This window comes from Eublepharis macularius, chromosome 7 (assembly GCF_028583425.1).
Source record: "Eublepharis macularius isolate TG4126 chromosome 7, MPM_Emac_v1.0, whole genome shotgun sequence".
NCBI classification, from domain to species: Eukaryota; Metazoa; Chordata; class Lepidosauria; order Squamata; family Eublepharidae; genus Eublepharis; species Eublepharis macularius.
This window is the reverse complement of record NC_072796.1, coordinates 35,109,414-35,170,361: the sequence shown is the minus strand read 5'-3', so window position 1 is coordinate 35,170,361 and position 60,948 is coordinate 35,109,414. Positions and strand designations below refer to the sequence as shown.

Sequence of the window (60,948 nt, the reverse complement as noted above, 5' to 3'; positions counted from 1 at the left end):
TCCAAGACAGTTCCTTGGGCATCTCTTCTCTGAGTTTTAGATGTTCTCTGAAGGCTCGAATGGCTTCTCTTTCATTGAGCTGAAATCTTCTTGCCAGCACGCTTATTTCTTCTTCCCCATAGAGAACGTTGTCCCTTGGGTTTCCTGGCCAGTTCTTAGCATCCAGAACTCTTCCACACTTTGATAGTTCTGTGTCCTCCTTTGAAAGCAGTCTTTTCTGAAGAGAAATTTTAAGTCGTTCATAGAATGCAACTGGAGAGATTGGTGGATAATTGACTCTATTTAAGGACACCCTTAAATTGCAGATCTTCTGCTGACTTGAGTGCTTCCTTATAATAAGAACCTGGAACAGTTCCTCTCTTCCCACAAACATCAACAAGACACTCAATCTTGCAGTGGACTTTGTAAAGAGCAATATTTCTCCCCTTCAAATCTAAACTCAACTCTGATAGTTCTTGCAAAGCATCACAAATCAATCCGAGATCCCTAATAAATCCAATCATTGTGATCTTTCTATGAAGACTGTCACATGTGCTCTTTTCCTTTCTGTCTCGACCATCTTCTGATCTACCTTTTTCAAAATGAAGCACTAGGGCTTCATAATCCTGCCACACAGTCAAAACAGTGTAGCTCGACCCATCTTGTAGACAGAATCCTTCCAATTTTTAAAACCTCCATCTCCAACATAGCTGCACATGACTTGAGCTGCCTTATGTTTTTGGGAAATAAATGATACATGACATACAACTTGTCCAACAAACTCTTATTAACGCAAGTAGTCTCTGTGTAAGTTTATTGCCTCATTAGCATGCATGAACACATTAAGCTCTGCTCACTAAGCAGAGTGCTAAGTGAGTGTGGTGGGTGTGGAGGAGAGGCTGTGCGGGAGCCTGCACCACGGCTGCGGCCACCACTACCTCCCAATGCCGCAGCTGCCCGCCTACTGCCTCCTCTGGCTTCCAGCACCAGGACCGAGCTGCGGGTGCGGAGGAGAGGGCGCCCGCTATTGCTATTGTAGTCACCCACGAGACCCATAATTGGTTCTCCTTGAGCACAGTTACATTTGATCATCTCATATAATTCAGTTGCACCTCTGGGGGTGGGGCAAGAGTCTCTGTGCTTTTATTGATCGTATAGAATAGAACATTTTTAAGGTGCACTCTACAATTTGGAAGGAGCCAAAGAGCTATCAAAAGTGACTCATCCACTAAGACCTCAGAGATAAACCTGCAAAATGAAGACCTCTGAGGGTCCCATGCAGACAATGAGAACACCATAGTGTGTGAAAAGCAAATCGCTCCAGATGGGCAAGCAATGTAAATCACATGCTACAGGGAAATATGCAAGAAAGCCCAATCGGACTGTAATATTTTTGTGGCAAGAGATGCTAAGAGTAGGGATAAGCAACTGGCAGCCCAGCAGCTCAGCCTGCCCCCCCAGGATCTTTCCATCTGATCCCAAGCATAATCTATGATCTTATGACTCCCTCTGTTATTATAAGCAGATTAAATGTAGTGCCAGATCCATTTTTCAAAAAAATCTTACCCATGCAGAGTTCCATGCACTTGGGTTACTGATGTCTGCAAGAATTATTTACTTTTTTAGGGAATTTATATGCTGCCTTTCTAGAGTCATGCTCAAGGTGGTGTACAAGTAAAAGCAATACCATAAAGTCATAAATGATTAATATAGAAACAAAACAAGCCATTAAAAGTGGCATAAAACTACCACTGAGCTCCCTCCAAATATCGATATAATAGACCTCAGACCAGAAGCACACTATAAAAACAGCTAAAAAGACAAAACCCTTTCATTAAGGGCCTGTATAAAAACAAATGGTTTGGCCTGGTGCCTAAAAGACAGTATGATAGGCACCAGACAAGCATCAAGGGGGAAGGCAATCCAAAGACAAGATGTCTCACCACTGGAAATGCCCTAAGTTGCCCTTGAAAGAGGGAGCAGAGGTAGCAGGACTTGAAAGGCAGATCTCGACTGGTAGGTTAGACAAGTATGGGAACAGACTATATTTCAAGCATTGTACAACATTAGTGTACTCATAGGTCATAATGTCACACTAATAATGTACAGGCTTGCACCAGCAGTCCAATTTATATTTGACATGAAATGCCACACCTTTATGACATTTACTTTCAATCTGAGCTTCAGTGAAAGCCAACACAAATAAAACAGAAACAGGCAGATGAGCAGAGAAACACAAAGCAGGTGAGACACCCTGTCAAAGCCTCTTTTGTCTGTAGGAATACAGGCAACTTGGCATGCCTGGACACTGAGGGTCACTATACATTACCTTTTTACTAGAACCAGACAGTGTAATTGTGTATTTGTATGATGCATCTCTTTGATTCAGAAGTTCTTACTCCTTCTCCTTCTGTGCCCTTTGTCTTCTCTCTCCTGCTGGTCATGCAAGAAGCAAGATGAAGACTGTTGAAGATTTTGGCCTCTGACATGTCATGCTGGAGGCAGTGTCTCAAACCTGTCCAGATCCTGTACTAACATGTTAAAAGGATCACAAGGGCTGCCTACTATTACTCCAGCAGGTTCCCACACTGACAAGGCAAAACAATTTAGAATCACAAATCAATCCACTGTAGTAACTAATACTATTATAAATGCCTCAACAGTCTCCCTAAATACTCTTCAGTTCAAATATGCTATCTATCAGTAATATATGTGATTCTAACACAGTATCCAAAAAGGCAAAGAAGGTGGTTGTTATAATTACCTGCTGTTTTGATTAGATGGCCCATAGGTGCCTGTTGGTGGCAGGTAACCTTCTGGCAGTTTGCCCACTCGCCTGCCAGTCACTGGCAACCAGCAGATGGTTCCAAGTTGCCTGACAATTGCCTGCCATTGGCAGGCACCCCAGGCACAAGGACAACATGCGAGCTCCCTGCAGATGGAATGATGTCACTTCCAGAAGTGACATCATCATGTCAGTGCTGGGAGACCAGAAGTGAGGATTGACGATCCATTGAATATGTATCCATTGAGTACTATACCTCCCCTTCCTCCAGGTGGGTATAAAGACTCGGCAACCCTACCCATAGAGTTGCCAGCTCTGGGTTAAGAAATTCCTGGAGATTTAGGGGTGGATCCTGGGGAGGGCGGAGGGGAGGGACCTCAATGGGGTGGGGTATAATGCTGTACAGCCCACCATCAAAAGCAGCCATTTTCTCCAGAGAAACTAATCTCTGTAGTCTGGAGATCTGCTGTAATTCTGGGGGATCTCCAGGCCCCATCTGGAAGTTGGCAAATCTGTGGCCCAATGACTCCTTTCTGCTTCTCCCAAGCGCTCTCACACCAGCTTATATTGGACTCGCACATTCAGTTTAGTTCCTTTTTCCCCCCCTCACAACTAAGTTGCCTGTTTCTCCCTGAGTGTCTTGGGCTTCTGCCACACCTGTCCTGACATTCCTCCCAAGCCTTATTAATGTTGGTGTGCGTCTCTTTGTTAGTGCTAGGAATATGCCTTTTCTGGGTGCTCAGTTCTGGAATTCCTCTGCTCTTCTCTGCACCAAAATATCATCACTGCAAGTATAAGCTCTTTGTGTATGGTTTCCTTGGGGCTAAATTAGGAACCAAACTTGCAAGACAAAGGTAAATTAAGACAAATGTAAGTTAAGGCCTTTCAACAGACAGAACAATACAACTATACAACAATAGAACCCATAGGTCTAACAGAACAGAACAGAACCTTGCAGCAAATAATGTCTTTGAATTTAGTTAAGTAACTGGTTGTTGTTTGATACCATTGTTTTCTGGTCCACCAAGTGCCAGAATCACTTGATACTGTCCTCTTGATGACAAGAACAAACTGGAACACCCAGGCTTCAGTGTTCAACTTAAAAATTGTAGCCCTGCAATAATAATATGATTCCTGTAATCAGGGCTTTTTTTCAGGTGGAACGTGGTGGAATGGAGTTCTGGCACCTCTTGAAAATGGTCACATGGCCGGTGGCCTTGCCCCCTGATCTCCAGACAGAGGGGAGTTTAGATTGCCCGCAATCTGTGACCATTTTTGCCGAGGGCGATTAAAACTTTAAAAAACTCCCCCCCCCCCGTTCCAGCAGACCCAAAGTGATGTCATTGTGCGGTCCTGAGTTCCACCACTGAGTTCCACTACCTCTTTACCCAGAAAAAAGCCCTGCCTGTAATACCACCAAACTAAATATAATATCCCCTTTTTATTAATTAATTTAACATGTTTCCAGTTACTTTATTCAAGGTAATAAGAGCCCATAAAATTGTATCAAACTCCCCAGCAACCAGATTCTTCCTTGGCTCCAGATGGTTTCTCTGCCCTACTCAGCTAAACCAATTCACTCAAGGGGGTTACACCAGGCACAAGCTGACTGGCAATTCTTTTAAAACTTGATTCCAAATTCACCCCTGCTTGTTCTCTTATATTTCCCTTGCTACAAAATAGTTCCTTTCTGATTCAGGTTTGGAGGTCCTGGGGCCTCTTCTATAGGCTGAAAAAGACAAAAAGAGGTCCTTTGGGTTTTCCAACAAAACAGAACCCCAGAGCAACTAAGCACGTGTGGCTACTCCTTGCCACAATTTCTTTCCTACTCTCAGTATCCTTTCAGCTAACTAAAGGCTTCCAAAGCCAGTTTGGGGTTGTGGTTAAGAGCGATGGGATTCTAATCTGGAGAACCGAGTTTGATACCCCACTCCTCCACTTGAAGCCAGCTGGGTGACCTTGAGTCAGTCACAGCTCTCTGGAACTGTCTCAGCCCCACCCACCTCACAAGGTGATTGTTTTGGGGATAATAACACACTTTGTAAACTGCACTGAGTGGGTGTGTTGTCCTGAAGGGACATTTGATATAAATCAAATGTTGTTGTTGTTATAATATATGGCAGAGCTTTTATTTAAAAGGTGGGTTTTTTTGAGAAAGCTAGGCAAGACAGAAGAGCTGCATAAAGAAAGTTGTAGTGATAGAAATGATTAAATCCAATTTCTAAAGATGTGGAGCACCCTCTAGTGGTTGATGAACATTAATACCAACTCTATTCAACGTTTCTAAATGATTCCAGCTAAATAAATACAGGGCTGTTTTATGGAATTGCAAGTCTCTTAAAAGTTAGGGGCAGGAGAATTTACCAAAGAAGAGAATATCTTGGATGTATAATGTGGTAAACGTATTGGGCTCCAGCAGGGCTTTTATCTGGGGAAAGTGGTGGGAGAAACTCTTACCCGAGGCAACTCTGTGAAGAGGTGGCGCCCCTGTCACTGTATGCTCATGCACACAGTACACATGTGCTCCTGGGACTGAGCAATGACATCACTTCCGGGAAGTGACATCATGCAGGCCGTGGCCACCCCAGAAGCTCTCCCATGCTCCACAGGGGGCCTGATTCGGCGCAGATCTGGCCAAATTTTGCCTGGATCAGGCCTAAATCAGCCAGGGGAGCACTTCTCTGCCCGGAAGCAGCCTGATCCAGGATGTTTTGGGCCCAAATTGGGCCTAGAATGGCAGCTGCTGCATGGGGGAGCACTTCCCCACCCAGCAGCGGGCCAATCTTGGGCATGAAAAGGTCATGGATTTGGCCTGAAATGGCCTGGAATGGGCTGCTGCTGGGTGGGAGAGCACTCCCCCCACCTGGCAACGGCCTGACCCTGGCTATTTCAGGCTCAATCCTGGCCATTTTAGGCCCAAAAGGGCCCCAAAAGGCCTGGATTGGGCCCGATTTGGCCTGAATTGGGCCACTGCCAAGCAGGGGAGTGCTCCTCCACTTGGCAGCAGCCTGACCCAGGCTGTTCCCCCACCCTCCCACCATGTGTGCTCCCCCCCTCAGGAGCAGGCTTACCTTTGCTCCAAGGGAACTGTCTGGAGACCGGGGTGGGGTGGGGTCACCACACAGGGAGAGGTGCCAGAACGCCGTTCCTGGGCGTTTCAGCAGGGGAAAAGCCCTGGGCTCCAGAATGGCCATGAGCAATAAGAATTACAAAAAAACCCATTAGCCACTACTGCATCAGTGTTCCTTTGTTAATATTCATATAGAATGTATGGGAAGACCTTTCATACATTCTATATGAATATTATAGAGAGCCAGTTTGGTGTAGTGGTTAAGAGCGCGGGACTTTAATCTGGAGAACCAGGTTTGATTCCTCACTCCTCCACTTGAAGCCAGCTGGGTGACCTTGGGTCAGTCACAGCTTCTAGGAGCTCTCTCAGCCCCACCCACCTCCCAGGGTGATTATTGTTGTGGGGATAATAATGGCATACTTTGTAAACCACTCTGAGAGGGTTAAGTCATCTTGAAGGGCGGTATATAAATTGAATGTTGTTGTTGTTGTTATTCATACCACCAGATTTCCCATAGTAGAAAGGGTTGCCAACTCTTGGTTGGGCAATTCCTGAAGTTTTGGAGGGCAGAGAGGGAGAGACCCCAGTATAATGCCATAAAGTCCATCTTCCAATATATTCGTTTTCTCCAGGGGAACTGATTTCTGTAGTCTGGAAATCAGTTATACTTCTGAGAGATCTCCAGAAGTCAGTTTTCTCATCAGTACTATAAAATCTCACTTTTCTTCCATCTTCTGAGCAGATATATATTCATTTCTATTGTTATTTTGGAATCAGTTCATGTTTTCAGTTCATTTTATAAATGATTAGTGATTACACTTTGAAGCTTGGAAGGGAAATGCACTACATTTTTAAAAATGTTGTTCATGTGGAAGACAGGGGAGAATTATTATAGTCCCATCATACTGCCACCAAGATGGGAAGACTTTAGAAAAAATGCCACTATCCACTTCTATATGGCTTTAAGAATGAGCCACATAAGTCATTGTTAGAGTGACTTACCTATTTCACATTATATAGTAAACCTTTTGTGGTTTACTCCTCGTTTCCACTGCAACCATTTACCCTCAAAAGTTAAATACATTTTAGTAAGCTTTGCAATATTAACATAAGTTACATGGATGGTAGGACTTTGGGCAGCTGTGGAGGGGAACAAGAACTAAATCTAAAAATGCTATTGCTTACTATAGAATTCCTGGAAGTACATTGTCAATTAACTGGACATTTGTAAGGCAGGTACACTTTGAGTTCATTTAATTAAAGTTATAGTAATTATCAATTCAGCAATCTTTATTGGCATTACATCCATGTTAACAAAAACACTCGACACAACCAGAACTCAGTCTACAAATACACAACTCGCCTCATAGATGTAAGATACAAAAATTTAGCTACAGTTTCGAAGTTATAGTAATTAAAGAACTCAGCTATCCTTCATAGTTCAAATAGCCAATTTCTTTCTCCCATCTGGTGGAACATTAGAGAGCCTTATTTGTTTTGTTTTGAAACCTTCTTTTTGTTCCTGCTCTTATTTGGCTGTTTTATTTTTTATTTTAATTTTTACTTCATTTATACCCCAATGGGGACCCAGGGTGGCTTATGTCATTCTCCTCTCCTGCATGTTACTCCTGACAATACCCACTTCTTTTTTAGACAAAGCTCTACATATTCTTATTTGCCTATCCATTTTCCTCCGAATCCCACCACCATGCCACAGTATTCTTCTCTTCATATGACACTAGTTCTGCTGCTGCTCCTCTCTCTTCTACAACTTGGTTGCTACAACTTGAATCTACAATATTTCTGCATCTACCAATAAATACTAACAAGAGATAGTTTAAAATTACTTGAACCGAACTAAAACATCTTGTAACTTTACTGCATCCTGTTCTTAAACATTACCCTTTTCCTGCACAATCATTATTTATGCATTTTATATACATTTGAACAGGAATTTGCTTTGAATAAAGGATTACAATTTGGAATCCTCCCTATGTTTAAATCTCCCCGGAACTAGAAAATGAGCACAAGGAAAGAGAGGGGGATAGAAGTTATCTCATAACTTTGGTATCTAGGGTTACAGGATGGCCTCCACCCAAAAACAGACAGGGGCTTTGTGCACATGTAGTCCCGACACTTGTGTGATGACATCATTTCAGTGACATCATTGCTGCCCTAGCACCTGGGCATGCCTGCTGGTTGTTTCACTGGTTTTGCTCTTCTCTAGCACTTGGGGGAGGGGAGTGGGCCCACCACTTACCGGGCACAGGTGAGGCTTGGCCAGCTGGGTGGAAGCAGGGGGGAGGTGGTTTAGGTGACACAGGAGGCTGGGTGAGCCTGCCAGACACTGTCTAAGGGAAAACTGGACACTGGGCAACCCTAGGGTATCAGTTTTTTTAATATGAAGGAACCTTCAAACCTCGAATCCACCACTGGTAAGCTGTAATAGTAGAGTGTCTTCCATTGCCTCAGTACCTATCTACTTACTCATTTTCCTACCAATATATTCTAACCTTCAGTAAATCACAAACAGAGAACATATGCTTGAGAAACAAACAGCTGAAGGTGATTCAAAGAAGGATTATAAGCCACATACTACTGAAAGAAATTTAGTTAGGAGAATGCAGTACTGTAGTAACAGGAAAAACTATACTTAATTACATCTTTTTTTCTGTGGTGTTACTAGAGATGCAGAAGCTCCCATTTTTAATCTGTAGCTCACAATGAAATCAGTTCAGCAGAAATATTTGAAATGATAACTAACTGCAGAATGTGTACTTGAAAAATTTTTGAAAGTGGATTAGTTTTTATTTTGAATATTTGCACCTTAGCTCTCTCATGCTGAACTCATTTTAGTGTCTTCTGATTTATCTGATTAAATGAACTTGGGTTCTAATGAGACCTAAGAAAAATGAGTGGTTTGGTTTGTGAGGTAAACTCTAGGTCTGTGGTAGTTTGAGAGAGGAGTGTTGCTCAAAAATTGCTATGTTTGCCTTGGAAAAACGGGTTTTAGAATGGTATGATTTGAATGGACACTAGGAAAGGAATACATGTATATAAAATGGGAAGCAATGTATCTTTCTTTCTTTTCTTTTTTTTTGAATTTTTTTATTTTTTTATTACCTACATTGACTAACAATACAGAGGGAAGGAAGGGGGGCAGGGGAAGGAAAGAAAAAAAACAGCAACATATAACAACACTACACTACAAATAATGTTTTCACTTCATACTGCCATTATTAAAAAATTAAAACTTTGTAAGATATTGATGGAGTGGTTGACCTTGCAAAATACAGATTACAATCCAAATTAAGTCTTCCTCCCCTCCCCCGGGCCTCGGACGCAGTTCTCTCTGAGCAACTGCAACCACAGTGCTCGTTCCCCCCCCCCTTCAGACTTCAAATCCTTTTCTTCTTGCTTAGTGTCTTGCTGAAATTCTTGATTTTTGTCCTCAAAATCCCTTAGTTGATCTTCTGATGTTATCTTGTAAACTTGATCTTTGTAACTAAACCAGATACCTTCCGGAAATAGCCATTTATACTTTATTCCACGTTTCCTCAGAAGAGCTGCGAACTTTTTATACTTAAATCTTCTTTTCCGAACTAAAAATGGGACATCCTTCAGTATCTTAACTTTATTACCCAGAAAGTCCAGATCCGCATTGTATGAGTTATATAGGATAGTGTCTCGGATCCTCTTAGATGAAAAATCGATGATGAACTCTTTATTCGTTGCCCTCACGAGTGACGCATTTTCCCGAGCAGACTTCTCTGCCCCCCCCCGCTGCTTCCTTAATGGTTTTCACTTCGCTCTCAATTAAGCCCACCCTTGATCTGTTTCATTCAGCTTGTCGACAAAGGGCTTTATGGCTTCGATAACCGACCTCTTCACCAAGTCCTCGAGCGACTCTCCTTTCCCCTGCAGGGCAGCCGAGATTGACTTGCCCAAAGCGGGACTCTGCTTTTTCGCTGCCATTTTAGGGGGGGGGGGACCGCCGACCAAATTCTGAAACTCAGCGAGGGGGAAGAACGAGCCTTCTTAGCTTCAGATCCCACCACTCCTTCGTGTGAGCTTGTAATAACAGAAGGGATTCGCTTACTTACAGGCTTCCGCCTAGTTCTGCTCTTTGCCATTTTCCATGGCCCAGCAGCACTCAAGGTGCCACGCGTGTCTGCCGGCCTCCATAGGGACAAACAGGCAATTTACCCCCCGCTTCGATTTCAGGGGGCTCTTCCCGCCGTGTCCCGGACCCTGCCTCCCTCACTGGGAGTCCTGGGGGCTAATCTTCACAGATCAGCCACCCAGTCAGGCTGCTCGGGCGCTTCCTCTCGGACCTGCGGAGAGGAGCGTCCAACATGGCCGAGAAAACGAAACCGAATCGGGAAGCAATGTATCTTTCAACTCACTTCTAACTATCTCTTCTTGGTAGATTGTGTGTATAATAATAAGAAACAATTACACACTGATAGGTTGAACACAATTTATTTATGATGAAATTAGGATCAAAAAGAAGACAGAAAGGAATGGAAAGGTTTTGTATCATTACCGCACAATCATAAGACATTAACAGTACAATCTTATGCAAGTTTTTTTCTGAAATGAATTCTACTGTATTCAGTGGGGATTACTCCCATGTAAGGGTCAATAGAATTGGACCCCAAGAGACCTTTGCTTGCAAATGCAGTTGACCCGTGTTAGCAAGGATTTATTACATCAGTATGTGGTGATAGCTATTTATTTAGATTGTTTTAATATGTAATTAGAAAAACTAATGAAAGAGATAATAACAATTAATCACAGTAACCAAATGGAAGTTCCAGGTTCAGAAGTAGTGCACTTTTGAATACCATATTCTATGAGGAAAATAGCTGGATTGTGGCCTTCATTCCCTTCTTGTGAACTTTCTAGAAGTGCCTGGCTCGCCACTGTGGGTAAAAGGACACTGGAATAGATGGTCCTAGATAATCCTAGAGCTATGGTTGTTGGGGGTTTTCCGGGCTGTATTGCCGTGGTCTTGGCATTGTAGTTCCTGACGTTTCGCCAGCAGCTGTGGCTGGCATCTTCAGAGGTGTAGCACCAAAAGACAGAGATCTCTCAGAGAGAGACTGAGAGATCTCTGTCTTTTGGTGCTACACCTCTGAAGATGCCAGCCACAGCTGCTGGCGAAACGTCAGGAACTACAATGCCAAGACCACGGCAATACAGCCCGGAAAACCCCCAACAACCATCGTTCTCCGGCCGTGAAAGCCTTCGACAATAAATCCTAGAGCTGTTAGGATTTATTTCAGTTAATGGAATGATGGCTATAATGGTTAAAAGCCTTATCTCAAGTGATTTTGGTAACATGGGTGCAATGGTATTCACTCACTCCTTCAGTACCACTTGGAGGTGGGCACAAATAGGGAAAAAAACGAACACTATGTTTGTTGTTCATTGCCATCCACGAAGAGGGAATCACAAACAACCACGTACATGACCCTGTTCATGAACATGTTCGTGGTTGGCTGTTCATGGGAGGGAGGGGGGAGACTTGGAAGGAAAGAAAGTTCTCTGCACCATTTGCAAATGGCATGGGGAACCTCCTTCCCTTCAAAGTCTCCCTCCTTCCAGCCGCCTGGAGGCAGAGAGGGGAGATTCTGAAGGGAAGAAGGTTCCTCATGCCATTTGCAAACGGCATGGGGAACCTCCTTCCTTTCAAAGTCTCCCTCCTTCCAGCTGGCTGGAATGAGGGAGGGGAGACTCTGAAGGGAAGGTTCCTCATGCCGTTTGCAAACGGTGTGGGGAACCTCCTTCCCTTCAAAGTCTCCCTCCTTCCAGCCAGCTGGTGGGGAGACTTTGTCAGGAAACTCCTGACAAGCGGCTGAGTCGGGGGTGAAGTACCCCTCTCCCTGCTGCTGTGCAGCAGCAGAGAGAAGGGCATTTCACGCCGGCAGGCTGCACTCAGCCGCTTCTCAGGGGTTTCCCTGACAAGCAGCCGAGTGGGGGATTTAAATGTCCCTCTTTCTGCACTGTGCAACAGCAGGAAGAGGGAAATTTAAACCCCAGCAGGCTGCAATCAGCCCTTGTCAGGGTTTTCCCTGACAAGTGGCTGAGTCAGGGGTGAAGTGCCCCTGGGCTTAGATTGGGGTTTCCAGTGCAACAGGAGTTCAGACACAGTTCAGAAAGTCCGTGCCTACTGTTGCCAAGGGAATTGATTGAAAGGCACCAGATTGTCTGGCTTGATGAACAGTTGATGAACACCATGAACAGGGCTTGGAACAAACAGATGTTCGTCGAGAACGGGGCCTCATGAACAGCTTGCTCGCGAACAGCTGATCGGGCTGTTCATGGCTTTTTTTTGTTCGTATTGCTGTTCGTGCCCACCTCTAGGGGCAGCATCAACATTTCTAAGCTATGAGCTCCTTTTCATGCTCACATTGTCCCAACAAGGAGACAGGTCATGAGGTGTTCCCACATGTCTTTGATTTAGTGCTGTCCCCAAAGAAGTGTGGAAAGGGCACATGTTTCAGCAGCTCGTATACCATGAGTAGGGTTGCCAGCTATGGTTTGGGAAAGTCCTGGAGATTTGGAACTGGAGGGCAGGGTTTGAGATGGGGGTGGGGGAACCTCAGCAGGATATTATGTCATACAATCCACTTCCCATTTTCTCCAGGGAAACTGATCTCTGTAGTCTGGAGATCAGTTGTAATTCTGGGAGATCTCCAGGCTCCACCTGGAGGCTGGAAACCCAAACCATGAGATATCACAAGATATGATCTTAAACGCAAGGATTTCCCAAGGTGTTACAGATATATCAATAATTTAAGGAGAGGAGATTTTTCCCAAAAAGAGAATCAGGTTGGTTTTTTTGTGAACAACAAAGAAGAGAAAGGGATGATCAGCTCTGAATACAGGTTTTACAATATTAGCAGAGTTGATACGGATCTCTAACCCAGTAGCAGCTGCCGCCTCTGTGCCTTCTTCATTAACTTCCACATAAGACTTATGAATGACTTCTGACACTTCAAGGCTTCCTGCAGTGGATATGCCTGAGAGATTAGCCATTGGTGTGAAGAGATCTGTTATGCCGAGGTGGCCTAAAATGCCTGCGAGACTATATTTCTCTTCCATCTTCATTCGGGGCACAAATACTTCCACTTTTCTTTTTCTCATGGAATTCATCCATTTTCTTAATTTTTTGTAGGTCATTAAACTTTGGAGCTGTGGAAGTGATGAAAAGGAAATATTCATTATTTATGGACTACCTTTGTGTTCTCCTCCAGTGGGAGCTCCCCCCCCGCAACCCCACATAGTGGCTTTCACAGTGAACTTTAGACTTATTTTTAAATCATTTTCTCTGATTACCAGTCTGCGTTAAGTTCAAAATTCTGTTGTAAGGTCTTCTCACATAGCATTGCCAGGACAAGGCTGGAAACCAGCAGAAAACTTACCCAGTGTCAGACTGTGGCTAGATAAGGCACTCACTACAGGGTTCCCTTTAGAAGCAAACACAAGTCCATTGTTTGGAAAAGGAAACTTTACTGCAGAAAAGGTCCATTATAGTCCACTGTCCTGAATAGGAGAATCAGGATGGTACATGATCATTGTTACCAATGAAGAGCCAGCATAAGATACAGAGTAACAATACCCATCTGGATCAGCCTCCCCCCACAGTTCTCAAAACAACATCTCGCAGTCCTGGGAAGCTGCTCTCCTTCAAGGCCAATGCTTGGTGGAACGGTGTTAGACAAAACAGTCTCCTCCGGTGGGAATGCTGCCTGGGAACTGGTGCACCTGGGAAGAAAACACTCAAACACTAGAAGCATTAGAAAATGGAGTCAGTACAGTTTAGATATACACTGGACCTGACATTCTGCCCCCCTTAAAACAAATCCCCCCCTGGCTTATATGGGTAGCGAGTATGAAAAGCTTTGGTTAATCTAGGAGCATGAACATGTGCAGAGTTCACCCATTCATCGTAACCAGAATCAAAGTCCTTCCATCTAATGAGGTAAAAAAGCTGATTTCGTTTGAGTTTAGAGTCCAAGATTTGTTGTACCTCATAGTGTATTTGGTCGTCAATCAAAGTTGGAATGGGTGGAGCTTTGACGTGCCATTTGTTGTCGATGGGAGCTCTCTTTAGAAGACTGACATGGAACGTATCATGCACATGGCGCAGGTTCTTGGGCAAAGTTACAGCAACAGTCACTTTATTTATTATCTTGCGCACAGGAAAAGGTCCTAGGAATTTCAGAGCGAGTTTGCGGCTTGTCTGAGCGAGTTTTAGATTTTTTGTGGAAATATACACATGATCTCCGGGTTGTAATTCCCATTCGGCCACACGATGGCGGTCTGCATATTTTTTGTAATCCAGTTTGGCTTTTTCAAGGTGTTTCTTAATAAGAGTCCAGTGCTGCGCCGCCTCCCCCCACCACGAAGATACATCTGGCAATTTAGAGGAATGGAGAGGGGGTGCATCCAAGGGGAAGGGATTGAAGTGAGTCCCGTAGACAATTTTGAAGGGGGCCTCCCCCGTCGAAGCGTGGACACTGTTGTTATAGGAGAACTCGGCCAGAGGGAGAAGGTCCACCCAATTATCTTGTTGAAAATTGATGTAGCAACGAAGAAACTGCTCTAATATTTGGTTTGTTTTTTCGGATTGCCCGTCGGTTTGTGGGTGGTGGCTTGAACTGATGCCTTGTTCAATATTCAACATTTTCAAAAGCTCCCGCCAGAAGTTGGCAACGAACTGTCCGCCGCGATCCGAAATCACCTTGGACGGAAAAGAATGTAATTTTACGATGTGTTTTAGAAACAAATCTGCTAGTTTTCGAGCGGAAGGTATAGTAGTGCAGGGGATAAAATGAGCTTGTTTGGAGAACAGATCTACCACAACTAAAATACAATTGTGTCCTTTTGAGATAGGTAGATCAGTGATAAAATCCATGGATATTATTTCCCAGGGTCTATTCGGTGTTTCCAATGGCTGCAGGAGACCCGGAGGCTTCCCTTTCCTGGTTTTGGCGCTGAGGCAAACAGGACAGGAACTAACGTATTGGGAAATGTCTTTGCGCATGCCCGGCCACCAGAATTGTCTTTGGATTAGGTGCAAAGTTTTCAGATACCCATAGTGTCCAGCAGTGGGAGCATCATGACAGCGCTGCAAAATTTCCAGTCTGAGGCTGTCCGGGACATAAAACTTGCTCCCGGCTAACCAATCCCCTTGTGGGGATTGGGTCAGTTTGCTCCGCGGAGCCCTATCCCCCTCCTTCTCCACTTCAGTTTTAAGTTTCGATTTCCACTCTTGGCTGGCCGGGAGGGGCTGCTTGGCACGGCTGCGAGTAGTCACCACGCCCCCAAGTTGCGTAGGCGAGAAGACAGTGTCGACAGTCTCCTCCCGTTTGCTCTTATGTTGGGGCATGCGCGATAGGGCGTCTGCCAAAAAGTTAGTTTTGCCCGGGAGATAATTTAGAGTGAAGTTGAATTTGGAAAAGAATTCCGCCCATCGCAATTGCTTGGCATTCAGTCTGCGTGGGCTTCGGAGAGCCTCCAGATTTTTATGATCTGTCCAGACCTCGAAAGGGAATCGCGCCCCCTCCAGCCAATGTCTCCAGTTAGTAAGGGCCGCTTTTACTGCAAAGGCCTCCTTCTCCCACACATTCCAATTCCTTTCCGCCTCCGAAAATTTCCTAGACAAGAAAGCACACGGCCGTAGCCTACCATCCTCCCCCTTCTGCAGTAAAACCCCCCCTATCGCCGTATCGCTGGCGTCGACCTGTACTATGAAAGGGGATTGTTCGTCGGGGTGGGAGAGGATGGGTTCTGTTACAAATTGCCTTTTTAGACAATCGAAGGCCGTTTGGCAATCGGGGGTCCATTGCAGTTTGGCAGAGGGTTTTTTGGCTTGGTCCCCTTTATCTTTGGTTTTCAGCAAGTCTGTTAAAGGGAGCGTGATTTGGGCGAAATTTGCTATGAAGTCTCTATAGAAGTTGGCAAAACCCAGGAAGGATTGTAATTCTTTACGGGTGGTGGGTGTCTGCCAGTCCTGGATCGCCTGTATTTTGGCTGGATCCATTTTCAGACCTTCTTGGGAGATACAATACCCGAGGTAAGTGAGTTCGGTTTTATGGAATTCACATTTGGACAGTTTGATGGGTAGCTTATTCTTCATTAGGGTGGCTAAGACTTTTCGTACCGTTTGAATATGTTCTTCCTCTGTGTCCGAGTAAATTAACACATCATCAAGGTACACCACCACCCCTTTGTACAGAAATTCGTGTAGAACTTCGTTTATCATGGACATGAATACAGACGGGGCTCCCGTCAAACCAAAAGGCATAACTAAGTATTCATATTGTCCGAGGGGCGTATTGAAAGCGGTTTTCCACTCATCCCCTGCCTTGATACGAACGTGGAAGTAAGCATCTTTTAAATCTAATTTCGTAAAGATCTTACCTTGGGCCACGACGTTGAGAAGGTCTCGGATGAGCGGTATAGGATAGGCGTTGTTGGTGGACACTGCATTCAAGCCTCGGAAATCTGTGCACAGTCGAAGTCCCCCGTCCTTCTTTTTCACGAAGAGGACTGGAGCGGCGTGGGGGCTAGCGGCTGGGCGGATGAACCCTCGTTGGAGGTTGGTGTCAATAAATTTCCGGAGCTCTTCGCGTTCATGGAGACTCATGGGATAGAGTCGTCCTTTGGGCAGTGAGGCTCCGGGTAAAATTTCTACCGCACAGTCCGTTCGTCGGTGCGGGGGTAGAGTATCTGCTTCCTCTTCAGAGAAAGCATTTAGAAAAGGCCAGTATGGTTCGGGGATTTGGTTGACTTCTTCTTGGGTGAGAAGGGCCTTTTCTTTATGAGTTGGATCTTCGCCCCAGTTTTGATTCCAACGGTGATTTTTGCAGTTGGAATGACTGAAGGTAATACATCCTTGTGCCCAGTCTATGTAGGGATTGTGATCACATAGCCATTTGCTGCCTAGAATTAACGGGTACTTGGCAGTAGAGCTGATGACAAATGATCTTTTTTCCCAATGTTGTCCCATGCCTGTGATCACCGGGATGGTTTCAGTTGTTACAGGATTCATGTTGGTACCATCCATTTGTTCAAAGATTACTGGATTTTGTAAATCCCGAGTTGGTAGAACTAGTCCATTGACTAGAGCAGGGGCGATGATGTCTCTGGAGCAGCCCGAGTCAATGAGAGCTTGCACCCGAATGTGCATCTTCCTCTCTGGGTTGATTAGAGTCACTGGCATGAATAAGATGGACCCAGGCGGCCGGTTCCGTGCAGGGACGGGCTTAGGGCGGATCTGTCGTTTGGGTCCTTTCACGACAGATCCATTTCGTTTCCCGACTGGGGACTTTCTGGATTGGCTTCTGCGGTTGGGGAAGCGGGATCGTATTCCATGACTTCTTCCGCTTCCAGCCCTCTTTCCGAGGCTGGCCTTTGGGAAGCGCCGCGGCCTCTATTTGCTCGTGGTGCTGGAGTCGGGCGTTGGAGCGTAGGAAACGGAGCAAGGGTTGGACGCCGTAATTGGAGCGGAGGTCTTTGCACAGGCCGGTAAGGGCATTGTGCTGCAAAGTGACCAGCCTGTCCGCATTGCAAACACAGCCCTTGTTGCCATCTAGCATCTCTCGCTCCACGGGTGGCGTAGCTAGCTCCCCGTGTTCCCCTCTGTAAGGTCAATGGTCTTCTTTGTCCCGTTTGTTGTTGTTGTTCAACCAAACGGACTTCCAAAATGCGATTCTCTACTTCGCAAACCAGTTGGATCCACCCTAACAACGTGGGGGGATTATCTTGCATGAGAGCTCTGTCCAAAAGTCTCGGGTTAAGGCCTTGTTTGAACAGAATAATCTTGGTGGACTCCTCACACCTAGGGCACTTGGCTGCTAATTGCTGGAATTTTGTGACATAGTCTCTTGCTGACATGCTGCCTTGTTTGATGGCTTGCAACTCTGTTCGGGCCCTGGTTTCTTCTAAGGGGTCTTCATATTGCGCTCGGATAGCATCCACTAACCCCTGGAGAGTATCGAGTTCTGGGGCCCCGACATTGTATAGTCCTACATACCAATCTGCTGCTTTGCCCTGTAAATGAGATCCAAGATGTTCGATTTGACTGGCCTCACTGCCGAAGAGGTGCCCCCAACGGTTGAAAAACTGTACCACTTGGACTAAGAAAAATCCCAATTTGGATGGATCCCCATCGAAGGTGGCTTCCAGCTTCACCCAGCCCATCGGGAGTTCTTGTCTTGGAGCCGGCGCTGGGTAAAAGTCCATTGGCAGTCTTAGTTGCGCCTGAGGCACAGGAGGAGGTAACTGGAGTCTCGGTTGGGGCAACGGTGCCGGCTGTACTGGCGGCGGTTGAACCGGCGGTGCCGGCTGGGGTTGGGCTGGCTGTGCGGGCGGAGGTAGTCGTGGTTGCGGTGTCGGGGTTGGTCTTGGTTGGGCCGGAGGCTGCAGTGGCGGGCGAGCAGGGGGCGGCAGTCTCGGTCTGGCTGGTAACACGGGAGGCGTTGGCGGTAGCTGTCGAGGTGGAGGAGGTTGGTGTGGTTGAGTGGAGATCGGCCGCTGAGGAGGGGGTTGGAGGTGTCGTAGTGGTGCAGGCCGTCCCGGTTGGTTCGGGGGTGGTAAAACGGGCTGGTCCTGGGGCTGCTGCAACGGTATGAGCTGCGGTCGAGGTGAGAGGGGCCGCAGCGGCGAGGGTTGAACAGGTAGAAGGCCGCGCGGGCTTGCCCCTCCGGGTGTTGCTAATCTGGGAAGCAGCGGCTGGCCTCTTGGCGCTGTTAGACCGTCCCCCGTAGGTTGCCCGACGGGGACAATATCTCGCGGTTGACGAGGGGCTCCCTCCTCGGATGGAGCCGCTTGTGCTCCCGCTTGGTCCGGCCGGACCGTTATAGGAGAAGTAAGAGGGGGTCTCACCGGTGTATCACTTGGCTTTTCTTCCCCTTGCGTAGGCCTCTCAACGGGAGTCTCGTCTGGCGGCGCATCCCCTCCCTGGTTAGGAGGTTCGGTGGGGGTCCCTCCGGGTGGCTCAACCGGGTCATCCCTTCTCGGTGGAATTTCCTGCTGTGCGGGAAGTTCCTTGGGTTGCTCTCCCGATTCGTCAGGATAGGTGTCCCCTTCGCCGGTAGGTGACGGCCGCTGCTGGACATCCTCCATCGGATAGGAGATGACACTTTGAAGGGTAGCTATCTGTATCGCCATCTCTTCAGGGGACAATCTTTCCCCTGCTCCCATTGCCGAAATTAAATGGATGGCATGAGCCAAACTTTCTTCCATATCCATCAGTTTAGCTTCTAACTGTTGCATTCGACTTGCCCCCGGTTGCTCGCTTACGGAAGCTTCATTCGTTGCACTCACCGGGGACAAGGGGCCCCAAGGAGGAGGGTCCCCTTGGACGACTCTCGATCTCGCGGCTAGAATTCCCTTGGCCATACCCGTCACGGCCAAGATGCTGGTATCCACCGCATAGGTGCGACCTTGTATCTGCTCCCAACTTTGTTCAGGGACCTCCGTTGGCTCTTTCCACGGAACAAGTTCGGAGTAATCCCAACTCAGGGCGCCGCGGCGAGACGTGTCCCCCTCCGTCTGCTCGGACGTCCTGTTCCAATATCGCCATGGTTGGCTGCTGTCTAGCTCCGGGACGGTTCCTAGGCTTCGGCGCCCTTCCATCGAAACTCGTGGATGGAGTCCACCTGCCCGACGCTCTCTGGTTTCTCGGGGTCTGGCTCCCCACTCCGACGGGGTGGGTACCGAAATCAAGGGGAGAGCGGTCGCTTTCGGCCTTGCCCCGAGGTCGGCTTCGGTCTCGTCCCGAGTACTGAGATCGATGAGAGGCTGGGTGGAAGTGGAGGCTCCGGTTCCGTTCCCGGCTGATCCCAGCTCCTGGGAGTCTTGGGCTTGCACGGGTTGCACAGGTTGATTGTCGGGAGACGCATACGGATCAAACAAAGGATCCCTGTCCGGGACAACCTTGGATTCCGCTGGGCCCGACTCAGACATGATTGGTAACAAAATGTCAGACTGTGGCTAGATAAGGCACTCACTACAGGGTTCCCTTTAGAAGCAAACACAAGTCCATTGTTTGGAAAAGGAAACTTTACTGCAGAAAAGGTCCATTATAGTCCACTGTCCTGAATAGGAGAATCAGGATGGTACATGATCATTGTTACCAATGAAGAGCCAGCATAAGATACAGAGTAACAATACCCATCTGGATCAGCCTCCCCCCACAGTTCTCAAAACAACATCTCGCAGTCCTGGGAAGCTGCTCTCCTTCAAGGCCAATGCTTGGTGGAACGGTGTTAGACAAAACAGTCTCCTCCGGTGGGAATGCTGCCTGGGAACTGGTGCACCTGGGAAGAAAACACTCAAACACTAGAAGCATTAGAAAATGGAGTCAGTACAGTTTAGATATACACTGGACCTGACACCCAGGTGGGAGGGGGCACTCACCCATGATGTAACAATCGCTCCAGGAATGCACCAATGTCAGACCCTGTGGGCTCAGCAGTGACATCAGCACAAGACTGGGGACATGATAGCATTTGTCAAAACTCTGAGGTGCACAAAGAGTGACATCAGCGCATTGGGACACTGCCCATCCCCCATTTTTCTCCCATTGCCTGGCTGAGCTATGGTGGAAGTGGCTGCTGGTGGCAGGGAATCTACCGCCATCAGCAGGAATATGGCAAACCTGCCAATCGAACCTGATCCATTATAGGCAGAACTGGTTTGGCTGAGGGTTGCTAACAGATCTTTTTACCTTTTCAGGCAAAACCCCTTGTATCCCCTTTGCAATGCGAGGTTGAGCCATTTAAAAAAAGTTTTCTTTTGATCTCAAGTGCTCTGTGTACTTTGCTACAGTTCACTGCTTTAGCCAGCATCACATTTTTAAATTTTCCAGCCCTTTTCCTACATGTCCTTTTTTATTGAATAATGATTAGTGCTATAGTGCTTTAGCATTGTAATGATAGATGCAGCAGTTTCTCTAAATTCCCAGCTTTCATTTTAATCATAGTAAGTCTCTAGCCCTTTCTGTTGTGAAGATTTCTTTTACCTTATATCTCCAGAAGAGAAGGGGCTAGAGAGTTACTTTTTAAAATGAAATCTGAGAAATCAAGGAACCTTCTATGCCTGTCATTACAATGCTACAGTGCTATAGCGATATTCTTGTGCATACACCCTGGTGGCTCAGGGGAGGGGTGTTAGCTATTTCTGCCATCAGAAACAACAACATTATTTGAAATGGCCACAACAATTCACATACAGTTCATTAATCATTGTAAATAGCGTTTGAAACCACTGCCCCCACGTTGCTGTATATGAAGTCAGAGGGAGCAATGGATAAAAACCGAGTTAACACAGAAATGTGAAAGGGCCCATTGTTGAAAAACGAATAATTGGCATGCAGATATGGGATTATTGTTATGTTTTGTTGAAAAGAAATTCCTGTCCTGTTAGACCATCTTTAGATATGAAGGGGCTCATCACTTCCACCTATCAGGTGGATGTTGTAGATCTTTCATAGATGCAGAGGAGTTAGCCGTGTTAGTCTGTAGTAGCAAAATCAAAAAGAGTCCAGTAGCACCTTTAAGACTAACCAACTTTATTGTAGCAGAAGCTTTCGAGAATCACAGTTCTCTTCGTCAGATGCATGGAGGGCAAGAAAAATTATTGCTGAATTCTTGCCGCATTCAGCCAAATGGAGAGGAAATCCATCAACCTCGTGAAGAAACTGGCACAAATACAAACAGACATCATCTTCCTTTCTAAATGCAAAAAACTGGACATTCTACCCAAGGGACTGTGTGTGAAGAACCCACTTAAATCCACTTACTGCACAGACTACAGTGAGAAACTATGCAACACTTTATCCAGGAAACTCTTAATTCACCTCATTGGACTGATGTACAGCAAGCAACAATGGATCAAGCAAGAGATCCCTGAACTAGACTCTTCCATGAAAAACAATCCCTGTACACAAACCAGGAACTGGCAGATGTTTACCAAAACCAGAGAAACTATCTATTGCACACTACTTACAGAATTACTGAACAAGAAGGAGAAGAAAATCTCAAAACTCCTGCATGCAACAGGGAACAATACCACTTTGGATCCACCTGGCAACATTATCAACCTCTCTAGCCACAAACTGAGCCCAGCAGAGGAATCTGTCCTCTCATGTGGACTATCTTTTTGCCCAGCCAGACCCACACAAACCACACAACTTTGTGGAGACCTGGAGGCCTATTTTAGACGCCTAAGACTGAAAGAATTCTTCAACCACTCTGCTGAACAAAACAAACAAAGCACTGAACAGACACCATCACAGCAGCAATCACTCTCCCAACCCAGCAATGCACAATCATCATTACAAAGTGTCCAGGGTCTGAGTCCCAGCCCCCAGACTTGCCAGGAGGGAACAGGGGGAGGCAACTGGGAGGCAGTGGCCCTGCCACCCCAGCCAGCAACCAGGTCCAGAGCCTGCCTACTCCAGGAGGAAGGGGCCTCAGAGGGCTGGAAGGAGCAGGGAGACCAGCTAGTCCCACCCACCAGGAGGAGGGGAGGGGGCTAAGTAGGCCAGAGGAGAAGGGCCAGGACAGGGGGAATAGGGACCCAGCGGCAGCCCAAACAGAACTCTTACCTGGCAGGGAGAAGCAACCACAGCAGCTCAGAGCCACACCCCAGCCTCCACCTCAGCTTGAAGACAGCAGCCTGGCTCAGGAAATGCTCACAACCAAGCCCCTCCAGGTGGAGCTGCTGAAGGCATTCTGTGGGCAGAGCTGGGCAGCCAGCCAAGGGGCCACAGCTGGGCCTACTTTCAGTAATCAGCTCAGCCAGAGAGGCCTGGCAGCCAGCCAACATACCGCAGCTGTTGCTGATCCAGGCAGCCCAGCCAGCTCCCCCAGCTGCAGCAGCTTGAGACAGCCCAGGCCAATGCTGGGAGGCCCAGAAGGGGTGTGGCCTGGCAGGCAGGACCTGCAAAGAGGGTGGGGTGCTGATAGAAGGCCCTATAAAAGCTGGCTGGGAAGAGCTCTTGGGTGGTGGGTGTGAGTATGGAGTGATGGTGTGGAGTGAGAGTGGAGGCGAGTTCTGGGAGGAGGAGATGATGGAGGATCCAGGGGGTAAGCAGGCCAGGTTGAACAGGCCAGCGAGTGGATTGAGAGGGAGTCAGGGTGATGTATACCACCCCTCCTTCCACAGAGTAGGGTCCTGCAGCATCCCTGGTGCCCCTCTGATGTCAGGGCCGACCCAGCCAGCGCCCTGCCCAGCGGCAGCAGTGACAAGCCCTGACATAAAGCTCCAGAAAAAAGAATTCCACATGGATACCCCCTGAGGTCTGCAACTCCTCATTGGACTTTTACATTGAATGCTTCTGTCAACATACCCAGGCTGAGATAATTGACAAACAACACCACCTAAAGCAGAACCTCAGCCATGCAGAAAGAGATGCCATAAACAGCCTCCAAAATAATTCTGGCATCATAATCAAGGAAGCTGACAAAGGTGAAGCAGTTGTCATCATGGACAAACATAACTACATACAAGAAGCAGAAAGACAACTCTTCAACACAACATTCTATAAAATACTACCTTCTGACCCTATGAAGCAATACAAAAGAGAACTCAATAAAATATTAAAGACACTCCCCATGGACATACAAGAATGCATCCATATGGACACACCCCAGGAACCACAACCAGGAACATTCTATTTACTACCCCAAATCCACAAACCAGGTAACCCGGGACGCCCCATTGTTTCAGGAATAGGCACTATCACAGTAGGAGTCTCAGGATACATGGACTCTATCCTCAGGCCCTATGCCACCAGCACACCCAGCAATTTACGGGACACCACTGACTTCCTCAGGAAAATACAGTCCATTGACAACCTACCAGATGACACCATCCTAGCAACCATGGATGTGGAGGCTCTATACACCAATATCCCACATGCAGATGGACTGCAAGCCATACGGAATATTATCCCAGACAAAACCACAGCACACCTTGCCACTGAACTTTGCTACTTCATACTCACTCACAATTACTTCAAATTTGGTGACAGCTTATATCTACAGGTTAATGGCACAGCCATGGGCACACGCATGGCACCACAATATGGTAACATATTCATGGTGGACTTGGAGCAACGCTTCCTCAGCTCCCATCCATTGAAACCACTACTATACTTAAGATTCCTGGATGACATCTTCATCATTTGGACCCATGGGAAGGAAGCCCTTGAGAGATTTCATCAAGACTTCAACAGTTTTCACCCTACTATCGACCTGAGCCTGGACCACTCTACACAACAGGTACACTTCCTGGACACCACTGTACAACTACATAATGGACGGATAAATACCACCTTATACTGGAAACCCACAGACCAACACTCATATCTACATGCCTCCAGCTACCACCCTAAACATACCACTCGGTCTATTGTCTACAGCCAAGCCTTCCCTTACAATCGTATCTGCTCCAATGCTCTTGATTGGGACTCCCACTTAAGAGATTTATAACAAGCATTTTTGGGACTACAGTACCCACCAAATGAAGTGAGGAAACAAATCGACAGGGCCAGACTAGTACCCAGAAACAGCCTGCTCCAGGACAGACCTAAAGGAACTAACAACAGAACACCACTGGTTGTCACCTATAGTTCCCAGCTCAAATCCATCCAACGTATCATCAGTGAGCTACAGCCCATCCTGGAAAATGATGCCTCTCTCTCAGAAGCCCTGGGTGAAAGACCTCTCCTTGCCTACAGACAGCCTCCCAACCTGAAATGACTTCTCACTTACAATCATGAATCGGCTAGCAGAGTCACCAGCACAGGTACCAGGCCCTGCAACAGACCCAGATGCCAGCTCTGCCCTTATATCTACCCAGGAAATACAATTACAGGACCCAATGGCATCAACTACACTGTCTCTGGCTCTTACAACTGCTCATCTTCCAATGTGATATATGCCCTCATGTGCCAACAAAGTCCATCTGCTCTGTACATTGGACAAACCAGCCAACCTCTGAGCAAAAGAATAAATGGACACAAATCTGACATTAAAAATGGCAACATCCAGAAACCAGTGGGAGAACACTTCAATCTACCAGGACATTCCATCAAGGACTTAAAGGTCACTGTAGTTCAACAGAAACCTTTCAAAAACAAAATCCAACGGGAAGCTGCTGAATTGGAAATCATGTGTAAATTTGACTCAGTCAGGCTGGGATTGAATAGAGACTATGAATGGTTATCTCATCATCAGAAGTAACTGACTTCCTTAACAGAAGCAAACTGATCTCCATATCAGAAGCTACTGTTTACATCTACTCCTCCCTCCCCTCTCCACCTATATATCTGACCAGTTTCTTCTTGCCCTCCACGCATCTGATGAAGAGAACTGTGATTCTCGAAAGCTTATGCTACAATAAAGTTGGTTAGTCTTAAAGGTGCTACTGGACTCCTGTAGATCTTTCAGACTTTGATTACAGTGCTATAGGGGATCGCCATTTTGTGTGAATGAGGCAATGTGAATATTTTCATTATGCATACTGCTTTGGCAGACATGAATAACAACAACCACAGCAAAAGGAGTGTGAGAATGGGGGTGTCCACAAATCCTTGAAACTTGGGTGATGGCAGCTATGGTTATGGGTACAGAAGAGCAGGGCACAGTGAGAGAGTTATTTATTGATACTTATAGATTTCAACACATTTCACAAACAGCTTCATCAGGGGATCTGTTAACCAGAAACTTCTTCAGGTTTTCACCTTGATCAAAATGAGAGCCAGGAGAAGTTTGTGATTAACAGATCCTCTGATTAAGCTATTTGCTAAACGAGTTGTGATCTATAAGCATCAATAAATAACTTTCCATTGCACCTTGCTCTTCTCTCTTCTCTTCCTGTACCTCATTGGTGAAACCCCCACCCCTTTTCCTGTCTGTTGTGGGTCTAGAAGAGCCAACCACCCTGGGTGCTCAGACATCTGTTGCTGAGAAGACTCTGCATGAGGAAGGACCCTCTGTCTCAGAGCTCATACGGTATGCTTCATGATCATCTAGTTTTGAAGTCAGATCTCACTCTGTCCAAGTCCAGCTCTCTGTCTATGTGAGTTGGTGACAATGACAGGATTCAACAGGGCCAGTCAAAAAGTAAATGAATCCCAAAATGTTCTCTCAGCTTTCAGATGGACCTCTGAAATGCCATAGTAAGCAACATGGATCAAATTGAATTGAATACAAAGAGAACTTGTGGAAAGATAATTTGTTTTACACCTACATCATTGAAAAGCTGATATGTTTCAGACGGGCAAGTTGGGTCAGGTTTCCCCAGGATGTTGTGACTTCCCTTGATTTCAGACAAAACTCTTCTATATCCAGGGCTTAGGTTTACCAGGCTGATCTCCTCCATTCTTGCAGCAGTAAAAAAAATGGGGTGGAGGAGTCATACTAGATGTGGCAACATCACTTCTGGTCATCGCATTGCATAAAGCCCCACCCCCCAAAGCTCCCAGGATTGCTAGGTGTAGACCTGACAACCGTACCACAACCGGATTTATTTATGCAGGTATTTGGGCCCTCACCATTCTGTTTCCGACTCGAGCCATGTACCACAGATATGTTTGTACTAATTCAGATCATACTCCCTTTCTCTGGATACATCACACAAGGATCTCGTGGAGACTATCAATTGCTGCTCTTCTATCTGCAACCATTACTCCAGATCCTTATGTGATCATCTCTGGGCAGATCAGGTTGCAAAGGCTGCTTGAAATAACGCTTTTGTGATCTTTTATGTAGAATAATTCCAACAAATGAGCTAACCCGCACTAGCGTATGAAAAGCAACGTAATAAATTATATTCTTCTCTTGACTGCTTCTCTTTAAAATGAAAAGGTTTACCTGCAGTAGGCCAAAGCGGTCTTTTGGAAGAAGTATGAGCATGCTCATTTCATTGCCAGCATATGGAAGTTCAAGAATTAGAACTCTGGACTTCTCTATGGATGCAAAATTAAAATAGGCGGTCTGGTGCATCATCTGCACAGACGTGTTTACTTTCTGGAAAAAAAAAATTGTCAGGAGCCCACGGAACAGGGGAAAAGTTGGAAACTATGTGCAAGATGTTGGCTTACATAGAAACTGATAGCCCACCCAAGCCGCCGAGATGATGGTGGAAATGCTGCATATGGAAATGCAATTTTTTATTATACTTTTAAGTGGGAAAGTGAGCCAGCTGCTCTAGTTGATTGATGGCCCTGTCAAACATACACTTGCCGAGCCACTCTCTCATCTCTTGCTGCCATTCCTCCCTACTGCTTCCCAGGGAAATAAAACTCAGATCAGCTAGCAAAGTGCTGAAAGTAACAGACCTGGCCTTGCTGGTTTGTTACACAACCATGCCTTTTGGATCATTTTATACTTCATTATTAACAAGGTCTTCAATTTTGGATTAGTTCAGTCTCCCCATCTCCTATAACAGTGGTCCCCAACCTTTTTGGCACCAGGGACTGGTTTCGTGGAGGACAATTTTTCCACAGACTGGGGGAGAGGGGGATGGTTTCAGAATGATACAATTGTGCACTTTATTTCTATTATTACATTATAATATATAATGAAATAATTATACAACTCACCACAATGCAGAATCAGTGGGAGGCTTGAGTTTGTTTTCCTGCAACTAGATGGTCCCATCTGGGGGTGATAGGCGACCACCTACCTCGCCTGCTCCCTGGAGCCAGCTCTGCGCTCACCCGCCACTCACCTCCTGTATGGCCTGGTTGCTAACAGGCCACGGACCGGTACCAGGCCACGGACCGGAGATTGGGGACCCCTGTCCTACAACATTTCCTAAATATTTGGGAATCTGTCTCTGTGTCTACTTTCCCTTCCAGAATTGCTTTGAGTTAAAGAAGTACCATCAGAAATCTATGAAGGAGAGGATAGTAACTGGAATTTTGGAAATCTGTAAACTTGACCTTGGACCAGTACCTCCCCAAAATGCAGCTTTCCGCTGCTTTTGTGACATCAGCAACTCCTGGGAGCTTGCATCAAGTCCCACATGCATCCTAAACCTATTTGAATGCTTAGTAAGCAGTAAGTAGTAACTAATCTATTGAGTACATTCAGGGCTTTTTTCCTGGGAAAAGAGGTGGTGGAACTCAGGACCGCCCAATGATGGCACTTTGGGTCAGCTGGAACAAGGGGGGAGTTTTTTAAAGTTTAAATTGCCCTCGGTGAAAATGGTCACATGGCTGGTGGCCCCGCCCCCTGATCTCCAGACAGAGGGGAGTTTAGATTACCCTCCATGCTGCTGCGTGGAGGACAATCTAAATTCCCCTCTGTCTGGAGATCAGGGGGCGGGGCCACCGGCCATGTGACCATTTTCAAGAGGTGCCGGAACTCCGTTCCACCACATTCCTGCTGAAAAAAAGCCCTGAGTACATTTTTACTGCACCCTTTTTCCACAGAGCTCAGGGTGGTGTACCTGCATTGCCCTTTCCTGTATTATATTATCCTCATACCAAGGAAAGGGGAAAAGATCACCATGCTTATATACTGTTTAGTGCATGTTTTACTAGTTGATTACAAAAAGATACATGCTTACCTCATTCACCATAAAAACCATTTCTTTTGTGTTTTCTTTTTTAAATTCATAGTCCCACTTTCCTTTAAAGTAAATAGCATTTACTAAAGTCAGGACGGTTCTGGAAGTAAGAGATCCGGAAGCAAACATATCTTTGATCAAACCTTAAACAAGAAAATATATATATATATATATATACATACACAATTGTTTTCAGAAATAATTAAAGAAACAACATGTCTACAATTTCGGGAGAATGATTCAGCTTTGAGCGTCAACAAGGACAATTCATTTTCAGTTTTTAAAAAAGTGTTGGTACTCATATATAAGGTTGCACCAATTTCCACCAATTTTAGTATCAGAACTTGGGAGAGTCCTCTCCCCCCCGCCCCCGCCCCCGGCAAAGGTGCCAGTACTCAATACTGGTGAGTGTACTGCCACACACACAAAAAAGCCCTGTACATGGACAATTGAAACTTAATCCCACCAGTCTCTATCCATATTCTAGTAAATTGGACAATTTCCCCAGTATGCAGTGGTACTCGATGTTGATTTTGGAGTTCTCATTTTTGCCAGAGAATAGCAAGCATAGGTGAAAAATCTTGCCAGTGCCTGAGCTGTTCATACACACAAGGCTCTCCAGTACTAGGTAACTGATCATTGCCACAGGGTGAATGTTTATATGCAGTAGTTCTGATATAAACATAGTGAACGGTCTGTTTCTTTCCCTTCTTGGTAGCTGAATGTCTACTCCAATATTTTATGCAATCATTTATATTAAGAAGTGTTGGACAATAAAACATCATCTCCTCTTACCATTTGTTTGACTTTCCACCCAAGCATTAATTAACAGTCTTGTTTGCTCAGAAGTTTTTTTAAAGTCGACTTTTTCCACACCCGCTTTGTAAAGTTCCTTGGTGCATTTTAAATATTTCTGGGGTTGAAAGGAAATTAAGCATAGGCATTTATGTTTTAAATAGCACATCAAGAGACCATTCGAGGGAGTAAATTATCATTAGAATAATATACAATATACAATTATGTATAAGATGACATTGTGTCTCCCTTCCCTCTTTTCTTCTCTGAATATCACACTTCCCATTTTATGTATTGCAGACAGTATGCTAGATGACATTAGCCTTCTGAAAGCGTTAAGAAGTGCAAAGCAAACTGTAGAAACTGGGAGGTCTCTGAGCTGAGTCGAAGGGAAGGTTTACGGGGATGGAAGGGATTTCCAGCAGTAGAACGTGACTTCCTTGCTCCCCGTCCTACCGCAACTCAAAATGCTCCCCTAAAATGCTGCTCCAGGGTGACAGGGGACACCTAGAAACAGCATTAAGTGTTTGGCAAAAATCACCCCTCTTCTGTCAGTGGAAATGTTTTGCTGGATCCATCCTCCTGTTTCACATCTTACCTCTGTTTTGGGTTCATTAGGTATCTTTAATCAAGTCATTGTTTCCCATTCTCCCCCCCCCCCACACACACCTGTAATATAGAGATAATAACATTCAGGGCTTTTTTCTGGGAAAAGAGGTGGTGGAACTCAGTGGGTTGCCCTCGGAGAAAATGGTCACATGGCTGGTGGCCCCGCCCCCTGATCTCAAGACAGAGGGGAGTTTAGATTACCCTCCGTGCCTCTGGGCAGTGCGGAGGGCAATCTAAATTCCCCTCTGTCTTGAGATCAGGGGGTGGGGTCACCAGCCATGTGACCATTTTCAAGAGGTTCTGGAACTCCGTTCCTCCGCATTCCAGCTGAAAAAAAGCCCTGATAACATTGATGCATCAATGATGCTGTAAGAACTGCTGAAATATATTTGTCAATGTTCTGAACAACATTCAGTAGCTATAGAAATGTTAAGTATTATTACCAATGTGTGTACTATGAGCATGACACAGAACAATTACTTGTTGTTTCTGCCTTATTGAGATAGAATTTCACTGTAATACAGAACATGTTCTAATTTTCTGTTTGTAGTTTTTGTACATTGGCATTAGATCACCTTACCGGAAGAATGGGATATGATTGTTCAACATAGATTCTGTTGGCAATGCTCAGAGTGTAATTAGTGTTGAGTGCTCTGATTTGTGAAAGTATGCTTCCTAATGCAGAATGCACACTGTTAGTCTGCCGGCACTGTTTCAGAGGAAAAACAAAATAAGATGCCATTGTTGTGATTTATATATCTGAGTGGTCCTCTAAAACAATATCAACATCTCTGTTATTTCATAATCATCTTACTGAAATGTTTAAATCTTATAATAATAACAACAACAGCAACAACAACAACAACAACAACAAACATTCGATTTATATACCGCCCTTCAGGACAACTTAATGCCCACTCAGAGCGGTTTACAAAGTATGCCATTATTATCCCCACAACAATCACCCTGTGAGGTGGGTGGGGCTGAGAGAGCTCCAGAGAACTGTGACTCACCCAAGGTCACCCAGCTGGCTTCAAGCGGAGGAGTGGGGAAACAAACCCGGCTCTCCAGATTAGAGTCCCGTGCTCTTAACCACTACACCAAACATAATCATCTTATTGAAATGTTTAAATCTTATAGACAGTAACTTTCCAAAAATGGCAAAAACTATAATCAATGAAGAATAAAATACAGTATGAAATGCCAACTGCAGATGAAGTAGTTAATCTAAGAATAAATACAACCGTATAAAACATAAATAGCATAAACATGGGTCATTTAAATTTCAGAGTAGCAGTAACATGGATTTCCTTGTAGCAGGTAAAACGCTATGATTAAAACACCAAGAAAAATAACATAACCAATGACAGCAGCTGCATAAACAATAACATCAATTTACAAAATACTAACTGGAAAAAAAGTCTTCTCCTGGTGATAAAAAAAAGAAAGTCCCAGCTGAGTTTCTTGGGGAAGGCTACTCCACATCCACAATCACGGTGGTACCATAGAAAAACATCGCCACCCACTTGCACTCAGTAGGCAGGGACATCCCAAGGGGGGAGGGGTGGTCTGTAGATGATTTTAATGAATGGCAGGATAAGCATTTATACTTTTTACAGTGAAATCCTAAGCAGAGTTACTCTTGTCTAAGCCCATTGAAATCAATAGGCTTAGCCTGAAGTAACTCTGCTTAGGATTTCACTGTTAGTATGTTTAGAGTAAAATCCCTTAACAGATGACTTTTGTACTCCTGCATACTTCAAATGCAGGACTCTAGACTGTATGTGGTCCAAAGCGTGATGTCAGATTTGATCATAGTCCTCTTCAGGCAACTCAGCTCCATGTAGATTGAACCAATTGGTGACCACAGGGATGACTGTAGGGTGTGCAAATGTCCATTCTGAAAGTAACAAGATCCTGTATCTTACAGACATAAGGAGGAAGATACAGAGCGGGCTTAATGTAATGCTGTCTTTCTCCACCATATCGCCTCTATTCCTGGTGCACAGCTTTTGGGGCGCTTCAGGGGGCCCAGGCCACTGACCTCTGGGAAAGTTCTTCCTTGGAACATCCAGTGCCTGCCATTCCCTGAGCTTTACATCAGAGCTCAGTGCAGTTGCTATGTAAGCTATATTTTACCTGCATGGCATGAACCTAGTGAAGAACAAGCACTGGGCTCTCAAAGATATTGACTTGATAGTCAAATTACAGTATGACCACAGGCGGAATCTATGATACAAACTGCATTTTGGAAGATGCATTTTGGTCATTAAAGGTGTTGCTCATGCTTTTAGGACAACAGCTCCATTCATTATATCCTTTTATAATGATATAGAACAATAGCTTCCTTCATTATATCCTTTACAATGATACTATACGATATGCATTTCTCTTCTTTAATCATTAATCAGCTTGATATATTCTGGTAAACAATAAAACAATGAGGCAGAGACAAAAACATACCTGAGGTGACTTGGAGTTTTCAAATTCTGTAAATCTGTCAAAATGAAGAACCTAGAATTATAAATGGGAGGAGCTTAAATGAAAGGCTTCTTCTAAATAAATATGACATTATTGATGCTTACTACATTTTGTCAAATTGAGTTCAGTCGTTTCATTTTTCAAATAGTCAGACTGAAATACATGTTGGCTGATTCTGCAGACGTTGGATAATGCACTTCCAATCCTCTTTATAGATCATTTGGAATGGATTTTTTTGTGTGCGGAACAAAAAATCCACCTCAAACGATTGATAAAGTGCATTGAAAGTTAATTATCCAACGTGTGTGGAATCAGCCATTATCTTCTATAGTATGAATAGTGTCTTCTCTCCATAATTAATTGAATGGGTCTTTTTTAGTATTTCTGTGTTCCTGTTTATCCACTAATCAGGTACTGTGATTGATATGAATTTACAACAGATATATGCACATATATTCACACACATACACACAAGTATAATAGCACTTGTAGTATAAACAATGTGTCTGTCTAGGTCACCTAAATAAATACACAAAGGTTGTTTTCACACGTCTTTAAAACAGCACGATACTCTCAGAGGGCTGCCGGCTTCCTTGCACGATTTTTTACGCTATCTGTGATGATAGTGTTTTTGTGGCTGGCTGTCTCCGATTTGTAAATGGATAGCGTCTCAAGCAGGGCTTTTTTTCAGCTGGAACACAGTGGAACGGAGTTCCGGAACCTCTTGAAAATGGTCACATGGCTGGTGGCCCCGCCCCCTGATCTCCAGACAGAGGGGAGTGAAGATTGCCCTCCACGCAGCTGAGCGGCACGGAGGACAATCTAAACTCCCCTCTGTCTGGAGATCAGGGGGTGGGGCCACCAGCCATGTGACCATTTTCTCAGAGGACAACCCACTGAGTTCCACCTCCTCTTTTCCCAGAAAAAAAGCCCTGGTCTCAAGTCGCACGAGGAAGCCAGCAGCCTTCCATGAGTATCACACTATTTTAAAGACTTGTGAAAACAGCCAAATACTGGCTTGAGGCCTAGGTACCTCAAAAGAAGCTTGCTCCTTTTGGTTTTATAGAAGAGTTGACAACTTCAAGTTGGAAATTCCTGGAGACTGGAGTTGGGGTGGAGTTGGGGAGGGAGGAAGCTCAGCAGAGATGTCGTGCCATAGAACTAGTGTGGTATGGCAGTTTGGGTGCCAGACTAGGATCTGGGAGACCCAGATTTGAAACCCCACTCTCATGGAAGCTCACTGGGTTATCTTGGGCCAGTCACACATTCTGAGCTTAGCTTACTTCACAGTTTTGCTGTGAGGGTAAAATGGAAGAGAAGAGAGTAGAATGATGTGGTTGCTTTGAGTCTTCATTGGGGAAAAGGGTGGGATAAAAATGAAGTAAAATTTTAAAAATACAGTTCACCCTCAGAAGCTGCCATAGTCTTTAGGGAAACTAATATCCTGGAAATCAGCTAAAACTCTGGAAGATCTCCAGATCCCCTCCCCCAAGGTTGGCAACCCTGTTCCATTGTGATAAGAACATAAGAGAAGCCATGCTGGATAAGACCACTGGTCAGTCTACTAGATTATCCTGTTCCACACAGCAGCCAATCAGATGGTGCCCAAAGTCCTACAAGCGTGGCATGGTCAAGTATGGCCTCCCCCTGTTGCTATCTCACCACCAGTTTTCAGAAGGTTAGTGCCTCTGAACATAGAGCTTATTGATGAACCTGTGTCCAATCTCCTTTTAAAATCAACCAAATTATTAGCCATCATCATATTCCATGGTAGTTGTACTGGTCCAGCAGCAAGCTGAATATATTGCTCAGTTAATCAATATGTACTAGACTAGAATGTATGCCTATAGCTTTAAGAGAAGTCCATCTTGGGAGTTGTAGTGCCTTACCCCATAGATTTCAGTTCCTAGGGCATTCAGAGCCTGCCAAAAACTTGTTAGGGCCATTTCCTCCTTTGTTCATTCACACCTCAGCAGGGAGAGGAGCAAGTCATCTCTCTTTTTTCACCACATTCACTGGTTCTACAAAGCTCCACCAAGCGCCTTTATGCATGAAAGATGCACTCTCTCCTTTCATTATTTAGTAAGAACTGTGAGTAGAGATACCTTGAATGTATGAAGAAGTTGAATAAAAACCATTTAAGTTTGTAACCCGTGTGTGTGCATTGACACTTGATGACTAAGGGTGGGATTCCCTCCTCGTGTTGGAATAGAATACCACTCATTGTTAACTTTTTGAGTGAAAGAGTACATTCATTTTTCTGCACTAAATCCACCATCCATCAACTTCTCTGGGTGTTTTTAAGTTCTAGTGTTATGCAGAAGGTCCCAGATTCAATGCTTGGAATCTCCAGTAAAAAGGGTCGGTAGGGTATAGTGTGAAAAACCTCTACCTGGGACCCTGGAGTGCTGTTGCTAGTATCTAGTACTTGCCTTGGCCAATCAGTGGTCTGACTCAGAATATCACAGCTTCTTGTGTTCAAGTATATTTAAACTGTATGTGCATAAATTCTGTATGCACAATTTGGAGCCCCACAAAAGCAGACAAGCCTAGGTATGCACTTTTGTGTGTTTCAGGGCTTGCCAGCCATTGTGAATCTACTCATCCTCCCTGAGCAGGACAGAAAAGTGATTGTGCTTTTTTGGGGTACAGAATTACTCTTTTAGATTCTAGATGAAGCTCATGTTTATGTTCTGGCAAGCTCGTGGGGTACGAGTTCCACAAGTTTAGAGTAAACCACCAAAATGTCTCTCAAAGTGACTTTTTGTTTAAAGGAAGGAGTTACAGTTGTGTCTCGCACCTTAAAGTCTACATGAGAAAACAGGAACTGAGAATCTGTGCATTATTAAGTTTGTATTTGCTTATGTGTCTAAGTTTTCAGACCACTGTGCATAAAATAAACAAAAATAGTGAAATCACATTTAGGTTACTAAATATGCCATATCGTCTGTTTTACAGGTCACATGCCTTTAAATCATAAGAGTTGCCTCTGTCAAATACTGTAGCGCCCCAAGATATTGTCCTGCACATGAGAGACAGACTGCTTTCTAAACAAATACACAAGTTTGTTTACTAGGGGGTCCCATTTCACTTTCAAAGCGGTAATGGCAAATCGAAACCCAGAATTTCTGCTTGTTCTAGAAGGCATTCACAGCTATCAACCCACTAATATAAATGAGCAATCTTTTATGATCGCAAATGGTCCGAAACTTGTACCTTTTGTATCTGAGATGCCGTTTCATCTCTTGCACCCAGGTGCAGCATGGCCAAAGCAGACAGAATCCCGAATGAGGAAAAAAATACGTTTGCATCCATGCTTGGGCGACTCAGCTCATGGAAAAGATCGAGGCAAAATTCACCATTTGACTCGGCAACCTGACTTGCCATGATGAAACCAGAGGTTCCTAGAGCCAAAAAACAAACCCCATGATATCAAGTTGTGTTGTGTTAGATTTGAACTGTCACAAATGATCCTGAACATATGTGTAATTACACTACAGCTTTGCCTCTCTCTTGCTGGGAAAAGAAAGGGGACAAAGGCTGTCCCTCCCAACTTGTAATCAAAACATAAGTCCTAAATATCAGTTCTCATTCAGTTTGTAAGCTCTATAGATGCATTCCTTTGCTGTTGAATGTGGCATTTCCATCCCTACCCCAGAAACACATTTCTGCTTGCAATTGATTCTCTTTCAATAGCTGCATAAAATGCTGTTGCCAAAATCCACACTGAAACTGGTATTTTAAGTGCAGTTCACTGTAGATAGGATTGTTGACCATTGCGGAAATACATTTTTTTTCCTGGGAAATGTACTGAAGGCAAATGAATGAGGATGCCCTGTAGCCATTTTTAAAAAAATCAGTTGAGAAGCAAGCTGTCTCAGTTGCATAATTTTTCTGCAGGGGAACTTAGTAATACAGAAGGAATGCAATGGCAGTTACTTGTTTAGTGCCAGAATGTATAGTTGGCCTTTGTGGTTTCTGAGGAATTCAATGTGCGTTACCCAGTTATCAGTTTCAGGTGGGTATCCATGTTGCTCTGCAGTAGAAGAGCAAGATGTGAGACCAGTAGCACCTTAAAAATCAACAAGATTTCCAGAGTATGAGCTTTTGAGAATTAAGCTACCTTTGTCAGATACCTTCATTGGGTTAGCAAGCTTCCGTCTATATTGCTTTGTTTAACTCACATTTTGGCGACCATGAGCACCTTCACGCTAGGTTCCTCCTTTCTAATGAAAAAGAAAGGATCCCAGAAGGCTCTGCTACCTTCTCATATCTCATATTGACAGGCTGACCACACTCTGCTGTTGCCTATGGATCTTGTTGTTGGTCCTGTGCACGTCATCACTTCTAGTTTGGCCATCACTAGGAGTTTGTCACTGGCTTTGGCAACCTTCCTAGGTCCATCCAGCTTCTCCTACCTGTTTGCTTTAGCTTATTAGAGAGGTCACCACCAAAGCCACATTGGGACAACCACCATTCCTTATTACTCTCTTTTTCAACCTTATCGGGTAATACATGTATATTTACAGCTTTCAAAAACAAACATAACTTTAAAAGACATAAAGGGTGCCTATAAATGTGCAGCCCTTCTGAACTACAAATCACAGGCATGCTTGATCTGCAGAAGTCCTAAATGCAGTTTTGTGGAAGGAAGCTGAAGGGAATAAATGGATCTAAAGATCACTTCACACATGGCATTTTTGGGGTGTGTACGTAAGATATTTTCAAAAGCATACATCAGATAAGGGAACATATGAATAAGACAAACTTGTGTTTGGAACAGATGCATCATATGAATAATATACATTATATAAGAGACTATTTACTGCAACAAGTACACATTCAGTGGTAAATCCAGCTTGGTTGACACATTCGTGTGAAATGGCGACAGTCTGTGTTGTGTAATGGTTACAGTATTAGACTAAGATCTCGGAAACCTAGGCTTGAATCCCCTCCCTGCCACGGAAGCTCACTGGGTGATCTTGGGCCAGTCACACACTCAGCCGAACCTACTTTACAAGGTTGTTGGGTGATATAATGGAGAGGAGAATTATGTAAGCCATGCTGAGTCTGAGGAGAAAGGCAGGGGATCAATGAAGTAAATGAATAAATAACCCTTAAACTGCCACCTATAGTATTTACAGTTGGAATGTGTTAAATTGGAGGATATAGATTGAAGTGTCAGTCAATATTTATTGATATGATTTTGTTTTCAGACACAGTTTTCAGACAGAAGCTCAAAGACATACTTATACATTCAGGCTCTAGCAATTGTTCTGCATAGTTAGGGGAGTTGCCGTATTGGTCTGTAGCAGAACATCAGGATCTGAGTCCGGTGGCACCTTAAAGACCAACAATGTTTTCAGAGTGCAAGCTTTTGAGAGTCAAAGCTCCCTTCTTCTTCAGACACTGCATGGTTCCTAAGACCCAATTTGCTAATGGAATGAGTTCATTCCATTCTTTCTCCTGTTTCTCCTTTCCTCTTTGTCCCCAAACATGGCTCCTATGGGTAAACAGGACCTCGTAGTGGGATGCAGCACCCGGGACTGCAGTAAGATAGGGGAAGAGCTGGAACAACAGGAAAGGGGAATGATTTCTGTTGTATCCCACCCCGTGCTTCATTCCACACTGTTCCTGAGGGTCCCCCAACACTTCAGAGCAGTTTTTCAGGGAGGCATCAGAAACGTACAGAAGGAAGAGAGAGAACAGAAGAATAAGTTCTATGCATTCCTTCTATCCACAATTCTCATACTCTAACCCCATGTACAATAAAGATGTTATTTACAGTTATATCTTAACTTTCCATGAGATTTCATTTATTATTATTAAGAAATGAACATGAGTTGAGCTAAATTTTGAATTTAAGAGAGTAAAAGTTACCTTACGGTCTTCAGAAAACAAGCTTTTCCTGGTTAATGTGGAACTACTTCTTGGACACTTGAAATAAATGTCACACAGCAGCTGACACACCCACTCTGGGTGGTATGCCAGAACAAGCTGAACTTTTGCTTCGGTAAAGCCCTGCTCTTTGGGGAAAGGAATGTGTTTTGTGAGCAACTTTGCCAAAGGAAATGTACTTCCTTCTAGAAGAATAAAAAAAAAATCAAATTCCATTTTAACCAATAATGTTGGGAATTGCCATGAAGTAAAAAAATACTGATATGTTTCTAAAATACTGCGAAAAGCAAAATGAACATTCACATTCTGTCAGAAGAAGTCCTGAAAAAGGAGTGGGAACTTTCAACTTTTGCTAGCAAATAATGATCCCGTGTATGAGGTTGGGTCCAGCCAGCTTTTTCACCAGTGAAAAAGGGGAGGAGGGGATTGTCTTTGACCACAAAAAGGACTATGCTGCATGGACAAAAACCTTATTGGGGGTGTGTATGTGACTGGAATTAGATGAGATTGAGTGAAAAAGCTGGATGGATCCAGCTTAAAGAAACAGAACATTCACAGGGAGAAACAAGCAAGTTCTTCCTCCCCATCGAGCACATCTGAATCACACAGCATTTCCAGTTTCACGTCACCCCTTCATCTCACATGGCTTTTGTTCATGCAGGTCCCATGATCCTCTGAGTAGTCATTTTTGGTGGTCAAAGAGGACCCCCTCCTCACTTTTTTACCAGTGGAAAAGCTGGTTGTAACCAATCCAGGTCATGAATGTAACATGGAGAATCATCCCTTAGCATTTCCCCCTTTTGAATCATCATTATTGCTATTATTATTTATTAATAGTACTAACAAATTGCTTAAAATGGCTTGGTGCTGTACAAAAACTCAAAAATAAAAGGCCTCTGCCTGTAGGTTTACAGTCTAAAGGTGAAGACAAGACACACTGGGAAGGAAAGAAATAAAAGATAAGTCAAATAGAAAAAGGGTAGGATTAATAAATGTGTCTTAAGGAGGCACTTGAATGTCAGAGGGAAGCTTTCTGTGGGTGGAGAGCAAAAAGAGTTCATGTAGTAAATAGAGAGGTCAATTTAGTTTAACTATAAGACTGGGAAGGGCCTGTGGAGGAACACAGAAGGAAAGTGTAGAGAGAGAAGCAAGAACATGGAGTCATCTGAAGGTAAGTACAAGAAGCTTAAAATGGGTATAAGAAGAGAGAGGTCAGTGAAGAGAGCGATACAAAGAAACACCAATTATTATCTGAACAATGGGCAGAACATAGCAAATGGGTAGGAATATATGACAGAGTGAAGAGGCTTAAGAGTTGAAGCAAGAAGTCCATCCAATGAAGAGCACTACAATAATCCAGTGTGGGAAATGAGAAAAGAAACTAAACTTTTCTGGTAGAGTCTGTAGAAAGAAAAAGCAACCTTTTTAATCTTGGTAAGTTTTTCCTTGATCCTTTTTGTGCCAAACTTTTTTACATTACTGTAACCGAGAGAGAGAGAGAGACCAACCGACTGACCGACCAACCTACTGACCAACCATTATAAGGGCTCTTTAAACCTATTTTGGCTTCGAAAGGCATGTAGATTTTTTTAAAGGTTTAACACACTTAAAGGATAAAGCCTAACAACAACAAAACCTGAATCAAAACAGGTTTTCTCAGTACATTAAGCCAAAAAGATCAAGGAAACCAAGGAAGGAAAACAACAGAGACTATAATCAAAAGCTATAAGCCATCTGCATTGGGATACTTGTCAGGCATGCTCAGAGAGAGCACAGCTTCCCCACCTCCCACCCAAAGCCTCAGGAGTTGCCACAATTCTCTGGGACCCTTGTTCACTTAGCTGTGCCTGAAATGTCTTTGGCACGCATGACTTGCTCTCAACATAGATTTAAACTGAAAGTTGTACATGTGCAACAATTCAATTTAAAAGCAATTTTCATAATTGCTGATCCAATGCTGAATCAAGAAGGAATTTGCCTGCTGTTAATTTGAACTGAAAATACTGAGGGAAAATCCAATGTATTGATGCGACATTTGAACTTGGAAAAATCTGACATATTTCCAAGGGAAAGTGCATCATATTTCTGTGCAATTTGAACTGGGAATAGTTAAACTATGCCTAAGAGAGATGTTTATTTGAATTTAACATGGAGAAGCTGGAATTACCTTTGAAGGAAAGTGGAATGCATTTTTATACAATCTAAATGACAAGTGCCTGAACAGTCTGTGGAGAAAGTACAGTGTGTTTTTTGTGTGGTTGGAATCGTGGACATTTGAATTAATGAGCTTCTATTTAAATAGCACTAGTAAAACTTTCTTTTCTAAATTGGAAACATTTGAATTGTCTGAAATTATAAGTTTGTGGAAGAGCATTATGTAAAGAAATGATAAACTATTATGGGGAAGTTCTTGAATTTAAAGGTAATTTTAATCAGTAGCTTGTATGGATTTTTATCGTTGCTAAATTTCTTGTGGAAGTTTTTAAACTTAAAGGTAATTTTAATTAGTAGTTTGTATGGTTCTTATCTTTAAAAGTTTAATATGTTATGGATTGGATACCTTATCAATCTTGTGATTGTTGTTATGCCAATAAAGGTAGATGATGATGATGATGATGATAAACTATTATGACAGCCATAATATTTGAGATATATTGAGGGAGTGCACATAGTGGCTGAAGGTCAAAGAAAAATAACAATTATATGCAGGCCTTTTTGCGGAAATGCAGGCCACAGAAAATGAAGGTGCTGAGCCACTTATTTTGTAGTATCTGCTACTAAATATCATATACATATGGATTGCATCCAATTCCAATATATTCAAATCCAATACATAACTCAGAAAATGAATATATGAAAGAGAAGGAATCCAACCTAATTCTTAGAGAAAAATTTAATTGGCTTTGAAATTGGCATTTATGAAAGAATAGGAAAAAGTTTCTGTAACCAATGATGCAATTAATACATATCTTTTATTTTCCCCCTTTCTCTTTAGCTTTTGTTTTGTGGCTTTGCATGTTGCTTATTTTATAACGCTAGCCTCATTAATCAGGAGTTTTTGTGACTTTATCTGCAAATTACCAAGTCTTTTTTCTGTTCTCATCTATTTGCAAGGCCCCCCTACATTACAAAAAGTTTTTATTAAAGAAGTTAGCTATACCATGACCAATCCTAATTTGACATCAAAGGAAGTCTTTCAGAAATTTGTGATGCCCTCACATTGTATGTAAACAATTCCAAGAGCCCCAACGAAAGTTGAGAATGATGCCAAGTTGTACAAGAGTGGAGCAGTCAGAGTTATCCTAAAGGAGAGATTGGTAATGAAATGAATTTAGGTATTTAAAAAATCCATTCAGCCATATTATCAACACACACATGTATCATGAATTTTATTGGATAACGTATTTGTTATAATATTGCAGGACTAGAAACAAAGCCTGTTGCGGGGAAAAATACAACGGGATCTAGAAAGGGGAGAGCTGGCAGGCAAGCATTCCCTCCTCCTTCATCACTGATCCCGGCTGGTGAAGGAGGGGGGTGGTCATTGCCACCTGATCCAGACCTGATCTCAGCAACGTGAAGGGGTGGTGGGCTTTCCTACCTGCTGCATGTCTGATACAGGCTGGGTAAAGGGGGGCAGGCATTGCCACCTGCTCCACTCCTGATCCCAGCCAGGTGAAGGGAAAATGGGCATTGTCTTCTGTTCTGTGCCTGATTATGGCTGGGTGAAGGAGGGCAGGAATTGCTGCATGCTCCTGATCCCAGCTGGGTGAAGGGGGGTGGGCATTTCCATATCTTCCCTGCTGGGTGAAGGGAGGAGTGAGCACTACCTCCTGCTCCTTGCCTGATCCTGACAGGCAAAGGCAGGAGGTGGCCTTTGCTCCATGCTCCGCTCCTGATCCCAACTGGGTGAAGGGGGTGCAGGCATTGCTACCTTCTCTGCTCCTGATTCTGGCAGGTTGAAGGGGGGTGGAGATTGCTACCTGCTTGGTGCCTGATTTGAATAGGGTGAAGATGGGGTGGGCATTGCCGCCTTCTTTGTGCCACATTCCAGTAGGTTGAAGGAGGTGGGCATTGCAACCTGCTCCAGTTCTTGTCCAAGCTGGGGGAAGGGAAGAAGGGAATTGCCTACTGCTCTGTGCCTGATACCACCCAGGTGAAGGCATTGGGAGGGCATTGGCACCTGCTCCACTTGTGATCCCAGGTGGCTGAAGGGGGCAGGCATTGCCATCTGTTCTGCTCCTGATCCCACCTGGGAGAAGGGGGCTGGGCATTGCCACCTGCTCTGCTTCTAATACTGACTGGGTTAAGGCAGAGAGTGGGCATAGCCACCTGCTCTGCTCTTGATCCCAGCTGGGTGAAGGGGGGTTGGGCATTGCCACCTACACCACTCCTAATACCAGCTTGGTTAAGGAAGGGGGTGGGCATTGCCACCTGCTCCACTTCTACTGCCAGTTATGATAAGGTGTGGGTGGTCATTGCCACCTTCTATGCTCCTAATACCAGCTAGATTAAGGCAGGGGCAGGAATTACCACCTGCTGCACTCCTGATCCCAGCTGGCTGAAGAGGGGTCAGCCATTGCCACCTCTTCCGCTCCTAATAACTGCTGGGTTAGGGTGGGGGATGGGCATTGCCACCTGCTCCACTCATAATATCTGTTGTGTTAAGGTGGGGGATGGGCATTGCCACCTGCTCCACTCATAATACCGCCTGGGTTAATGCAGGGGGAGGGCTCCATTCTTAATACTAGCTGGCTGAAGGGGAGCAGGCATTGTCACCTGCTCTGCTCCTAATACCAGCTCAGTTAAGATGGGGTGGGCATTGCCACCTGCTCCACTCCTAATACCGGCTGTGTTAAGGCGGGAGGTGGGCACTGCCACCTGTTCCTAATACTGGCTTGGTTAAGGAGGAGAATGGGCATATCTACCAGCTCCCCTCCTGATCCCAGCTGGGTGAAGGGAGGAGGGCATTGCCACCTGTTCCGCTCCTGATCCCAGCTGGCTGAAGGGGGGTGGGTATTGCCACCTGCTCCACTCCTAATATCAGCTGAGTTAAGGCAGGGGTCAAGCATTGCTACCTGCTCCGCTCCTAATACCAGCTGCCTGAAGGGGGTGGCCATTGCCACCTGCTCCAGTACTAATATCAGCTGAGTTAAGGTGGTGGTGGGCATTGCCTCCTGTTCCACTTCTACTACCAGCTGGCTGAAGGAGGGGCAGGCATTGCCACCTGCTCCATTCCTAATATCAGCTGCCTGAAGGGTGTGGCCATTGCCATCTGCTCTGGCACTAATACCAGCTGGATTAAGGTGGTGGTGGGCACTGCCACCTGTTCCACTTCTAATACCAGCTGGCTGAAGGGGGGTGGGCATTGCCACTTGCTCCACTCCTGATATCAGCTGGGTTATGGTGGGAGGTGGGCATTGCCACCTGCTTTGCACCTAATACCAGCTTGGTTAAGGCACAGGAAGGGCATTGCCACCTGTTCTGCTCCTGTTCCCTGCCTGGGCTTCCCATCACAGCATGTTTTCTGGAGTGATATGGTGAGTTACTTGGGCTTTCCTCTGGGGCAGCACCCTCTGGAGGTGCACCAGGGTATAAAGCCAGTTTGGTGTAGTGGTTAAGAGCGCGGGACTCTAATCTGGAGAGCCGGGTTTGATTCCCCACTCCTCCACTTGAAGCCAGCTTGGTGACCTTGGGTCAGTCACAGCTTCTAGCTCTCTCAGCCCCACTCACCTCACATGGTGTTTGTTGTGGGGATAATAATGGCATACTTTGTAAACCACTCTGAGTGGGCATTAAGTTGTCCTGAAGAGCGGTATATAAATCGAATGTTATTATTATTATTATTATTATTATTATTATTAAAGTGAGTTGTCTGAAACACGCTTACTCAATTATATAGTAAGCTTACACTCTTGCAATTGCTGTTCTGAGCCAATGTTGAAGAACTAAAAGCCCACTACTAGAGATGGGCATGAACCGGGAAAAACCCCGAACCATGCGGTTCGTGGTTCATCACATTTTACGAACCACGAACTTTCACAAACCTGCCCCAGTTCATGAACCAGTTCATTTGGTTCATGAAAACGTCACATTCAGGTCAGCAAATCGTCACTTCCGGGTCAGCAGAAGGTCACTTCCATGCCAGCAGAAGGCCACTTCCAGGTCAGCAGAAGGTCAGCAGGAAGTCCACCTCCTGTTGCCTAGGAAACTGAGTGATCAGTGCCAGGCTGCCTGCAGTGACGAACCAAAAAACGAACCAAACAAACCAGCCTAAAGTTCATGGGATTTGTCAGGAATAGGCTCTGATGAACCACCGGTTCGCAAACCGCGAACCAGCCTGGTTCGTCACAAACTTTGGTTCGTATTTCAGTTCATGCCCATCTCTACCCACTACCAACAGTCCATTCAAAATCATTGGACACCAAGTCCCTCTGTTTTTCTTAGATTCACTAGCTCTGTTTGCCTTCGGTAAGAGCTTAACTTTGTTCAGGGCAGAGATAAATGGGCAGTGGGAGCAGTAATACAAGGTTGTCTCATTTAGTTCATTAGCTTACTGTGGCTGCAATATCTACCCCTAGATTCTAGAGAGAGGGTTTCCTGCTCTGCTAGCCTAAACACAGTACCACCCTAGTCACTCTTTTGGCAAAGACCCAATGCATCTATCTGCCCTGCAAGTTTAAACACTGCCATCTGCACCCCCAGAAAAGGCCATAAGTTTTCTACAGCAGTTCCACAGATAAAAACAATACACTTCGGAAGAGTTCACTAGCATTTATTAAGAATGCTATACGTTATATAGTTCTAACCAGAATCAGAACAAAGGCGTTTGATTACTGTTTCATACAATTATCCCAAAAAAGGAAAATAATCATTAACTTTTATTATTTATTTAAAACATTTATGAACTGCCTCTTCAGAGATGTGCATGAAGCAGCTCACAGCATAAAAGATAAAATCATAAAATGGAAAATGATTAAAATCCAGTCCATAAAATCCAGAAGCATAAAAGCACGTGACCCACCTGCCCTCACTCCTCTATATCCAGGAGATTATGCCATGGTATTCTCAATGAGTGAGATTATATGAGTGACGTCTCAAAGGAATGGCAAAGAGGGTACTGAAAACAAAGGAGTTTCCATCAAGGAAGGAACATTGCTTGAGCACTCTTCTTTTGCCAAAGGTGTTTCTGGCAAAAATCAGCGATGGAATGGGACAGGACAGAGTGGGGCAACTGCACCCACAAAAATGCATTCTGATGTTCCATCTGGCCCCTTAAATTTGAACTGAACTCTTATCTCCTTGCACTGACAGTAGGCAGATCACTGTGCAGGAGAATCAGAGCCAAGCTACAAGTGACACCTGACACAGGTTGGACACTTGTCAGCTTCCCTCAAGTTTTGATGGGAAATGTAGGCATCCTGGTCTCGCAGCTGTAATGGAGAGCCAAGCTGTAAAACCAGGACACCTACATTTCCCTTCAAAACTTGAGGGAAGCTGACAAGTGTCCAACCTGTGTCAGGTGTCACTTGTAGCTTGGCTCTCAGGCAAAGTCTGTACATTAGGAGGAGGAGGAGGATGTGTTTTAACAGCAACAGCAACAATGCTTATATACTGCTCTTCTAGATAGATTAATGCCCCCATCAGAGCAATGAACAAAGTCAGTGTTATAATCATGCCCACAATACAGCCGAGGTATTAAGACTGAGAGGATTGGCTTATTGCATTTTCAGACAAATGTCTCTCATGCCCACCACAATAATGTTAACTGTGCAGCAAGCAACTACCAGTGCAAGGATTATCTCAAATGTGATTCACTCCCAGATGAATGTAGTTAAGAGGAGTTTGCGCACCTGAGTGAAAATAGGGCTAAAAGCCGTGTTTGCTCCACGAAAAAGAAATAGGGGGGAAGAACTAGGCATAGTAAAGATGAATCAACATAACTGGTAGATTTCCCTCTGTCTCTCTTAGCACTGAAGTACTAAATAGAAGGATTTCCCCCCAAAATGGCATGTTACTTAAGGTGATATATATCTACCAAAGAAGAGAATGCTATTTGCTGCTGAATTGTTTCTAATTAAAAAGAAGAATGGGCGATCAGCCTTAAACACCACAGGAAAGTGTACACTCATTGGAGCAATTCCTATCCCGGTGGCACCTGCTGCTTCTGTGCCCTCTTCATTGACTTCTACATAGACCTTGTGAGTGACTTTGGACACAAATAGTCCTGTCTTCTCGGAGATCCCTGTAAAATCAGCTTTTCCTCTCGCAAAAGTATCTGTCATCCCCATGGACTGCAAAGTCGTCTTCAGTTCATATCTTTGTTCAAGTTTAAACCTGGGTAGATACACATCCACTTTCAATGGGCACGTGTTTGAAAAAGTGGTCCACTCTTCTATTTTCTTATAGGTAAGGGAACTTCCTAGCTTGAATGAAGGAAATCACAGATATATCAATATTATTATCAACCTTTTGGCTGGTTGCATTTATATCCTGCCACATACCTCACTATGCCTTTAGGTCAAACTTCACCAGGATCGAAACTATTGGTCAAAATTTAAAAGGGAAAATGGAGGGAATCAATGTAAAGAGAACCTCTTTTAATAACTATTTCCAGATTGGTCCAACTTTATTACAAGATCTGTGGGAGTCAATCTCTGTGGCCAAATATAATGCTGGGCCTCATATCATAAATAATAGGGTTTCCCCAAGAATGCAGAAACTGTCAATTCATATTCAAGATAGGTGGGTATGCCGCTTTGATATCTTGCTTATCATCATGTGAACTTGCCCTATACTTAATCAGACAATTGGTCTACCTAGAACAGTATTACTGAATGCAGATCGCATCAACTCTCCAAGATCTCAGGTAGAGGACTTTCCCAGCCCTACTTCCTGGGATCCCTTTAACTAGCTATGCCAAGGGTTTACACAATAACCCCTGGACCATCTGAATGCAGAACCTGTGATTTACCATTAAAATATGGTCCTTCCCATTAACAACCCCAGACATTTAAAAAACAATAATTACCTCTTCTAGACAAGCATCCTGATCCTCAGGGAGCATGATAATCATGCTTAGCTCTCCACCCTCATAAGGAAGCTCAAGCACTTGAAGCCGAGGCTCTTGAATTCTGGCCAATTTAAACTTTCCATTCTGAAACATCATTGGCACGTTTTTGCACTCTTTCTGTAACAAAGCAAAGTGGACTAATATCTGTTACCCAGTTTTATGTCAGAAATTCACACAGTGGGAATTAAATGACACAGAACACAGGGCCTCTATCCTCATGAGCAACTTGTGGGTTGTTTTAGTGACATACTATGCAGCGAAAATGGTCTTATCGGATATATGCCACCCCCAACTTTCCATATAGTAGAGAGGACGCAGTAGGGTTGGTTCCACTATGGGCCAACAGCCTTCTAGTAAGTCCACATATGTGGACCAAATTTCAGCATGGTGAGAATATAAGCAACCACCACCTAGTTATGCCAGAAGACACTCACAAGCAATGGAGACTTAATGATCCTGGGGCCCTGGGCAAAAGTACAGAATCACTGCCACCATCCTGGGGCTCTCTCATGTCCCACTGGAGCCACTCCAGGCTCAAGGAAGGCATGGCCCTCACCCTGTCTAAGGTGCAGCTCAGAGTGTGTGGGTGTGCACAGTCACAACATAGTCAGTCAGCTGCTGCCCACGTCCTAAGGGGGTAGAAAGGTTTGGCCACCCAGCTCTCCCACTGCCCCCTCTGGTTGGGGAGAGATGGGCAGTGGGCACACCTGGGGACCCAGCCAGCCTGGGGTCCAGGACAACCACCTTGGTTGCCCCATGGCCAAGAGTAATTCTGCTCACAATAGTGTAATGGGAGGAGTGGATATGGTGACTCTGACTTTAAAGAGAGGGTGAGAGGAGAAAAGAATTCTGCAGCAAGGCACAAGATATGGGCAGTGGATACACTTGTGTACACTGAATGGAGTGAAAAAAGCATAAGGATATATATATCCTTAAATATATTTTAATATACATATTTTAAAATTCTATAGTCCCAGCACAGATACAGTTGCATGAGGAAGGTTTTGTGTGTGACTAATAGTGCAAGATGTTTTCGTGGGATACACATTTCCATCTCTATAATAGTGTAAATGAGAATGCACCTTAGCAGTCATGTGTGGTGTTTAACGGTGATGCGCAGCCAGCTGTGCATTCTAATGCAAATGCTGAGCGGCGTCCCTCTCTGATAGACATGTGCCAAAGCTGGTGGAGACATGTGCAGATTGCATTACTTGCTATGGGATCAGATTGATGTCATACCGTCTGTTTGCTTAGACTTTCAACAACAGTATGATTAACAAGAGACCAGAGGAGAGCTGGCCAGGTAAGGAACAATAATGAGAACAGTGCGGTTGCACTGATTTCCCATGAAAGGCTTCTTTTCTGCCTAAATTGTGAGACATGCCATACCTTATTCAGCCAAAAAGGCAATTCTTTGGTGTATTCTTTCTTAAATCTGGACAACCACTTTCCTTTGAAATAGATGGCATTCACCAACACCAAAACAGTTGATGGATCAAGAGCACCACAGGGGAAAAGGTCCTGGATTTTGCCTTTGTTGTGAAAAGAAATCAAAAGAAGTAACCAGCCTCTGAAGCGATGGCTTTCTGTGAATAATCATTTCTGTAATTTGACCCTAGAAATGTTCTGAAGGATTAAATGACAATAACGGCAGCCACTATTGCTACTACTAAGGAACAAACCTGATAAATTCTATCGTCCTTCAGCTAAATTTAAATTTAAGAGCAGGAAATATACTTCTGACAGTTTTTAACAAGGGATGGGAAAATCCAGTATATTGCAAATTTATGTCAATAAATGCATCACTTCCAATTGTTTGCACTTTAGGCCATTTGATGTTTCCTTATAATAGGCTCGGGCCTTCCAGACTGATCTGTGTGAGATAATACCCTCCCTGTACAGCAACAAGTCTTTTTGAAAATATGATATCAATATATCTAATTCTCACCACGGATGAATCTGTGGATACTTAAATCTGGAGACTTGAGCCATGAACAGTCAAGACAGATCTTTCTACAAACCTGAAAAAAATCCAGGTTTGTAGAAAAATCTGAAATCTAAATACATTACATTGGGGGGAGGGTTTTTAAAAAACCAAAACAGAAGTCATATCAATACTTCTGAGAAACAGATGACCCCTGCAGTGGACATGATGGGGTTGTTAGGTAACCACAATCCTTTGGTTTCTGTTGGTAAAAGGCAAGGAAAGGGGCAGGGACCATTCCAAGGCTGTTCTGGCCTTTGAGGGAGACTCATGGGGCCAAGCTTTGCCACAACCAACCATGCAGCTTCCACACCCAGCTGCTTGCTACCATTCAACAGCAGCCACCACACAAAAATCAGTGTAGTGTTCTGGTAAGAGTTTCTGAGTAAGATCTGGGAGACACAAGTTCGGATCCACACTCTGCCATGTAATCTCACTAGGTGACTTTGGGCCAGTCACACATACTCAGCTTAACCTGCCTCACAGGATTGCTGTGAAGAAAAAAATGGAAGAGTATGGTGTATGCGGCTTTGGGCCTACATGGTGGATAAAGGCAGGGTATAAAAATAATATAGATGAAGATTGAGGGCAGATAACATGTAGGTTGGAAGGTTGCGTGGGTGGGAAAGAGAGAATGAAGTAGGGAAAGGTGAGTATATGAGGGCTGGCAGGAAAAGGGAAAGAGAAAATACTGTGGAAAGGGGGATACAGGGGAAGTTAAGATACTCCTTGCATGTCTTTGCAGGTTGCTCACTGCAGCTGGGCTTGGCCCAGCAACCACCACTGTACAACTTGGCCAGATTTTTTCCAGAAAGAGGCTGTCAGGGTAGGGAGGTGGGAAAACTGAAAATGGGAGAAGGGTATAAATGTAGGTTGACTGGGAAGGAGAGAGGAAGAGAGGAAAAGTGGAGAGGCTGTAGAAGCTTTCAGGGAAGGGAAAGAAGAAATAGTGAGGGAGGGGAAAATGAGATGCCCCCACAAGTCCACATGGGCACGAACTGCATTATGAACTTCAAAAACCCACAAAATTGGCAATCGTGAGATCGCGATCTGGCAGTTCGTGATTGTCCACGGCAAACGAACCAGCGTTCGGAAGAAGCCTGGTTCTGTGCGTTTGGCCACGGTTCAGGAAGCTGGACAGTCAGGCACCGTCAATCAATTCCCCTGGAAACGGAGCTGGGGGAATGCCTGAACTCTGTCTGCGCTCCTTCTGTCGCCCTGGAAACCCGAATCGAAGCCCAGCTTACCTTGATCGGCACCTCTTCCTTCCAACCATGGAGCTGCAAAGGGGTTACAAGATGGGAGAAGACACCCAGGGGAGGGAGGGGGGAGGGGTGTTCTGTAGCCATGGGCACTCCAATCTCATCCCTGCAAACCCTGATAGGCAGCTCTAACGGCCAAACACAGACCTCCTCCATTGCTCTATGGGACCTCAGCTTATAAAAAACACTGCACTCCTAGGCTGGCTTTCACTTTCAGCAAACAGTGGAGTGTGAGAGCTGTTGCTTGCTACTTGCTAGCCTTTGGGGAGAGACAGAGAGAGTATAATTGAGCTTGGATTTTTGTGGGAGTTTCCTGAGGGCCTCGGATTGGAGAGGGTATAACTCCAAGATCCCTATTGCAATCTTGACCAAACTTGGTTGCTGGCTGGAGGAGAGCCTGCTACACACTCCCTGTGAATATGGGCTCTCTAAGTGCAACGGGGCCATTCTGAGCACCATGAACCGCGAACCGGTTCAGCAACAGGAAATGTCTGTTGCGGTTCACGACTTCAGGATCATCATCGGCACCGAACCATGAACTGCGGATTCATTAAATTTTTTTGGTTCGTGCCCATGTCTACGCACAAGTCCTTACAGTTGCTCCCCCGTAATATAATAGTATGGGATGAGAAAGGAAATGTACTAAATAATAAATAAACTATATATGTGAGGGTGTGATGCAGCATTGTAGATACACACCAATATCAATATCTATCAGTGTTCGCAATTTCCCAAACACAAATTCAGTTTTTAAACATGCACAAAATGCATGCATACTTACCATTTGTTTGCCTTTCAACCCATGAATTAATAGTTTCTCTGGCTTTTTCAATTCCATTCAAAAAGTCAACGCTTTCCAGCTCAGAATGGTATAATTGCTTAGTGCTGCATAAGTATTGCTGGAGAACATGAGTGCATATATTACTAAGCAGGTAGCATTGAGAGGTTCTGACTTAATGAAGGAGCTAGAAGGGAGATACTCCTGTCACTGTTACTTAGCTGCAAACATGCTGTGGGGTAGAGAGGCTTCAGGCTTCTCTCCCGCGGCATTTTTGCCAATGGAAACTGTGCCAGGAGGCCTGTTTGCCCCTTCTTCTTCCACTATGTGTCCATCCCAGGGTACATGAAGCCAGAGGGAGGGGAAAACAGGGCCTTCCAGTGCTGATTCTGGTGGCAATAATGCTGCAGAAGGGAAGCCCAAAGCTCCTTCCTCTCCTGTGTCCTGTTTGCAGTAAAATGGCAAAACAGAGAAATTTTCAAAGCAGAATCATTGTTTGAATGTATAACCATGAGTCAGGTCTGGAACCCATTCCTATCATGTACTTTGGCCCACACGCTGACCTGGTTGGCCCAGGCTAGCCCAATCTCATCAGATCTTGGAAGCTAAGCAGGATTGGCCCTGATGAGTGCTTGGATGGAAGACCACCAAGGAAGTCTGGGGTTGCTGCACAGAGGCAGGGAGTGGCAAACCACCCCTAAGCATTTCTTGTCTTGAAAACCCTATGGGATCTCTAGAAGTCTGCTACGACATGATGGCACGTCATACACTCATTTTAGACCACAGTTCCACACAACCGCAGTACTTGTATTGACCATAGTTACATGTTGAGTCTTTATCAAGATGGGATTTGAGTCCGGAGTTGCCCTGGCTCAGGTGATGTGCTGTAGAATCTGACCCCAAAGTCCAGTTTACCATCTAGACAGCAAATGGAATTTAGTAAAAGAAGTCCTTTTTCAACTCACCTGAATGAATTCAAAACCCACTGCTCCATACAGTCGGTTGGCAATGCTTAATACATAGTTATTACTGCATTTGTTGATTTGTAATAATAAGGCTTGGAACTGGGCATGAACATTTCCACGTTCATCACACTGCAATTTTGTAGCCGTCTGGGAACAAAGAAAGAATATATTAACAAGGCTGGCTTAATGGTGGTGACTTGCTGTTTTACAGAGATCTATGTTCTTCACACAAGTGTATGCACAAGAATCTCCAAAGTAGCAGAGGAAAAGTATAACAACAGATATGCCTGGATTTGCTGGAATAGATACTACATCTAAAGACAAAGCTCCCCAGAGACTTAACGTGATTTAACAGGGATTCCTTCTCCCCAGGAAACCCTGGGAATTGTAGATTTGTGGCAACAGGTAGGAATCTAACAGAATTCTCAGGGCCAAGCTACACATGACGAATGACACTTGAACAGCAAGTGTATTTCTCCCTGTTCACTTGCCCTCCACTCAATCCACTTGCCGTTCAAGTGTCATTCGTCATGTGTAGCTTTGCCCTCAGTATCTTCGCCAAAATACAATGTCCAGGATTCTTTGGGGAAGCTATAGTTACAGTGCAATTCTAAGCAGAACTATACCTTCCTAAGCTCATTGACTCCAGCCTCCCCAGCACCACGTGTGTACTGCAGATAACAAATGTACTTAGTTCTGATCCCAATGCTGATTTAGTCTTCAGTTTTATCTCCCCCCTTCCCAATATTGTGCCTCAATATGTATGCCTAAATTGACCTTTAGAATGCTCCTCTGTTGTTCAGTGAGCAATGAACTGTCACCTTGAGCCACAAGGAAAGGAAGGCTAGCCATATTTTAATAAATAAATAAATCTACTGTTTGGAAATCCCTGAAGTTAGCAAGACAGTCATACTTCCTTGTGCATTATGAAAAACTTCCTTGTTGAAGAAGACCTTTCAATGAATAATTCAGGCTGGAGAGTGCATTCTCACAGTGTGACTGACTGTTCATGTATCTTTATCAAGTGAATATTTTGTCTTCTTAATGAATTCCAAATCCTTTCATGTCTAATCTTGTCAGCATCACGGTGGAGGTGGGAGTTCTTCTGGAATTACAATTGATCTCTAGATTACACAGTTCCCCTGGAGGAAATAGGGTGGATTTTATGGCATTTTGCTCTCAGTGAGCTCCCACTTTCCCCAAACTCCACCCTCTTCAGGTCCTGACCCCAAATCTCCAGGAATTTCCCTTGCTGGAGTTAGCAACCCTACACATGTCTCAGCTTGGACTGTCTAATTTACTAAACATTTATCTTTCCAGTAGAAATGGCGTAGACTAAACAAAATCCAATATGACAAAATAATTTCTCTTTCTAGCTGGGTGATTTGCTAATCATTCCCTTCTGTTTGCAATGCATTAACTCTAGTGCATATTTGGATCTGTTGCATGCTCCGTGCTGGGTAACAACTTAAACATTACTTGAAAACAGTAATTATTAAATATTATTTTCTCTGCTGTTTTAGCCCTCTCTGAAAGCCTGCCAAACATTGATTTGCCAGCAGTTGGGAAAATTTCTTTGGTGAGTTTCCATGGATCTTGGATCTTTAATGACATGTGTACACCCCTAAAATTAAGATGTAAACATTTCCCTTTTCCCCCATAATGGAAAAGTGTCCCTCCAAATGCAGAATTTAACCGTTGTTGTTTCCCCCCTCACATTAACAGGTACTGTTACCAGCGGTTTCATTTTCTGGTCTGCAAGAGGTCCAGTTTCATAGGAGTCTCCAGATCCTGATGTTCTGATCTCGTTGAAGTGAAGTACCTGCAACAGCAACACCACGTGACTGGCAATGGCAAGTATGAGAACAGATTGGGTATTGGGCTTATTTTGTGGCTTTTGGTCCTAGGATAATCCACAGTATGCCAAACATTTTGTGTGAAGCAAGCAAGCCTGTTTTCTGATGTAAGCCCATCTGGCACCTTTGCGCCACACAAACCACAGCGCCAAAGGGTTATCATCACAAATCCTGTGAAGGTGTATTCCATAGCTGCCCACTTACAAGCTTTCTCTGTAGCTACTCCAGCCTTATGGCACAGCCTTCCAGAAGAACTTAGGAAGGTCCCATCTCTTTTGCAGTCCCTTAATGACTGTCCAAAAGAATTTTAATGAGAGCCTTTGGATGCTCTCAATGGTTTTTGCAGTCTGGTTCTTATGCGTTGGGATCTTGTCGACAAGGTTTTTGCAGTTCTAAACAGTGTGATGATTTAAACTTCCTGTGGTTCTCCACCTTGGATCAAAGTTGCCTGGGAGAACAGTGAGCATATAGATATTTAAAAAATTTTTTTTAAAAAAATCAATGTGAATAAAATTAACCTATTGGATGCTGCTCTCTCTCTCTCCCCCCCCCTCCCATCTCTGGGAGTATAAAACACCAATCTCTTGAGGGATTTATTAAGGGCAGGGGAAAGAAGTGTTTGAGCTCCATCAGCACTACTGAGTTTCATGAGTCATGGAAACTGTAACAGCCCTGGAAGATTTAAAAGACAAGACAAAACTATAGATCCAGGCAGCTTCTTCATGTAACAGGATTTTGCCCCAGTACTGTGGTTCTGCTTGGACAGCATCCAATGTGGATTCCAGGTTAAGTCAGCTGTGGGTGCTGAATGACTTTGAGGGATAGTCCCCACAGTATAAATGCAATCATTTTAACTTCTGTGACATGAAGCAAGCAGGACTTCAGAGCCCAGAGACATCCAGCATTCTCTCCAGGCACAGAATTTTCTCCGCTTAAGCAATCTTTCTTAAACTGGTCTATAGGTGCGGCTGCAAGTAAGGACCACTCCCCCCTCCCACTGTCATGTTACATGCAAATCAATGGAACAAATCAGTGTTTTTAAAAGAATGCATTAAAATGTTCCTGCTTACCTATGGATTTACAATATATGTATGCATTTAGAAAAGGATCTGGTCTTGTTCCCCTAAGCTCCGTAATCTTTTTTCAAGCCTGCTTCAGAGCACCATAGGACACCTACCTTTTCCATCTGAGCTGCAGTGTCCCCTCTCGCACCAAGCATGACCATGGCCAGAGCTGCTGAGAGACCCACAGGGGCGAAGAAAACATTTCTACCAGCATTTTGCTTGCTAAGTTCCTTGAAAAGATCCAAGCAAAATTCAGTGTTGGCAGCGCTGAGAGAGCTCATCTTGAAGATGACAGCAACTAGGACACCTGTAAACAGGTGAAGAGTTCACAAAAGGTGGAACAGAAAGACTTCAGGACTCTTTCCTGTTACATTGAGCATGTCACAGCATGAAGTACCTAATTTGAAAGCCGGTGTGCATATTGTTTCACATTAACCCATGAGGCATATTTCCTGAGTGGCAAACAGCAGATGCTGAGGTGTGGCTTATATTCCTTGGAACAATTTAGCATGACAGCATAATGACACGGTTTTGTATAATGTCTCTCTTACTCGGCTTAAGCCACTATATCCTTGTTTTCTCTCTATTATTCAAGCAAGGCTTCTTTTGCGGTGGTACTCACCTGTACTGATCTCGAGAGAGCACCTTTTGGGGGGCTCTCCCAAGTCCTGAGGGAGGAATTGGTGGAAATTAGTGCAACCATATCTATGAGTACCAGCAGTTTTTTTAAACAAAAAAAATCTCTGCATTCAGGTATTTAACATAGTAATAATTATAATTTGACCCTATTGTTTCTCAGGGCCAAGCTACAAGTGAAAAATGACACTTGAACAGCAAGTGAAGAGACCGAGGGCCAAGCTACACATGACGAATGACACTTGAATGGCAAGTGTATTTCTCCCTGTTCACTTGCCCTCCACTCAATCCACTTGCCGTTCAAGTGTCATTCGTCACTTGTAGCTTGGCCCTCACACATATTCCTCCCTGTTCACTTGCACTCCACTAGTGCTCCACTCAATCATGTAATGATCGAGTGGAGTGCACGTGGAGCGCAAGTGAACAGGGAGGAATGCGTGTGAGTCTCTTGCCATTCAAGTGTCATTCATCACTTGTAGCTTGGCCCTCAGTGAAGGCCACAGAATATTTACAATCATTAACCAACATCAATTGGTTATTATTATATTTAACACATTTTGATATGTGCCAGTAGAGGAAATGCAAGAATAACAGCAAGCATGTAGTCACAGTGAAATATACATAGAATCTGGTATGACAGTGTTTTCATGATAAAATCTGTGTAACAACATACATGGATCCATTACAGTGTTTGGCGCCAGCATTACCTTTGAGCAAGCAAAAGGCATTTATAATTATGTCATTACAATATGAGAACAGGCTTGAGAACTGGTCATTTTGGAGTTTGAAAAATATTTTATGCAAGGTCACACAAAGATAATATTTGGTTAAGTTGTTGGGATGCAGATCAGCACTCTGCTGGTTCGAATCCCACTACTACCATGAGTTCTGTAGGTAGCCTTGGGTAAGCCACTCCTCTCAGACCCAGCTTCCCAGCTGTATTGATGGGACAATAATACATTGACTTTGTACTCAATAACATTATGGTCACTGTTCCCCAGTGGTGCAATCACATTTACATCTCTCACCAGGTCTTCAGCATTACTGAGGACCAAATCCAGGATCACCTCTCCCCTAGTAGGTTCTGTAACCATCTGTTCCATAGCACAGTCATTGAGACAGTCTAGAAACTCACTTTCTCTCCCCCAATTCGAACACCCATTGGCCCAGTCAATGTGTGGGTAGTTAAAATCACCCATTACAACACAGATTTTTTGTTTAGCAGTCATCTTTAATCCTGTCATCATTTTATAATCCTCCTCTATTTTCTGATCTGGAGGGCGATAACAAACTCCCACAGTTAAGTTTCCATTTGGGCCCGTAATTTCAACCCATAGCATTTCCAGAAGCGAATCTAATTCAGTTACCTTCTCAATCTTACTGGAATGTATACCTTCTCTGACATATAGAGCCACCCCACCACCAACCCTTCCCTCCCTATCCTTCCGATATAATTTATATCCAGGAATCACCGTGTCCCACTGATTTTCCTCATCCCACCAAGTTTCTGATATGCCCACAATGTCTATGGATTCCCCCAACACTAAACATTCCAGCTCCCCAATTTTACCTCGGACACTTCTAGCATTTGTATATAAACACCTGTAACTTCCCCAGCACACTTTGCCTCGAGACGTAGTTAGGTCATCTGCACTGTTTGTCTCCATCTCAGTTGACAACTCTAATCTATCTCCCTGTAGAAGTGTTATACCTAGCCCTTCATCTCTCTGAGATGAACCATCCTGAACCAGAGACACTTTATCTCTTGTCGGCTTTCCCCTAGCATTTAGTTTAAAAACTGCTCTGCCACCTTTTTGATTTTAAGTGCCAGCAGCCGGGTTCCTTCTCGGGACAAGTGGAGACCGTCTCTCTTGTACAGCTCCCGCTTGTCCCAAAAAGAATCCCAGTGCCTAACAAACTTGAACCCTTCCTCCCTACACCATCGTCTCATCCACGCATTGAGACTCCTGATCTGCGTTTGTCTCTCTGGCCCTGCGCGTGGAACAGGTAATAAGACCAACACAGCCATGTTTAAATAAGACCAACACAGCCATGTTTAAATAAGACCAACACAGCCATGTTTAAATAAGACCAACACAGCCATGTTTAATAAGACCAACACAGCCATGTTTAAATAAGACCAACACAGCCATGTTTAAATAAGACCAACACAGCCATGTTTAACTTCAATAAGACCAACACAGCCATGTTTAACTTCAATAAGACCAACACAGCCATGTTTAACTTCAAAAGGGGTAACTTTTCTGAGATGAGGGGGTACGTGAAGAAGAAACTGAAAGGGAAAGTAAAAAAGGTCAAAACACTTGGGGAATCTTGGAGACTATTTAAAACTACAATCCTGGAAGCTCAAATTAAATATATACCGCTGGTTAGGAAAGGCACAAATAGGTTTAGGAAAAGGCCAGCATGGTTAACAAGCAATGTAATAGAAGCTGTAAAAGGTAAAAAGGATTCTTTTAGGCAGTGGAAAACTAGTCGGAGTGAGGTTGATAAAAAGGAGCATAAGCTGTGGCAAAAAAAGTGCAAGTCTGTGATCAGACAGGCAAAAAGGGAATATGAGGAGCATATTGCAAAGAACATAAAGAAAAACAATAAACAATTCTTTAAATATATTAGAAGTAGGAAACCAGCTAGGGAGGCAGTGGGGCCCTTGGATGACCAAGGCGTAAAAGGATTACTAAAGGGTGATAGGGAAATGGCCGAGAAGCTGAATGCGTTCTTTGCTTCTGTCTTCACTGTGGAAGATAAGAAGTGCATGCCCACTCCGGAAGCACTGACTTTGGGAGGGGTTTTGAAAGACCTGAGTCACATTGAGGTGACGAGAGAGGAGGTTATGCGACTGCTAGATAATTTAAAAACTGATAAATCACCAGGCCCAGATGGCATACATCCAAGAGTTCTGAAAGAACTCAAGTGTGAACTTGTAGATCTCCTCACAAAAATATGTAATCTGTCATTAAACTCTGCATCTGTTCCTGAGGACTGGAAGGTAGCTAATGTTGTCCCCATCTTTAAAAAAGGTTCTAGGGGAGATCCGGGAAATTACAGGCCAGTCAGCCTGACGTCAATACCAGGTAAGTTGGTGGAAACTATTATCAAAAATAAAATTAGTGGGCACATTGATGACCAAAAGCTGATGAGGAAAACTCAGCATGGGTTCTGTAAGGGAAGATCTTGTCTCACCAATCTGTTAGAGTTCTTTGAGGGAGTGAACAAACAAGTGGACAAGGGAGACCCGATAGATATTGTTTATCTTGACTTCCAGAAAGCTTTTGACAAAGTTCCTCATCAAAGGTTCCTAAGTAAGCTCAGTAGCTATGGGATAAAGGGCCAAGTCCTCTTGTGGATCGAAAACTGGCTAATTAATAGGAAACAGAGAGTGAGTATAAACGGGCACTTCTCACAGTGGAGGGTGGTGAGCAGTGGGGTGCCACAGGGGTCGGTATTGGGTCCAATGCTTTTTAACTTGTTTATTAATGATTTGGAATTGGGATTAAGCAGTGAAGTGGCTAAATTTGCAGATGACACGAAATTGTTCAGGGTGGTGAAAGCCAGAGAGGATTGTGAGGCACTCCAAAGGGATCTGTCGAGGCTAGAAGAGTGGGCATCCATGTGGCAAATGAGGTTCAATGTAGCCAAGTGCAAAGTAATGCACATTGGAACCAAAAATCCAAAATATAAAAACAAGTTGATGGGGTCTGAACTGGCGGAGACTGACCAAGAGAGAGATCTTGGAGTCATGATAGATAACTCACTAAAAACGTCAGCACAGTGTGCGACTGCCATAAAAAAAGCTAATGCTATGCTAGGGGTTATTAGGAAAGGGATTGAAAACAAATCAGCCGGTATCATAATGCCTCTGTATAAATCGATGGTGAGGCCTCATTTGGAGTACTGTGTACAGTTCTGGTCGCCACACCTTAAAAAAGATATCATAGCACTGGAAAAAGTACAGAGAAGGGCAACTAAAATGATTAAAGGGTTGGAACACTTTCCCTATGAGGAAAGATTGAGGCGCTTGGGGCTCTTTAGCCTGGAGAAAAGACGACTGAGGGGAGACATGATAGAGGTTTACAAGATAATGCACGGGTTAGAGAAGGTAGAGAAAGATGTGTTTTTCTCCCTTTCTCACAATACAAGAACTCGTGGGCACTCTATGAAATTATTGAGCAGTCGGGTTAGAACAGATAGAAGAAAATACTACTTTACACAAAGGGTGATAAACACATGGAATTCGTTGCCACAGGAGGTGGTGGCAGCTACAAGCATTGCCAGCTTCAAGAGGGGACTGGACAAATATATGGAGCAGAGGCCCATCAGTGGCTATTAGCCACAGGAGATAGATGGTATTCTCTTTGTGGGGAGGTGGTGCTCTGTTGTCTTGGTGCTGGAAGGAAGGCAGTGGGAGGGCTTCTGGTGTCCTGGCCTCACTGACAGTCCTTTAGATGGCACTGGATTTCTAGCCACTGTGTGTGACAGAATGTTGGACTGGATGGGCCACTGGCCTGATCCAACATGGCTTTGCTTATGTTCTTATGTTCTTATGTTCACTGCTCTGAGTGGGGTACTAATCTAGACAAACAAACCAAAAAGAAGTGTGCCGAACCAATATCAATTCTCAATCAAATCCGTATATGCTTAATCAGTTCAATAGTCAAAACATTATACACAGTTACAATAAGTATTCAATAGGGCAGTAAACCCCTAAACCAAATCTTATGCGCAGAGAGACATGTAGCAAAGTCCAAATATAATAAGGTCCACAAAAAACCAAGAAATATATAAAGATTCTGACCTCAGACTTACGACTGAAATTGATGGACCTCAGACTTACAACTGAAATTGATGCGACCTCAGACTTACGACTGAAATTGATGCAGACAAACGGTTACCTTGCGTCCACTGCCATTTGAACTGTTGGAATTGTAACAAATTGGTGGCCTGATGAAGGACTTTTTCTGAAACGAGTGAAGCATGATTGGGCCGGCATAGCTCGTTGCCACCCTCCCGCCTCGCTGCCTCGTGTCAACCTTCAACCAGCCTTGCCCTTCCTTCCTCGGCATCGCGGTTGTACGGCGTCGTGGTCAAGA

The 60,948-nt window shown here is 44.4% G+C and overlaps 2 protein-coding genes across 4 annotated transcripts; both read right to left on the bottom strand.

The window, feature by feature from the left end:
- Positions 1–11,600: 11,600 nt before the first annotated feature.
- LOC129333133 (ovalbumin-like) lies at positions 11,601–38,270 on the bottom strand. Its single transcript, XM_054984567.1, has 8 exons — positions 38,202–38,270; positions 35,538–35,725; positions 32,304–32,354; positions 30,421–30,549; positions 29,232–29,349; positions 28,437–28,579; positions 26,735–26,890; positions 11,601–13,034 (listed from the first exon to the last, which is right to left on the bottom strand). Exons 2-8 carry the CDS (start codon positions 35,706–35,708, stop codon positions 12,636–12,638), a joined length of 1,167 nt encoding a protein of 388 aa, XP_054840542.1. The 5' UTR covers positions 35,709–35,725; positions 38,202–38,270; the 3' UTR covers positions 11,601–12,635.
- A 7,366-nt stretch (positions 38,271–45,636) lies between these two features.
- On the bottom strand, positions 45,637–55,513 carry LOC129333132 (leukocyte elastase inhibitor-like). 3 transcript variants are annotated; one of them, XM_054984564.1, is made up of 7 exons: positions 55,315–55,513; positions 54,017–54,103; positions 52,282–52,428; positions 51,320–51,437; positions 48,682–48,824; positions 47,251–47,409; positions 45,637–46,645 (listed from the first exon to the last, which is right to left on the bottom strand). In XM_054984564.1, the coding sequence occupies exons 1-7, from the start codon at positions 55,480–55,482 to the stop codon at positions 46,238–46,240; spliced, it is 1,230 nt and encodes a 409-aa protein (XP_054840539.1). In that variant the 5' UTR covers positions 55,483–55,513; the 3' UTR covers positions 45,637–46,237. The 3 variants fall into 3 exon arrangements, with proteins under 3 accessions (XP_054840539.1, XP_054840540.1, XP_054840541.1); XM_054984565.1 differs by lacking the exon at positions 55,315–55,513 and adding an exon at positions 54,342–54,402; XM_054984566.1 differs by having other exon boundaries at positions 46,522–46,641.
- Between the last annotated feature and the right edge of the window lie 5,435 nt (positions 55,514–60,948).

Coding starts and splice junctions, on each gene's coding strand:
- LOC129333133 (XM_054984567.1), bottom strand. CDS start 35,708: ATGGCAAGTCAGGTTGCCGAGTCAAATGGTGAATTTTGCCTCGATCTT. Junction 29,350..30,420: donor AATCATATCCCATTCTTCCG/GTAAGGTGATCT, acceptor TTTCAACCCCAG/AAATATTTAAAATGCACCAA. Junction 13,035..26,734: donor ACCGCTTTGGCCTACTGCAG/GTAAACCTTTTC, acceptor TCACTTCCACAG/CTCCAAAGTTTAATGACCTA.
- LOC129333132 (XM_054984564.1), bottom strand. CDS start 55,482: ATGAGCTCTCTCAGCGCTGCCAACACTGAATTTTGCTTGGATCTTTTC. Junction 47,410..48,681: donor TGCCTTTTTGGCTGAATAAG/GTATGGCATGTC, acceptor GCTTTGTTACAG/AAAGAGTGCAAAAACGTGCC. Junction 46,646..47,250: donor AGGATGCTTGTCTAGAAGAG/GTAATTATTGTT, acceptor CCTTCATTCAAG/CTAGGAAGTTCCCTTACCTA.